We start from the raw sequence: 57726 nt of genomic DNA on the forward strand, positions 1-57726 counted from the left end.
GCAGCATTATTTCTAGTAACCAAACTGGAAACAATCAAATGTCAACTATAGAATGAACATATCTTTGTAAATTCATTCAATGATTTACAGTAAGGAGAATGAACTACTGCTCTACACAATAACATACAAAAATCTCACACTAAGAAACCCATCACAAAATAATACATACTACATTGTTGCATTTACATAGAGTTCAAAAAGTAGTCAAAACTAAATTATATATCTAAACTATGTATCTACTTGCAAAAGATGAAAATTGGACCCCTTTCTCACACCATATGCCAAAATTAACTCAAGAAGGGTGTATACGTAAATGTAAAACTATAAAACTCTTAAAAGGAAACATAAAAGTAAATCTTTGTGGCTTTGGGTTAGGAAATGGTTCCTTGGTAACAAAAGCACAAGTGACAACAGAAAAAAAAATAGATTAATAAAAATAAATTAGACTTCATAAAAAATAAAAACTTTTGTACTTCAAAGGACACCATCAAGAAAATGAAAAGACAAGCCAGAAAATGGGAGAAAATATTTGCAAATCTATTATCTGACGAGGGACTGGTACCCAGAACGTAATCTCTTATAACTCAATAATAAAAAGACAAAATAATGCAATTTAAAAATAGGCAAAGGATCTGAACAGACATTTCTCCAAGAAAATATACAGACAATAATCACATGAAAAGATGCACAACATCATGAGTCACTAAGGAAATGCAAATCAAAACCACAGAGATCACTTCAAATAAAAATTAAGACCATGACATCACCACATACTTATCAGAACAGTTAAAAAATAGTGACAATGCCAAATGCAGGTGAGGGATGTGGAAGAAACTGGATGTCTCATACACTGTTGAAACGAATGTAAAATGGTACAGCCACTCTGAAAAGTTTGGTGGTTTCTTAAAAAACTAAACATAAAGAGCAATCTCAAAAAGATCACATGCTCAACACAAAAACTCACATGTTCTATGATTTCATTTATATAACTCTCTCAAAATGACAAAATTATAAAGATGGAAAACCGACTAGTAGTTGCCAGGGGGCAGAGAAGCTTGAGAGAGATAGTATGATTATAAAAGTACCATGAGGGAGATCTTTGCAGTGATGGATTAGTTCTGTGGTGAGAATTACATGAACCTACACATGCAATAAAATGAAACAAAACTATACACAGGCATTGTATCAATGTCAATGCCCTTGTTTTTTGTTGTTGCTTTCTTTAAATAATTTATTTTATTTATTATTATTTTTTAACATCTTTATTGGAGTATAATTGCTTTACAATGGTGTGTTAGTTTCTGCTCTATAACAAAGTGAATCAGCTATACATATATATATATATATCCCCATATCTCTTCCCTCTTTCGTCTCCCTCCCACCCTCCCTATCCCACCGTGTTGTTGTTGTTTTGGTTTTTTTTCCCCAGAAAGAGCATCTTTACTAAACAACAGGAAACAAAATGTGCCAGGAACCTGACCAAACACACAAAGCAGCGGGTGAGACTCCTCATAGGAAAGAATGACTCCCAATGGAACATAAATAGATCCCCTCGAAGTAAATATATTTCGCATGAGTGTGTACATCCATATGTAATATATAGAAAGAAATTTGGTTTCTACCACGAGAAGTTACTCAGCAATAATAAATCAACATCTCACCTGAGGCCGGGAAGTGAGGGCGCTGCAGCCACGTTATAAACCGAGGCGCACCTCATGCCCGCACACACCTCCCCTCTGTGCGTAAAAAAGTGAGCCAGGGAAAGGCAGGTGGCCGTGTGGCTGCGGAGCCCATCCTGCAGAGCCCACGAGCCGGATGCAGCAGGGAGGCAAATGCCAGGCCGCGCCTGCCTGGAAGGCCGTGTCGGCTCTGGGGTGAACGGCAGCGCTCAGGACCCCAGCAAAAGCACGACAGCGTGCCTGGTTTCCAACTGCGAGCCTGCCTCTGGGGTCCACCCAAGGCCCTCCAGATCTGTGTAGTTTGGCCAGTGGGGCTTCTCCTCGGATCGAATGGCTTTTGGAAGGCGAGTAGAGTTTCTAGACCCACCAGGGCTCAGCCCACATACACACGTGCACACGCCCACACACACACGTGCTTCAATGGAAGTCAGCAAGTTGCAAACAAGTATTCTACAGGGGCGTGCTCAAATAGTGCCTGCTTCCGAGTCAGTTTTGTCAACTGCATTCTGAGTTGTCCCCATGCCAAAGTGGATTTGTTCAAAAGGTACGAGTTGCTGGAGGCTACAGAGACACAAGATGTGTTACACACCGGGGGGTGCAACCCTCTCAGGGCTTGGCACAGTGTTTAGTAAGAAAACAAACAGAAGAAATGCACGGGAACCCAATGCCCTTATTTTGATAGTTTAAGTATGTAAGAGGTAACGATTAGGGGAAACTGTGAAAGGTACACAAGACCTCTCTGTAGTACCTTTACAGCTTGCTGTGAATCTCTAATTTTTTTCAAAATAAAAAGTTAAGAACAAAACAAAACACAACTATGAAGAGAGAACATCATTCTGAGCCAGAGGCTTCCTACTGACTTGAAAGACTTGTTGCCAGCCTAGAATAGTCATTACCATCATCACTGTGTTCAACCCTCAAGAGTGGATAAGACAAGACTGGTCAAGCTGTCAATTACCACAGCTCATTCTCAGAGCTCATCCTTCACACTCTCCTTCTATACAATGGTGGTCTAGAAGGAGAAGGTGTCCCTTCAAAAACAAGCAACATTCAAAGAACAACCACAGGAGTTCCTTATGGGAATCTATACATAAGGAAAAGGAAGGAATCCGAAGATAGCATACAACAGAAAAATGACACAACTTTATGTTATGAGTAAATGGTTCTTTGTAAAATGAAAAAAGTTTTTAGGAAAATATTATAGCCTCTCCTAAACAAAATACAAAGGGATACAAGAGAGAAATGAGTTACTCATGGTTCTTTCTGTTTCTATCTCATTCAATAAACTCTGTTACCTAATTTCCTAACAAATAAATCTCCAATCAACTATTAAAGTGAAATTATTCCTTGTTGCTTATTGAATCAAGTCTAAATGTATTGTGATGGTGATTAAAAGCTCCTTCTAATCTGGACCTCCTACTCACAATAACACTCCTGTCTTCTAATTTTCCCCAAATACATCATCTTTATTTCTGCTACTTTTTATGCTATTCTCCTGCCTCAAACACTATCTCTTCACAACGTATCCAGTCCTACCTATTGGTCAGAGATAATTAATACTACATCTGGAAAATTTTTCAACCCCAAAGTGAAGAGATTGACCTGAATTTTGATTGTCTTTCAACATTAAAATGTGCAAGATCCTAGGTTTTAGTACACTTCACGTAATATATTCTTCCTATGTATATAACTATCAATATCACACATTTTGTCAAATAGGTACACAGTTTTTTCCCAGCTACTTTGAGGTCTATTATTGTGCTTTATACTTTATTATATTCCCCCATGCCCTATAGCATAGTGTCAGGTACAATATAATGGTTTTCTGCCTTGGCTATAGACTAAAATCACATATCCAAGTTTAAAATAAATACTATATACCAGGTCCTACCCCAGAGATTCTTAATCAGTAGCTCTAGGCTGAGGTTTGACCACCTGTATTTCCAAAGCTCTAACGTGTAGCCAACTGAGAACTACTATAAACAGATGCTGTAATGAACACAGAAGCATAATAGTATAGCAGTTTAAAATGTAGTCTTCTGGAGCAGACCAGATCTAGGTTTGAAAATGCTACACAAACTTACCTTTATATGATACTACATATTAGTTAACCTCTCTAAGGCTCAGGTTGTTCACCTGCAAAATGAGGGTCATAATGGTACCCATACTCATAGGTTGCTCCGAGGATTAATATTTCTAATATACACACCTCTCATTAAACAGTGGCAAATAAATACTAATGATTCATTACTCAATCCTCTTCAAAAGCTATATATGCCAATAGTTATATGTATGCAATGTAATTAGTACTGAACAGCAATCTCCTAAATGTGAAAGATATTCTTTCAATAAAGGAAACTTTCTAAAGTTTTAGAAAGAAACAAACTTTTTGATACTAACAAAAAGGAAATTTCCTTCTGTCAGATGAATTGATAAAAGACTGGATTTTAATAAAATCAAAATGTACAGGATTGCAAAGGAGATTTAATAAAGTCCCATTTATGATTAACCTTTGAGAATGAGAAAGAATAAAGCATGTGGGCATTAGAACTTTTCCTGCAGAACACTGATGATATTTGTTTATAGAGAAAAAGGAGGTCAAATTTTTCTCTATAACCATCCTCATTTAAGCATCTTTGCATACTTATCCAATTATCTCAGGAAAAGATCTGTAGATGTTAATTAGCTAGATCATTTTTCATTTTGATAGTTCTGTTTTATTTATTTTTTTTATTTTTTTTTATTTTTTGCGGTACGCGGGCGTCTCACTGTTGTGGCCTCTCCCGTTGCGGAGCACAGGCTCCGGACGCGCAGGTCCAGAGGCCATGGTTCACGGGCCTAGCCGCTCCGCGGCATGTGGGATCTTCCCGGACAGGGGCACGAACCCGTGTCCCCTGCATCGGCAGGCGGACTCTCAACCACTGCGCCACCAGGGAAGCCCCCTGTTTTATCTTACTATGCACTGTACAAAGTTATAATATGAATCTATGTTCCTCTCTGTAATCCTTTTAACTGATAAGCCTTTGTCACCTTGTTAGTCTCTATCATAATTATTTTTAATGGATTCTTTTTTTTTTGTGGTACGCGGGCCTCTCACTGTTGTGGCCTCTCCCGTTGCGGAGCACAGGCTCCGGATGTGCAGGCTCAGCAGCCATGGCTCACGGGCCCAGCCGCTCCGCGGCATATGGGATCCTCCCAGACCGGGGCACGAACCCGTATCCCCTGCATCGGCAGGCGGACTCTCAACCACTGCGCCACCAGGGAGGCCCTTAATGGATTCTTAAAATTCTATAATTGCATACTAACTATTCCCCTATTACTAAATATTAGCATCACTTGTAATTTATTGATACCATAAGTTATGCTGTATTTATTTAGAATATAGCATTTTCCATATTTTATATTCTATCCATAGAATAAATATTAAGAAGTAAAAGAAACAATTTTTTTCTTTTTGAGTGAAGGTAAAAGATGGTAAAACTGCAAGAAATTTCAAATTTCTGCTTAACAGTATATATAGTAACTTCAAGTTCCTACTACACTACAAGTGACTACTAAGAAGCATTTTTACTTCTATAGAGGTCTTTCAAATATTGTTAGAGTTGGCACATGACTCTAACTCTGGACATTTTAATACTACTCAGAGATTGGCTCACAGTCTGTAAAGAATTTAACCCTGTTCAAAGAGAGGTCTGGCTTTTGCCCCCTCCTTCTGGGAGGTAATCTCTAAACCCCTGTAAGGTCATGCCTGAGAAAGTGTCTTTTTTTTTTTTTAACTCCAGGGGCTTTGGGTCACCAGACAGTCTTAGAGTCAGGACACGCCTGGAGGGGCTGGAGGAGACTTAACTAAGATCAGCCTCAAGAGCAATCAAGTATGCTTACATAAAAGAGCCCCTCAATAAAAATGTAATCACCAAAGCACAGTAAGCATCCCGGTTTGACTCCGTGAGTACTGTCACACACACTGATGCTGGGAAAGTAATGTGTCCTGACACCATAGGGAGAAGACAAAGGAAGCTCTGTGTTTGATACTTCCCCAGACTTCTGCCGTATGTGTTCCTTCCCTTGGCTAATTCAAATCTCTATCCTGTCCCTGTAATAACCAGTAATGAAGAGTACAAAAGCTTTCAGTGAGTTCTGTAAGTTCTTCTAGCAAATTATGGGACCAGAGGGTGGTTTTGGAAACCCCCAGGACTTACAATTTCTGTCAGAATTGAGGGGAGTCTTTTGTGGACTGTGTTCCCTAACTTCACAGTTGGCCTAATTCCTCTCATGGAAAAATGATGAATCAGTAGAGCACATATAATAAAACTATTCATTTAACAGATTTTTCTAAACCTTTATTCTTCACCTCTAAATCACCATTTGGATTTCTAACTGTAAAAGAAAAATTTAGTCTAAAAATGTGATCAAATAGTCAAACATAGAAAAACTGGAAAAACTAACTTAAATTTATATGGCATACTAAGTAAATTTATGCAACATCTTAATTGTCACATTCAATGTTTCTACACAAAATATAAACTATTATAATAAGGAGATGGTTAACATTACAGAGTCTTCAAAATAAAATCATTCAAGTTTGATAATTCTACTAGATCTTTCAATAGTAACAGGAAGAGCTTTCAAAAAGAATATGCGTAAAATAATGCATGAATAAAGCAAACCCTAGAGTATCCAGTGAAGTGCTGGAATGCCTATTTTTATTTTTATTGTCTTATTACTCAATAAGAAAAATTAAAATATTTGATCCAAAAGTTTCATATCTGGAAACTGTTTCATATCAGAGATGGTGGGATTTACCATTTAACATACAGAATAAACAACACATATTTCAAATAATTATGATACTTTAAAAAACTGGTAACTTTTTGACCCTAATAATTTCAGGATATGATAAACAAAAGACAGAGAAAAAAGAGCTTACATTTGAAAATGCAGTCATAAAAAAAAATTCTGATAATCAAAATTTACTGGCTAAGCTTTTCCCCCCAAGGATTCATTTTCAGATTACAGAAAATAAAGGTTTTTAAATATCATAAAGCTCAAATCCCAAGAGTCATATTACTTTGTAAGCTTTGTAAAAAGTGAGAAAAACACAATCAGTTCTGTTACTTTAAAGATTCCTTCTTTTAAAAAAAAAACTTTTCTTTCCTAGACATAAATTCTTTCTCCTGAAAACATATCGCTGCCTATAATTACAGACTACTTGCTTAATAGTTATATCCCAAGTGTCTGAAAAGTAATTTTCCATGATAGTCAAGGAAAAGCAATGCAGACCTAGGTAAAAATGAGTATCAGTCTAGTAGAGGAGGAAAACTTTTGCCTTCTTCCCTTTTAGGTTCTTTGGCTGGTCTAATAATTAAGCTGACATGAGACAGAATAACAGGAGAAAAACAAAATTTAATTTCATATATACAGGAGCTCATAAAGATATGAGACTCCAAGAAGTGACAAAAGCATGCAGTTTTTATACCTTTTAGACAAAGAAACAATTATTTGGGAAGATTTGACAAAACAAAGGGTCTGGGGCTTGGGGTAGCAAATTAATAAAGAAGTAACAAAGTTTGTTTAGTCACCGTTCTCTGCCTTGAATTTCCTATCTCTGGTGATAAGGATGCCCTCTACTCTCCTAGTATAAGGATACTTTCACATGAGAGATTTATTTCCTGTTTTCAGGGGGAACAAGGAGGGTCAGTGTCACTCTCAAAAGGTCTGATGGCTATAAGAGATTATAGTTTAAGAGATAGATGGAAGATAAGAAGAATGAAGACAAAAAAAATGATGGAAAGCTTATTTGGATGAGTGACTATAGATGATCAACATAAGGAAATTGTTAAAAAGTGAAAGAAAAAAGACTCTGTACCACAGGTAAACAAATTAACATTAAACAAAAAGGCTTTAACAAATCAAATCATGAAGACATCATGGGGTGGGGGTGGGGCATGAACAATACTGGATCAACCGTCTCCTTAGAAACACACAGTAAATTTACATAAGTGCAACAGTTGTTCTGGGGACTTGTTAGCTCTCTGGCTAAGTCAATACACCAGTCAGCTTCACTGCCTCAAGTATCAATTACTGAAGCTCTCTCCTGCTAAAGAATAATTAAATACACTGGGCCAACAAAGCAAAAGAGTACTGTCATTAAGCAGCACAAATAAAGTGTTTTATTATCAAATTTGATGGGAAGTGGTTTTATTTAGCATTAAAGTGAGATTATTAATATAATAAAAAGCAATCCACACAACTGAGAAACAGCCAGTAAAATAACATGTAAGGAACATTCTGAAAATAAACCATTAACTCATGGTTAAACTTCAGACCATACCTAAAATTCAAGAATAAGATATCATTTGTTTTAGTCTATAAAGATATTATGACCATAAAAAAGGAGCTATCAAAAAAAACTTCACAATTTTCCAGATCTTTTTTTTTAAAAATAAAAGAATCTTAAATACTGAAATTAATATTCAAGTCCTACCTTAAAGCTAAGGTAGCCCCCTCTGTAAAATTTCTAGCAAAAGGTCTAGTGACCCTTTGTAAACATTTCACAGAGCAGAAAACTCATGTTGATCCTGCTGTTACTATGTTTTTCCATAAGCAGAAAAACATATTATTATGTACAGTCTCACCATACTATATACACTTGCTGATGACTCACCTTTATATCCCCCTCTACAGGACCTAATAATGAAATGGAATCTGTGTTCAAAACATTTTTGCTTAAAAAAGAGTAATAATGGGACTTCCCTGGTGGCACAGTGGTAAAGAATCAGCCTGCCAATGCAGGGGACACGGGTTCAATCCCTGGTCTGGGAAGATCCCACACGCCGCAGAGCAACCAAGCCCATGCACCACAACTACTGAGCCTGCGCTCTAGAGCCCATAAGCCATAGCTACTGAGCCCACGTGCCACAACTACTGAAGCCCGCACATCTAGAGCCCGTGCTCAGAAACAAGAGAAGCCACCGCAATGAGAAGCTCACGCACTGCAACGAAGAGTAGCCCCTGCTCGCCGCAACTAGAGAAAGCCCACACACAGCAACGAAGACCCAACGCAGCCATAAATAAATAAATAAATAAAAGAGGGATAATTATAAAGACAAGGGAATAAACTGAATATTCAGTAAGGGTTTCAGAGTAATTGTGAGGCAGTACGTGATAACTCCACTTTTTTTTTTTTTTTTTTTTTTTTGTGGTACGCGGGCCTCTCACTGTTGTGGCCTCTCCCATGGCGGAGCACAGGCTCCGGACGTGTAGGCTCAGCGGCCATGGCTCAGGGGCCCAGCCGCTCCGCGGCATGTGGGATCTTCCTGGACCGGGGCACGAACCCGTGTCCCCTGCATTGGCAGGCGGATCAGGCATTGCGCCACCAGGGAAGCCCCCAAGTTTTTTTTTTTTTTTAACATTTAGGTTTTTGTTAACATTCACCTATTCACAGCTCCTATTGCTCTAAACACACCCAAACCCCAAAGCCTCACATATGACTTGGAGATCATATCCCCACAAACTCTGTGGCCCCATCAACACTCTCATCTACTAAATGAGTGTGATTATCTCTAAACATATTTCTTAAAGAACAGTTACCCTAAAAAAAGAATAGTTACCAAATTGTTTGTGACATTTTCCTTTCCAAAGCTGCCACTGTTGAGATTTTAAGACAATGAGAATAAACAAGGTGGTAAAGATGGAGTAAATTCTTCAAATATACAGCTGTGACAATGTTTACAATCCCATTTATGACACAGTTTCAATAAAATGGTTTTTATTGTCTTCATTTTATATGGACTTCATAGCAGTAAACAGTAACTTTTTTTAATGACTAGCAAAATTATTCCTCCAAAAGCCTTCTAATTCATGACATCCAATCAAAATGCCATTCATTTGAATATTTATTTAGTTCCTACTATATAGGCATAGATCATACATATTGACTTCAATATGTAGAAGTGTTTTAGCGATAATATTCATTCACTCAACAGATCCAACAAATAATTACTGAGCACCAAACTATATGCCAGGGTCTTTAAGCACTTGGGAAAATCCCAGTGAACAGACAAAAATTCCTGCCCTTATCATGTGGAGTTTACAATCTTGCAGATGGAAACACGTAACAATCAAATTAAGAAAATTGTGTAGTATGTTTTAAAGTCATAATGCTTTTTAAAAAGCAGGATAAGGAGCAACGAGGGGTAAAGAGGAGAAATGAGATTTTTAAATAGAGTGGTCAAGGAAAGATTTAAGAGCAAGTGACATTTAAGTGTAGTCTTAAGGCGGTAAGGAGTAAGCTATATAGGTATCTGAGGGAAGAATGTTGTAGGTCAAGGAAACTGAGATAAAATGCCTTGCATGTTCTAGAAAACAGTGAGGAGGCCAACTGTGACTGAAAGAGTGTGAGCAAGGAGAGAAGAAAACTAAAGAGACAAGGAGGGTATGTCACAGCATTTGGTGCTTTGAAAGCCATTCTAAAAAATGTTACTGAGTGAAACGAGGGACAAAGAGTTGTGAACAGAGGAGTGACATGATCTGATTTACTTTTTTAAAATTTATTTTATTTATTTATTTTTGGCTGGGTTGGGTCTTCATTGCTGCGCGCAGGTTTTCTCAAGTTGTGGAGAGCAGGGGCTACTCTTCGTTGTGGTGCGCAGGCTTCTCATTGCTGTGGCTTCTCTTGTTGCAGAGCACAGGCCTTAGGCGTGCAGGCTTCAGTAGTTGCAGCATGTGGGCTCAGCAGTTGTGACTCAAGGGCTCTAGAGCACAGGCTCAGTAGTTGTGGCGCACGGGCTTAGTTGCTCCGCGGCATATGGGATCTTCCCCGACCAGGGCTCGAACCCGGGCCCCCTGCATTTGGCAGGCAGATTCTTAACCACTGTGCCACCAGAGAAGCCCTGATTTACTTTTTAACCGATCACTCTGGCTGCAGTGTTGAGAATAGTTTGCAATGAAGCAGAGGAAGATGCAGAGACTCCAGTAGGAAGCTATGGTGATAATCCAGATGAGGGGCAAAGGGAGTGTTACTGGGGAGAGTGGTTGAATTATGAATACACTTAGAAAGATTTGCTAATAATTAGACATGGAGTGAGAGAAAAAGAAGAAGTCAAAGGTGTCCTGGATATCCCAAATAGGCCTAAATATAAAATATTCTGTCCTATAGTCAGTGAACAGATATTTTAAAGATTTTACTATACGTATTCTCCAATTCTTACAACTCTGCAAAGTAGGTATTATTATCCCTCAAAGAATCAGAGGTTATATTATTCGACATAGGTCAGAGAGGGTAGGTGGTACAATTAAAATCTAGGCCTGGTTTATTTTTTACCTGACATACCTGTTGCTCTCCAGTCTAATAAACAAATTTCCTCTCAATATCTTATGCCAATCCTTTGATTCATTTATTCCACATCTAGACATTATTTTATGTTAGAGCTGTACGTGAAGATATGTACATGTAATCATCCTTTACAAGAACAAAATAAACAAATACAAAGATAGCTAATACTGACTGCTTAATATGTGCCAGTACTGTTCTATGTGCTTTATCAAACATATTTCGTGTAATCTAAGAAGGCTTCAAGTGTAAGACCCCATAATTTTATCTAATATCCAGAAAGAAAAAGTGCTGTCAACCAAATTGTAGTACATTATCAACACTAAGATGCACCCTGATGTCAGAAATGTTAATATGAGAAAAAAAGGGGTGGGGGGCTTAGAATCAGTGAACTATCAAATCGTCATAAAATGCTAAGCATTGAGCAATATTATGGTGATCAGTGTTGGTTCAAAATATTACATCTCATACCTCATTCATTAAAAATACTAGTTCTATCCTTTTCCTTTCCACATTTTAAGTTCTAAACCTCTTTCAACTCTCTATTTTCCCCTCAAGGTTGTAACTAATGGAATATTAGTGCTTAACTTTGAAACCACAGGCACTATTAAACTGCTTGTGAAAAAAAATCTCTGTAACGCAAGGATAAAACATCCTCTTCCAATACAGCTGCAGAAAAAGACAGAATTCTGGTCATAAAACTGCTTATAAATAAATGTTATTTCTAACAAAGGTGTCCTGTGATCACCTGAATTCTGGAAAGTATATAGCTATGTCCCATAAAAATTACAAGGTCTGGGTTTTGGCTAGTTGTCATACTTAATAACTTACTGCCCTAGAGTAATATTATATTGACACCATTTTCTGAAATACATATAAACTTACAAATTTTTAAATTAAGCCTATCACTGAAACTTCCCTCTTCTCACACATTCATAAACAAATCCTAACAATTTTTTAGATTCTCATAACAAAGAGTTGGAAAGCCTATTAACATTTTGTGAATGAGAAAAATAAGGCATAAATGAGTTAAATAGCTTATATAAATTACACTACAAATAAAGAGTTGGGGTCAGGATTCAAACCCAGGCAGGCCAATTTCAGAGTCCATGCTTTTAACTGCTATACTAAACTACTAAAATATTAAACCACGGGCTTCCCTGGTGGCGCAGTGGTTGAGAGTCTGCCTGCAGATGCAGGGGACACGGGTTCGGGCCCCAGTCCGGGAAGATCCCACATGCCGCGGAGCGGCTGGGCCCGTGAGCCATGGCCGCTGAGCCTGTGCTCTGCAGCGGCAGAGGCCGCAACGGTGGGAGGCCCACGTACCACACACACACACACACAAAATATATATATTAAACCACCACTATGTTCATATTGAGATTAGTTACATGAGTTACAACAGATCCATGCAATGAAATAGTAGACAGTTACTAAAATGATAAAGGACCAGACTTATCAACCTGATACAAACTCACAAGATATTGTTCATTTTTTAAGCCATATAAATTAGTTATAACGTGTATTGTTTCCATTTTTTTAAAGCGAATTACTAATAAATATGCACATATACTGTGAACATATGAAAAGGTCTAAAAGCAAACTCACCTAAATTTTAGCAGGAATTATTATTTCTAGCTTTTACTAGCTTTTACCTTCTCCTTTACTTGTCACGTTTAAACATTAATTAATCAAAGGGAAATGGGCTATTTTTATTTTGAAAAAAAAAAAAGAACTTAAAAAATTTTGCCAACATTTGTTTTAAGCTCCATACCTGGGTCTTTCAATCAAATATATTTCATGGGAATTTTTGGTCAATTCTACGGAACATATTTATCATTGCAAAAATGTTTTAAAATTTTTTTAATTTAAAATTCTTTCTTGCACCATTTAACGATCTGAAGGCACCTCTGAATTTTATAATAGCCACACTGTATGAACGAACATAGGCTAGTTTTCGTTACTTTAGTTGAGAAAGAGCACAGTGAATGGCTATGAGTCTCAACGGATGGAATTCCAACGCATCACAAAAACAGGGTTGTGGGACTTCCCTGGTGGCGCAGTGGTTAAGAATCCACCTTCCAATGCAGGGGACCCGGGTTCGAGCCCTGGTCTGAGAAGATCCCACATGCTGCAAAGCAACTAAGCCTGTGCGCCACAACTACTGAGCCTGCGCTCTAGAGCCCACGAGCCACACCTAACGAGCCTGCATGCCGCAGCTACTGAAGCCCACGTGCCTAGAGCCCGTGCTCCACAATGAGAAGCCACTGCAATGAGAAGCCCAGGCACTGCAATGAAGAGTAGCCCCCTCTCACCGCAACTAGAGAAAGCCCGTGCGCAGCAACAAAGACCCAACCCAGCCTAAAATTAATTAATTAATTAATTAAAAACAAAACAAAACAGGCTTGTACTCCAATCTCCCCTTCACCTTAGTGAAACTACAAGTATACTTCACTCCTTTAGTAGACTGTAAGCTATGCTTCCATCTCTAACACAATGGTATACTATTTTTATCCCAGAACAAACCAACGTCCAAAAATAATGGAGCTTATTAACCAAATACTATCTGGAATATTAGTTTTCCTAAAACCAATAGACACCAAGGGGTAAAAAACAGAGCATGGGTTTTGGAAACAAACCTTTGTTTGAATCCAGCCCGTCACTAGGGTATTAGGTTTTACCTAGGGTATCATGTTACAGTAACACCACAGGTTTTTTTCTTCTGTAAAATTAGTCTAATATGATAATAGATATACAAAGTTTCCTTTTAAAATGACTTCTTATATACTGATACCCAGCAGGGTAGGGATAAAATGCATTTTTTTAATCTGGGAGAGGGAGGCAAAAGCAGTACTGGTGAACAGAATGTTGATGTTCTGCCTACTTATCCTATCAATAATAAAGAGAGATCTTGAAATCTATGACTAGTTATAGATGTGGCTATTTCTTCTTTCACCTAAAACTGCTACACAACTCCTCAGGACTCACAGGAGTCCTCTCTTGAATGAAGATTTCCTATGTCTTAGAGAAAAAAAGTGCAGAACACTGCACAGAAATATGCTGTCTTTTATATTAGAAGAGGAAGAAAAAATATGTACAGTTGCCTATATTTGCATTAAAAAGGTACTAGAAGGGTAAAGAAAAAACTAATAAAATTGTTATCTTTGGGGAAAAGACAAGAAGGGGGACAACAATGTGAATGAGAGATCTCCCTATACACACAGTTGAATTTATTTTTTGGCGAATTACTTCTGTTCTTTTAACTTTTATTCATGAATTTAATTTTTACTTTTATCAAATACGTGTACTATAACAAATTTTACAAAATACTCTATATGATAAAAGCAAATCTCTCCACCCAAACAGAATCTTTAAACAGTTCTTATTCTAATGGTTGCCACCACAACATTAGATAATATGCTTATACCACTACTTTTAAGTTATCAACTTTAAAAATAAACTGGCTGACCTCTAATACGAAAACTTAGTTTATCTCTTATAATTCCTTTTTCTGTTCTCTAAATGTTTGAAATATATGCTCTTAATTTTAATTCTTGTGTAAGTATCTTTGAACTTTAAATACTACACTTGTATCTTTACTGCTTGTTTTGTCAATCTGACATTACCTCTTGATTCTCCATTTTGAAAGAAAGCTTTTGGGGCTAGTAATCTGTTCCCTCCCTCCCTCCCTGTGCCAACTTCATTTTTACTTTTATTGGTATGCTTGTTACATTCTGCCCTCCAACAATAGCATTCTGGGCTTTGTCCATTCCTGTCCTGTCCAAAGGTTGACTCAAAGTTGAAAATCAATAAACAGCATTTACACTTTTATAACTATATAAATATTGTTCAAGGAAACATAATCCTGGAACACTTCACTTTTTACTCTATGAATCTAATGTCACAACCTTAGAACCACTTGAAAAAGACTATTCTTAGAATCAAGATCAAATGGATTCTTTATTATACTCTACCATTTCTTAACATTATGCTACATTCTAATTTGGTTCATAATCAGACATTTTTATTTATTTATTCATTCATTCATTTTTGCTTTCCGTGACATTTTTAAACTGTCTTTGTTCTCCTCACACTATTATCCTTTACTATATCATCATATTTTCCCCAAACTCTTCATGGCACCACTCATTCTATGTAGTCCTCATTTTTCTTCCTAAGATCTCCCTCCTAAAATCCCCTTTTCTCCTGCTTCAATCTAGAATGACTGCTTTCTAGGACTTCTGAACAGTTATTAACTAAAGTCTTCTTTTCACTTTTCATCTGGGTTGACTCAACTTTTTCCTGAACTCTGTCTTCCTTGTCCTTAGTTCTCATTATTATTTTGCTGGAGTACAACCTTAACACAACTACCTAAATGATGGTAAACACCAAGGTAAACCTTCTGGCCTCATGCATGTCTGAAAATTCTATCCTCATAATTAATCATTTGACAGCGAAGAATTCTGGGTTAAAAATTATTTTTTCCTCTTCGGGAACTCTGGCTCACTCAGGCCGAGTTCCCGAAGAGGAAAAAATAATTTTTAACCCAGAATTCTTCGCTGTCAAATGATTAATTATGAGGATAGAATTTTCAGACATGCATCCTCATAATTAATCATTTGACAGCGAAGAATTCTGGGTTAAAAATTATTTTTTCCTAAGAAAATTAGGAAAAGATTCACCATTTTCATCTAGCATATAGTAGGGCTGGTAAGATGCCAGTCTGACATTCATTTCTTTGAAGTTGACTTGTTTTCTGCCCCCACCTCCCCGGAAGCTTTTCGAATCATCTCTTCATCAGTGGAACTCTAAAATTTCACAATAACATATCTAGGTGATAGTCCTTTGTACTCACCGTACTAGGTAATAAATAGGTGGGTCTGAAGCCTGAAACTAGAATGAGTTGGTCTGAAGCCTGAAGCTACCACTGTCCTTTGTACTTCCTGTACTAAGTAATAAATAGGTTGGTCTGAAGCCTGAAGCTAACATGAATTGTTAACTCCCATCTCCAAAATCAACCATGGAGAAGCTGTAGAAGCTGAAGGGATATGTGGATTTCAGGAACCAAAATAATGTGAGAAAAATCTTGATGAAATGTAAGGAAAAAAGATAAATCAACAGTTGAATTGAAATTTTAATACATTTCTCTTAGAAAGTAATAGACCAAACATAAAAAATATGACCAGAAAAAAAAAATACAATCAATAACTTGAACTAATAGATACACTGAATGCAGAACCAGACATTCAGCTAAGAATAAACATTTATAAAAACAGACATTGGGGCTTCCCTGGTGGCGCAGTGGTTGGGAGTCCGCCTGCTGGTGCAGGGGACACGGGTTCATGCCCTGGTCCGGGGGGATCCCACATGCCGCGGGGCAGCTCGGCCCGTGGGCCATGGCCGCTGGGCCTGCGCATCTGGAGCCTGTGCTCCGCAGCAGGAGAGGCCGCGGCAGTGAGAGGCCCGCGTACCACAAAAAAAAAAAAAGGAAAAAAAAGGGGGGGGGGCCTCCCTGGTGGCGCAGTGGTTGAGAGTCCGCCTGCCGATGCAGGGGACACGGGTTCGTGCCCCGGTCCGGGAAGATCCCACATGCCGCAGAGCGGCTGGGCCCGTGAGCCATGGCCGCTGAGCCTACGCATCTGGAGCCTGTGCTCCGCAACGGGAGAGGCCATAACAGTAAGAGGCCTGCGTACCGCAAAAAAAAAAAAAACAAAAACAAACAAACAAAAAACACCAGACATTGTATCAGGTTGGCAAACTTTATATGTAAACGGCCAAAGAGTAAGGGATTTTAAACTTTGTGGGCCATACAGTCTCTGTCATAACTCACAAAAGCAGTCACAGACAATGTGAAAGTGAATGAGCATGGCTGTGTTCCAATAAAACTTTAATTATAGACACTGAGATTTGAATCTCATCTATTTTTCACCTGTTACAAAGTATTAATCGTTGGATTTCTTTCAAGCATTTAGAAGTATAAAGACCATTTTAGATTGCAGGATGTATAAAAACAGATGGCGGTGAGCCCTATTTAGCCCTTGGGCATAGTTTGCCAACTCCCATATTAGTTCATAAAAGAAGTCTCAATATGTTCCAAAGGAATATACTGAACATACTATGTTCTCTGCAATAAAATTAGAAACAAAATTAAAAAGAATGGCTAATGTTTGGGAACTAAACTTTTAAAGCCACTAAATAATCCTGGAGTTAAAAAGGAAACTTTTTCAAAAAGATACACGCACCCCAATGTTCCTAGCAACACTATTTACAAGAGCCAAGACATGGAAGCAACCTAAATGTCCATCAACAGATGAATGGATAAAAAAGTTGTGATATATATACATAGGAATATTACTCAACCATAAAAAAGAATAAAATAATGCCATTTGCAGTAACATGGATGGACCTAGGGATTATCATACTAAAATGAAGTCAGAAAAAGACAGATATCATATGATATCACTTATATGTGGAATCTAAAAAATGATATAAATGAACTTATTTAAGAAACAGAAACAGACTCACAGACATAGAAAACAAACTTATGGTTACCAAAGGGGAGAGAGGAGGGAGGGATAAATTAGGAACTTGGGATTGGCAGATACAAATTACTATATATAAAACAGATAAACAAAAGGCCCTACTGTAGAGCACAGGGAACTATATTCAGTATCTGTAATAAACTATACTGGAAAAGAATCTGAAAAAGAGAATATATATATACATATATATAAAAAACATATATATGTAACTGAATCACTTTGCTGTATACCAGAAACTAACAAAACACTGTAACTCAACTATACTTCAAAAATAAATAAATAAAGGAAATTTTTAAAGAACTATAAGGAAAATATAAAAATACTTAGATATAATAAGAATGAAAACACAAATCCAAAACTTGTGGGATCCAGCTTTAGTACTTTAAGATAAATTATTGTTGTAAATACATTTATTAGAAAACAGAAGATTTTAAAATATGTGAGTTAATTATTAACTCAAAAGAGAAAAAAAAATAGAGCAAAAGAGCAAATCCAAATCCTAAAATTACTGTGAGAGGAATAAAAAACTTGAATTGACCATAAGAATTAAAGACAGTGAAGTAATAGACAAAGACATCCCTATCCCCTACTACCAACCCCAGTCCAGATGACTTTGCAGGTGAGATCAACTAAACTTTGAAGAAAAAAGTTGTTCCACAAAACAGCAAAAGAATGAAAGTTAATCCGTTCATTTTTAGCAGCTAGCGAATGAAATCTTGATTCCAAAAATAAAATTAGAAAATCACCTCTTTGCAACTATCATTATAATAACGAATTAAGGCAAGAACCATCACATAGATGCTAAAACTAGCATGTTAAAATTTGAGAATTAAAATAATATTAGCATGGCCTTAAAGTACCACTCCACAAAATACTTACTAGTTGCAAAGAGAAAAACAGTAAATTTACAGCAGAAAACCTGGCAAATACAACTTTAACCAAGTGATCAAAGTTAACATTACAAGTTATAGGACAAATCAACATCCTCTGCCTTCTGATAAAATACACTGAGAATATAACATGACTTCTGTGGTATTCCTGCAAAAATACATAACCTAAATCTATTTATAAGAAACAGATAAACTCAAAGTAAGGGATATCCTACACAATAACATGCCTATATTCTTTTAAAATGTCAGCATCATGAATCAAAAAGACTGAGGAAACATTTTAGATTAACTTCCAGATTTTGATAATTATGCTACAGTAATGTAAAATGTCTTTATTTTTAGGCTATACACTCTAAAGTATTTAGGGGTGAAAAAATAAAGTAAAATAAAGTATCAATGAAGTTTCAAGGAATCTCCATGACAAATTATTAATTACAAAGGGAAAATTAGTAACTTAATACAGTGGAGAAGCTGGGCTGACAATCATGCTAACCAAATAATGATTCAGAAAGTGAAAAAAAGAATATAGAGAGATATATGTATATCTACAGAAAGTAACATACACATATGTATAAAGAAAAAGAGAGAAACACTATAAATGAATAATAAAACAAATGGGGCAAATGTGAATTACCTGGGTAATGGTTATATAAGTTTTTACACTATTCTAGAACCTTTCTGTAAGTTTGTATTAAAGTTTTAAAAAACTAAGATATCAATGAAATTCACCACATTAGTATACTATGAAAAAAGAAAACCTTTAAAAGGGAATAATCAAAGTATGTATAAATTATGGTAAGCTATTAGAGAGAATGTGGTAATATAAAAACGTCATATGCACAGTGATTTACAACCAAAAAAGTATTTGCATTTACATGATCTTACTTGGACATTAATAAGCTATTTTACTATTCATTTTTCAGTATTTATTCACTACTTTGAGTTAGGCAGTTGTATTAGTTATGAATGGATGCATAACAAATTACCCCAAAATCTAGCAACTTATAAAAACAAGTATTTTTAAACTCAATTTCTGAGAGTCAGGAACCTGGGCATGGCTTAGTTAGGTCCTCTGGCTCAGAGTCTCTCACAGACTGCAATCATCTCAAGGCTCAATAGAGGAAATGGAGGTCCCACTTCCAAGCTCACTCAAGTGGTTGCTGGCAGGATTCATTCTGTAAATGGGCCTCTCCATAAGGTAGCTCACTTTTATCAGAGTAAACAAAGAGAAAGCAAGAGAAGCCAGTCCTTTGAAACCTAATCCTTCAAGTAGATTTAAGCCTACCATCTTGCTATTTGTTATCTCTTTGGCTCATCCATCCTTAACCTATCTTAAACACAGACAGATTAAAAGAAAAGGAAAAGGAGCAGGAAAAAGATATACCCCACAAATACTAATCATAAGAAAATTGGAATGACTAGAATGACTACATTACTATCACACAAAGTAGATTTCAGGACAGGAATTATTACTAGATAAAGATATATATTACAAATGATTTTTTTAAAGGTTAATTCATCAAGAAAATATAACATTCCTAAATGTGAATGCATCTAATAACTGAGCTTTAAAATATATAAAGCAAAAACTGACAGAACTACAAAAAGAAATTAAAAAACCACAACTACAGATGGAAATTCCAATATTCTTCTCCTCTTTCAGTAATTAACAGAATAGAAAGAAAATCAGGAAAGTTAGAGAAGACTTGAAACTTCAACCAGTTTATTCTATTGACATTTATAAGGCAGTACACCAACAAAAGTAAACTATACATTTTTTTCAAGTGTACATAGAACATTCATAAAGACAGACTATAGCTTGACATTAAAACAAATCTCAGAAAATGTAAAGGGGTGAAATGGTATACAGCATGTCCTCTAATCAAAGTAGCATTTAAAAAAATAGAAAGGGACTTCCCTGGTGGCACAGTGGTTAAGAATCTGCCTGCCAATACAGGCGACATGGGTTCGAGCCCCAATCCAGGAAGATCTCACATGCTGCAGAGCAACTAAGCCCGCGCGCCACAACTACCGAGCCCGCGTGCCACGACTACTGAAGCCCGCACACCGAGAGCCCGTGCTCTGCAACGAGAAGCCACTGCAATGAGAAGCCTGCGCACCAGGACGAAGAGTAGCCCCCACTAACTGCAACTAGCATAGCAACGAAGACCCAACGCAGCCATAAATAAATTAATTAATTAAATAAATTTCAAAAAAAAAATAAATAAAAATAAAAATAATTAAAAATAGAAAGAAATCCCAAGATCTGGCTTTGAAAACCCCCAAATATTTAGAAATTAAATCACGCTTATAAATAATCATAGGTAGAGCTTCCCTGGTGGCACAGTGGTTGAGAAACTGCCTGCCGATGCAGGGGACACGGGTTCGAGCCCTGGTCTGGGAAGATCCCACATGCCACGGAGCAACTAGGCCCGTGAGCCACAACTACTGAGCCTGTATGTCTGGAGCCTGTGCTCTGCAACGAGAGGCCACAATAGTGACAGGCCTGTGCACTGCGATGAAGAGTGGCCCCCGCTTACCACAACTGGAGAAAGCCCTCGCACAGAAACGAAGACCCAACACAGCCAAAAATAAATAAACAAACCAATGAACTGACAAAAAAAATAATAAAATAAAATAAAATAAAATCTTAAAAAAAATAATCATAGGTAAAAAGAGAAATCACACTAAGAGTAGAAAATACTTTGAACTGACTGAAAATTAAAACCCAGCACACCAAATTTTGTGTGCTGCAATGAAAGAAAAAAATCTGAACAGCACAATATCTATTTTTTAAAACTGAATTCATAATTAAAAACCTTCCTGCAAAGAAAATGCACCCACAAATAGCTACACTGATGAATTCTATCAAACATTTAAGGAAAAAATACTACCAATCTTATACAAACTCTCATCAACAGACTGGACGTGGCTGAAGAAAGAATTATGAGCTTGAAGACATTTCAACAGGAACTTCCCAAACAGAAATGCAAAGAGAAAAAGAATTGGAAAAAAAAAAGAAAGAGAAAAAGAGAGAGTGAAGCAGAAAAAAAATTTCAAAGTAATGAATGACCAAGAGCTTTCCATAATCAATGATAGAGACCAAACCACAAACCCAGGATCTCAGAGAACACCAAGTAGGATAATACCAAAAAATATGCACTTCAGCAGATCATTCAAACTGCGGAAAACCAAAAACAAAGAGAAAATCTTGAGAAAAAAACAACTCCTTACCTACAGAGGACTAAGGATGAGAATTACAGAGGTTTCTTTCTCATCAGAAACCATGGAAGCAGGAAGAAAGTAGAGTGGAATATCTAAAGAGTTAATGGAGAAAAAAAAAAACCCACCAACCTAGAATTCTATATGAAAAGCATCCTTCAAAAGTAAAGGAGAAATAAAGACTTCTTCAGACAAAAACCAAGGAAATGTATTATCAGTAGACCTGCCCTACGAAAAATGTTAAAAGAAGGTCTTTGGGGAGAAGAAAAATTATGTAGATCAGAACTCAGATCTACATAAGGAAAGGAAGACTGTTGGAGAAGGAATAAATGAAGGTATTTTATACTTCTTATTCTTAATTGATCTAAAAAGTCTGTTTATTTAAAGTAATAACAGTAACAATGTATTGTGTGATTACTGCATATGGTTAAGTAAAATGAAGGATAAGTGTCCTAAGGGACAGGAAGGAGAAACTGGAAATGCTCTGTTTAAGGTACCTGCACTATACATGAAGCAGCATAGCATTATTTGAAGGTGGACTTAAAATGAGCTGTAAATGTATACTGCAACCATTAAAAAAAGTTTTTAAAGAGGTATAAGATGCTAACAGAGGAAATAAATGGAATCATATAAAATGCTCAATTAAAACCAGAGAAGGCAAAAAAAAAAAAAAAAAACCGAGAGGGAGAAAATAAAAACAAAGAACAAGCCAATGAACACAAACAGTTATGAACAAGGCACTTATTAATTTAACTAAATTAATCATCCCTTGAAATGTGAATGGTAATGGCCTACATATACCAATTAAAAGACAGATTGCTCAGAGGGGATTTAAAAAAAAAAACAACAAAAAACCTAACGATATGTTGTCTACAAGAAACCCACTTTAAAAGAATAGGCAGGGCTTCCCTGGTGGCGCAGTGGTTGAGAGCCCGCCTGCCGATGCAGGGGACACGGGTTCGTGCCCCGGTCCGGGAAGATCCCACATGCCGCGGAGTGGCTGGGCCCGTGAGCCATGGCCGTTGAGCCTGCGCGTCCAGAGCCTGTGCTCCGCAACGGGAGAGGCCACAACAGCGCGAGGCCCACATACCGCAAAAAAAAAAAAAAAAAAAAAGAATAGGCAAAAAAGTTAACATTCATAAAAGAAGGTAAGTGAATGGCTAATAAGCACATGAAACGGTACACACCACCACCAGTCATCAGGTCAATAGAAATTAAAACTATAATGAGATGCTACTAGGCATTCTAGTTATACTCACTAGAATTCCTGACAGTAAAGTGTTGGCAAGGATGTGGGGCAACCTGAACTCGAATACAAAGCGGCTCCAAGTGTAAAGTGGTACATTTAAAAAAATAACCAAGTTAAACATACACATATCCAATTTTCCTCCTAAGCATAGTGTACAATGAAACACACATTTACCCAGAGACATACACAAATGTTTACAGTCACTTTATTCATAATAGCTCAAATCTGAAAAGAACCCAAATGCCCACCAACATGAGAATGGATTTTTAAATACTGTGATATAGTCACACAATGGAATACTCTCGTTAATAAATAAGAAAGAACTACTGATACATAGAACATAGATAAATCTAAAAATCCATTTTGCTGAGTAAAAGCCAGGCATCAAAGAGCTTATGCTATGTATATGGAGTATTAATATTTATTTCATTTATATGAAAATCAAACACACGCAAAATTAATCTGTGGCGACAGAAATCAAAAGAGTTGCCTAGACTGGGTCTAGAAAAGGGCAACAGGAAACAGGGGGATACATTTGTCAAAATTTATTGCACTGTACCCTTAAGACCTGTGCATTTCACTCTATGTAAGTTACTGCTCAGTTAAAAAAAAAAAAAAGATTTCTGGCAAAGGCCTTTTCTGTAGTTCACACACAGCAAGCAGTAGGTGCATTTTTCCTGCAAAGGGTCAGAAAGTAAATATTTTAGAATTTGTGGTCATATGGTCCCTGTTATAACCCTTCTGTCATTGTATCGTTAAAGTATCCAGACAATATGGAAACAAATGAGCATGGCTGTGTTTCACTAAAACTATTTACAAAAACAGGTGGCAAGCTGGATTTGGTCCACAGGCTGTAATCTGCTAACGCCTGGTGGAGCAATAGAAAAATCAATCTTCAAAATTAATTTAAATACACTGTAGTGTTTTTTCCTATATAGCGACAGGCATGATAATTATTAGAAGCCAATTATAGTCCTTCCTAAATTTGTAGGTTTTTCTATACTCATCTAATCATTTAAAATAGAAAGATAAACTAGAAGATCCCTAAAATATATTTAATATGGAAGATCATCATTTTAAAAAATCATTTAATGGTATAACTGATTCACTTTGTTATAAAGCAGAAACTAGCACACCATTGTAAAGCAATTATACTCCAATAAAGATGTAAAAAAAAAATCATTTAATGGCCACTATAGTATGCTGAAAAATTATCCAGGAATGTGAGAAATATGAGTTTAAGATACACTAGCTAGTAATAATTAAAGTATGAACTAGAAATTTAAAATACACTTAGTTACACACACAAAAAGCTATGTTACCCACAATGCTGTTGCTTTGATTTATCTGGTATAATAAAGTTCTTGAAACATGCCCAGCATCAATCATCATCACCTGGTTCATTCTTTATTTAAAAGAATTGAAAATTAAGAACAGCAATTACTTCTTGCTGTTTTTAAAAGCATTTCAGAATACAAAATAACATATGGAAATAAAAGAAATATTTTATGAGAAGTACCAAAAGCTAAAAGCTAATTTTTTGCCTAATTTAGGCAAGGCTCAAAAACCCTGCAAAGAACCTGCAGGTTCAAACCCTGCAAAGATACCCTGCGAAGAACATCCAGGGTATACAACTAGGTCTAAATAAATCTCAAATACAGCACAGCCCTAAGCTGCCTAAAAATGTTTATCCATCTTCAAGAAAATTCTAATCTAAAAAAAGAATTTAATTCTCTCTCACCATGGTATATACCTATTAGAAGAAACACTAGCAAAATCAGAAGGCTTGGGCTCCAGTATAAGTTTGCCACCTAATTGACTGTGTGAGAATTTGGCATCCATTCATTAAGCAAGCATTTCTGAGAGCCTACGTGCCAGACACTGGAAACACAGTAGTGAAGGAAATATCAAAAATTCCTGCCCTCATGACACATTCTAGTGAGTCACTTAATCTCTAAAAAACAATTCAGTTTTCTTTCACTAAGGTAATGGACTTCATATTTAAGAGTATTTTCAATTCTCTAAAATAAAATCCATATTACTTTCTGCATCGGGAAAGCAACTAATGGAGCATAACCTGAAATCCACTCTTTCACTGGCTAAAACTATTTCTTGTGTCATTATATTCAGACAGCAAATAAAAGAAAATAAGTGACATTCTTGAAGAACTTATTTAAATTTGCTAATTTTGGTTTATACAATCTAGAGGAAATATGAGCCTTATTGGCCCATTACTTGGTAACTAAACTTCCTTGGATGGGATCCAAGAAAGAAGCAGAACAATCTTATGAGAATTTTCTTCATATAATGAGTAATTTTACAGACATTTCCAGTATTGCCAAGTGAATCAACTAATCAGCTTATCCTTTCTTTAGAGTAGGATCTGATCTTTGTTTCCAAAGTGCTTGCTGCAACACAGGTAGTCAGAGATCCTAATTGCGTATTCAAATCTAGTTCCTGAGCCTTACATTTAAATTTTTCTCTTATCTATCATCAAGATATATTTTTTCCCCAAAATAAAAGAGGCATGACAGTCCTTCAAGCATAACTCCTCAACTCCCAAATGTAAGTTTTTAAAATGTTTCATGTATTCATTTTTCCCAGATAAACTCTAGAATCACAAATTACATTTCTGGTAAGACCAAAACAACTCTCACTTTAAATATCCCTTCCCTCACAGGCCCCTACGGAGAAACCAAAAGGGATCCAAGACATAAGCCTGCGGTTTCTAATCTATGAGTATCATTCCCAAATGAGAAATTGACATAAGTATCTACCAAAAAAAAAAAAGTATATCCCACCAAGAGGTTTCTCCATTTATTTTCAACTCATAAAATATGTTCGAAGTTTGCCAAAGCAAGCTAACTCCATCCAACTTCAAAAGACAGTATAAGCAGTAGTCCCCAATTATGCTAATCTTGAACATCCTATTGTTAGTCTAAAACTCTGCTATCTTTACGTTTATATTTTAAGATGTTTTAGGAATATGAGTACCACCATCAGATCCAATAAAACCAAATGCAGAAGTGTTGAAATTGTTAGCTAGAGATGATGGACAGAAAGCAGCAAAACAACTTTACATAAAATACATATAATATACACATGAATTATTTCCATTTTCTACAGTAATATGAACTGTAAGTGGTCTCTAGAACTAGATTCTCAACTCAGCTGCACCAAATACCAAATTGCTAAAAGAAATCTTAAAACTTCCATTTATATTTTAAAAGCCTCATATTGATGAACTCGATTTGTATTTTAGAATCCAATAAATAAGACTTTGATAAAACTGAAATGACTTATAACTTAGAAGAATCATTACTGTAAAATATTAATTATCCAGCTCTCCCGCTGTTCACCTTTTAGACAGTACCCTCCCCTCATTGCTGGCAGCGAGGTACAATGAAAAAAAAGGTCAGGTTTGAACCAGAAAGACATGGGTTTGAACTCTGGTGCACCACACCTTGAACACAAACTTTCTGAACCTATTTTTTCATCTCTAAAATGGGAATATTAACACCTACCTTGAAGAACTGTTTCAATTATTAGTGAAATATATGTAAAGCATCTTGCATATAATAGGAATTGAAGAAACTTTAGCTGCTATTATTATTTTATTACTCATAAATGCATCCAAGACAAGATAAAAGAAAGGACATGGCAGGAAAATAAACCAGAGCCTAGGTTACATGTAACTGCTAAAACAACAAAAGCAAATAAATACCCTGATAGTTCAAGCGAAATTTGGGGCTAAACTTTTTGTTCACATTTTATATAAACAAGATAATATTGTAACCACTCTTTATAAACACATAAAATCCAAAATTAGCTACAGGTCTACTTATGTTGGAGCTAAATAAAAATGAAATTATCATCATACAATAAAACAGATAATTTTATGAACAGGTGAGATGATTTCACCATTGGAAAAAAAATGCCAAAACTAAGATTTAAAAATGCTTATGAAAGGATATTAAAAGATTCCTACCTTTAAACCGACTGCTATAAGATCTGTAACAACACTGTATGGAAAAAGTAAAAAGAGAAAATGGAAAACAAAGTTAGAGAACAAGTTTTAAAAAGACAGAGATAATAAGATAAAGAAAAAAAGAAAAAGCATTATAATAACAAATAATAAAAATAAGAATGTGATGAGTTGTGAAATGTTAATACAAAGAAAAGTGATGGGACAGTCTAGCAACAACAGAGTGTAAAAGCAAAGCTTTAATAGCAATGTAAGAAACAAATAATAAATCAAATTCTCTTTTGGTATTTAGAAAAATGTAGTTGTGCTTCAGTAAAATGAGTACATGTTTATCCATTTACCTCTATTTAACAAATCCAAACCAAAACTTTAAATCACCAAAGTTCACTCTTTTAAATCACTGGTATGAACTATCGTATTTAAAGTTTTAAATGAAACAAAACCAGTGAGTGGATTTTACAGAAATAGACAGTAACTTGCAAATTTGCATCTACCACCCAAAGGGCTCACCAAAATATAGCTAAGACAGTCTCTCAGAATTAAAAACACAAACATCAAACTTCAGACATCAAATTTTCAAAGATTTGTTTTAAAAAAAATTCTACCACATCAAAACTGTGTTTAAGTATCAGGAGGAAATGAACACGAACACGAACACACACACACACACACATGACAGTTGGGATTTGAGGTGGAACTAGAAAGATATGTTGACTGGTGGTTTGTTTTTTTAACTATCCAGAATAATGAAAAAGGACTTTTTTCAGGCTATGGAAGAATATAGAAATTTAAGTAGCCTCCTAAAAGCATAAACTCACTGTGTTCAAAACCATATCCCGTAACACCAAGATGTGAAAAACCCACATAGTTCTGCCAAGCAAAAATCCATCTCTTCCAACCCCCCAAAAAACTGTCTTCAATTAAGTTTGTCTCCATATCTCCTAAAAGAAAGCTATAATAAAATTCTATATATTGTTAATAACCTGCCATCATTACTTAATAAAAGTAAACAAGTTTATGTTTGTTTAATGATGCAAATTTAATTGTTTTAAACAATAACCATGTAGAGTTAAAATTTTTTCTTTTGAAACTTAGATTTTGTTTGAAATTTAAATGTGATAACTGACATTTGTGCATAAAAAATTAGATTGTATAATATGTACTACGGTATTGGTCCCGATGCAAAGAGTAAATAATGCTGCTACTTGAACTCCCAAATGAACTTACCTTCCAGTATGTCTTACTGCCCCACATATTTAAACCAATAAACTCATTCTTAGCTTTCAAACCACATTTAGGGTGAAGAGAAAGTTAACTTCTTAAACACTATCTGAAAGAGTAAGTCTGCACTTCACAGTTGCCCAAGAGTTTAACAGCCAAGATGCATAAGCCAAGAGTCCTCTTTCTTATCACTATAAATTTTCCAATACAAAAAGCTAGTCTGCTTCCATATCTCAAGTCAAACCACTAGTCAAGACAATTCACTACACACAGTGAAATACTACTTCCACAGCCTTTCTCAACTGAAATATTGGCATAATTATACAAATAATTAAGACAGCAAAATTCTACACACATATAAAGTGTAATTTAAAAAGGTGGTGTGAAATGAGTTTTCAACGATGCTCTCAGAGAAGCTTCAATTAAACAATAAAAATAGGTTCAATTAAATTTTAAAAATACTTTGGAGAACATCACCACCACAAATGAAATCTAAAATTGCACTTTGTCTAACGTCTGTAACAGTGTGCAATGTACATTCAAATGGGTTAATCCCATATATTATCATATAGACTTATTATAAAACTAGGATAAACGAAATCTAATGAAGGCAAAAATTGTTCGAAGATTCCATCGTCTTTACACAGCACAATTACAATCAACTATATGGTAACATGTACGAGGCTTTACTGTTCAAGAAAGTTCCGTATACTCCACAACCAAAAGGTCTACAGAAATCTTGTCATCAAAATCAAGTAAAAGGCCAAACAAAATCTCAAGTGCATAATGAAAATAAACAAGTGGATTTGTAGGCTCTAATAGAGATTTTTTTTTTTTTTTTTTGGATCTTGATGCACATAGGCTACGACCTTCAACTAATTCACCAAGATCCTAATCTAGTTGTTTTCTTAATCATTCAAATATCTGTCTGATCCCACCCCATAATCCTGGGTCCTCAGAGAAATATTTATATCGGTGATCCTAAATCTTTATTTCGGCCACAGACCTCATTCACTTTTAAAGCGTTTCAAAGCTCCCCGAAAATCGCACTTATGCAATATTTTGCATACATCGCAGGGAATTCACAAGTTTCTTGGGGGCGGGGGGTTGGTAGGGGCACGCGTCCCTGGTCACCGAGTCCAGACGCCCGGTGTACGGTAATCTTTAACAGAGCTCCCAGCACAAGCCCGGAGACCGCGTGGGACCCCGGTCCCGGGACCAGGTCGCCGTCCAGACGTGTACCTGCGCGTGCCCTCGCCGTCCGCCACTCCGCGGCCACTCGCCTCCCCGCCAGAGGAAGCTCCAGCGCCCGCCCCACCTCCCCGGTAAACAGCAACTCTCCGAGCGGGAGAACGCCCGCCCCGAGCGCCGCCTCCGCCTCCCCCAGCGCCGCGCACCATTTTCTGAGAGGAAGTGTCTGGAGGCCGGGCCGGGCTCCCCGGACGCTCGGGCAGAGGGCGGACCTCGGCACCCGCGGGCTGCACCGGGCTTTCCTCCGCTTCCTAGGGCGAGGGGTGTGAAGAGGCGGACATTACGGGGCGCCGCGAGGGGGAAGGAGAGGCTGCGGCGGACCGCCCCTCCGGGACTCGGGACTCTCCGAGGAGGCGCCCGGAAGCCCCGCCGTCGGGCTCGGCCCGGGCCGCTCCTTGGGCCGCCGGCGCCGCACCCGGCTCCCCCGCTCCGGCGCGTCCGGCCGAGAGCCGAGAAGAAGCGGGCAAGCGCAGCCCGGTGGCCGCCGAGCACTTACCCATCCATGGCCCACACGGAGGAGAGCACAGTGCGGAGACTGACGGGCCCACCGCGAACGGAGGGAGGAGGCAGCGGCAGCAGGGCGGCTCCGGGTACCGGCAAGCTGCGCTTCGCTGGAGCTCCGGCCGGTCGAAGGTGGAGAGAGTGGAAAGCAGGGGCGGAGACCAGGGACGCTCCCGCCACCGCCGTGCCCCCGCCTTCCCCACCCCCCCGAGCGCGTCCCCGCCTCGCCTCACCCCGCCCCTCAGCGTTGACGCCCTCCCTGCGCCCCGCCCACAGCCGCCCTCCGGCTCGGCTCCAGGGCGCCCTCTTCCTGCGGCCGCCCTGAGGCTCCGCCTCCGGGTGCTCCGCCCCGGCGCGCGCGCCCCGCCCCCACCCCCCTCCTGCGTTCACGGGAGCGCGCGCCTTGTGCTTCCCGCTTCACCGCCCCGCCCGCGCTCCCGCGGGCTCCGCCGGCCTTCCGGCTTCTGCGCCCGGGGCGGCCTAGCTTGGACACCTCCCTCTACCGGCGGGAAAAGCGTTGGGGACCCGACTCCGGAGAGTAGGTAGGAGTGTCCTGCGAGGGCCCCAGAACCGCCGCGGAATTGCCCCGGGTGGGCAAGGCTGTTGGTGGCTCGGCCCGGAGCAGGGAGGCCCGGCGCGGGCTGTGGTCTTCGGAGCCCCAGGCCGTGCAGCCCCAGGAAGCGCCAGTCACCCGCCCGGTGACCCTCGATAGGTGTGGTTGGGATGAAGATGAAAGAGGGGAAAGAGACTGCCCCGAACTTGAGAATATTTGCGTTTTTATACAGTTTTAGTCTCTGAGGGCTTTTCGACCTCGACTGTGTGGGATCGAATTTGTGGGAAACATTCATCGCACAATATGGAATGACCACTGTATTGCTAGCATTTTATAAAAGTTTCCACATTCTCCCTGTAAAACAACAACAAAAACCTATGAGGGAGTGATTATTCTCGTTTTTCAGATGAAAATTTAGGCATGAATAGAATGATTTGCCTACAGTTTCACACCCGCTAAAGCCCTTTCCTCATAGTCTGAGCAAAATTAGAAGCATATAACTAGTGGCAACTCGCTTTTTTTCCCTTTTATATTCTGTTTGGTTCCGAAATTGAATGCTTTTTCAATTCAGAGATCGCCAAAACGGGAGCCACTAAACGCTGTCCTCCACCAAATTCTTAACCTCCTGAGTAGAAAGAGGGGGCCGCTCCCTCTCATCCTCATTTGAAAAGCCAGTAACAAGAAGCTCAATCATCTATCCTTGCTACTATCCCTCTTTTTAAAAGTGGGTGCTACCTAAAAGATTTAAACTGTCGATTCATCCATCATTAACTTAATATTTATTACTTACTCTGTGCCAAGCACTGCAGGGCTATCCAAGAAAATCAGGTCCCAGCCTTTGCGGTTGCATGGATTCCTCCCTTAGTTTATTTATTATTTATTTATTGACAAAACAGTTTTCAAACAGCTCAGGTATCTTATTCAGAGAGATCATTTTTAAAATACTGTATCTAACCTAAATCCCACTTTCCAAAAGGTCAAATATATTTTGTTTTGTATGTTAAATCTAAATACTAATTGCAGTTGTAAACATTGCCAACTTACATTGCTAGATGGATATTAAAAATATCAGCAAGATAAATAGCTGATGCGGTCTTGCCATTGTTGTTTTAGGGATATATTCTGTTGATGAAATTTCCTTAATTTTTTTTTTTTTTAGCTACACAAGTAATAATATGCATACATGCTCATTTGGAAAATTCAAACAATATTAAAAAGTTATAATTATTTTTCTTCACAAGCCACCCACTGCCCACGATAACCAGTGTAACAATTGTGTGTGCATCCTTCCAAGACCCTCACTGGTTTTTGCTTTTCTCACGTAAAAATCCTGGAGATTTTTTTTTCATGGCAGTACTTTTCATTTACTTAATTCTTTTTAATACTGCATAGTATTTCATAATTTCATGTGCCATAATTTTATTTAACCTTTTCCAAAATAGTGGAAATTTACAGTTTCTAATTACTCAAAATAATTAACAGTATTGCAGAGAACATCATGTATGTATGAACATCTTTGCACACATATAATTATATCTGAGGAATAGATTGCTAGAAGCAGAATTGCAGAACAAAGGGCATAAGCATTTTCAGATTTCATAAATATTGCCAAAATGATTCCCAAAAAGCTGAACCAATTTACTCTTTATTTTTTTTTAAAAGTTCTATTTCTCTTAGCCAATGCCTTAAGATAACTAATAAATTTCAATATTAAAAAATAAACGTGAAGTCTATCTCAAACTCACTGTCCATGTTACTAACAATAACTCTGAAAAGTCTCCAGTGTAAAGTATACCTGACTAAGATGAATAGAACTGTATGGCATTTCCTAAACACTTAACAACCAGTTTTACAACAGAAGCCTAGATAATCAGAAAACTACTCAGGACAGAAAACAAGGTGAAACCTTGCCCTTTCCCCTGCCTCTTGGTCATAAGTTTAAAAGACTTGTGATGGATTCAGCTCCACAGGTTTGTGAGTTTCTCTGATTCAAAAACAGTAGATAGTATGGAATTTAGTTATGCTACGACACTTTTAGAACCCTAGCTATCCCCATAATCCATATGGCATTGGAAAACCGTGGCCTTCTATAATGTCAGCAGAAGTTTCTGAGTTTCTGGAATGATCAGATGTCACCCACATGACCTGGCTTTGCATGAGAGCTTTATGTTCTGTATACTGGCTTCTTGATGGTAAAGAGGATAACACATTCTTTATTTGCTAATTGCTAATTGCTCTATACTTTTGAAAAGTAAGACAGTTACAATAATTTAGTTTATAAAATTTCTAGCATTTAACCTTCCTGTGTTTTTATTCTAATATTTTTTCTTTTTTTTTTTTTTATTCTAAGAAATTCCCCTGAAACACCTTCATCTGATAAGAGACACCCCTGCCCCCTCCATTATTATGTTTGGACAAAAATGTAACCTTTAAACATTTCCCTTAAGGCATTGCAATATGCAGTGGTAGTTAACATTTAACCAGCATTATTACCCTATTCATGTTTATAGGTAAGACTTCTTAAGACAGAAAAATAATACAGAGATGCCAATGTAAGTCAAAAATAAGACCAGCCATTTGATGAATCTGGGAGGTGGACATTTTAATATCATTTTATCCCCTGATAAATATAAAATCATAATTGTTAACATATATATGCTAAGACTCAAACATGAAATTATACTGAGTGAAAAAAGCTAAACTCAAAAGGCTACAAACCATATGATTGCATTTATATGACAGTCTCAAAATGACAAAATGACAGAGATGGAAAACAGATTAGTGGTTGCCAGGTGTTAGGAAATGGGGGGCGGGGGGTTTGGATATGGAGCGAGAAGGAGATGAGTGTGACTATAAGGGAGTAGCAAGGGGTATGTTTGTGGTGATGGAGTAGGTCTATAGCTTGATTGTGGGGTGGGTTATACAAATCTACACATGATAAAATTGCACAGACCTTTAGACACAAGTGCTTATAAAACTAGCAAAATCTGAGTAAGATTTGTGGATTGTACCAGTGTCAATTTCCTGGTTTTGTTACAGTTACTAAGACGTTACCATTGGGGGAAACTGGGTGAAGAGTACATGGGACCTCTTTGTACTTCTTTTAAAACTTATTGTGAATCTATAATTATTTCAAAATAAAACAATAAAAAAAGAAATATTGCAAAGTGTTCCCTTAATACATGTTATTTGTTCAGTAGTTAAGCAATAACTTCAAAGGCTTAAGAAAAATGTGTAGGTGTATAATTCATATTTTTCAGGCTCTATCAACTTAGTAGGCAAACTAGGTTATAATAGCTGACACACACTGAGTCTTCTCAGTCTGTTGTATGATGAGCCTTCCTTCAGAGTCCTTCCCAACTGTTTGAGGAGTAGAGTTGAAAGTGTTTCCTGCATACTCACTGACCTCTCTGCCACCATGAGTTATGTCCGTTTTCCTCAGCCTGTTCCTGGCCCTGATGTAATCATTTCCATGTAAAGCTGCTAGCATGACCAGTGCTTGGTTCAGGGCACTCCACCATTTGCACTGAAGATGCTGTCTCTCGTCACTGTCCTATAGTAGCAGTTGCCAGCCCAGTTGCTCAGCTGAGGCATGGACATTGAGCAGTGGATTTTCAAGAGTAATTTTTCTTTTTGCCATACTGTATCATTGAGGTCCCAGCGACTCTCAGTTCTTAATAAAACAGCCCTTTCCATTTTCATTCTCAGAAAATCCTTTAAGATTTAGGCATGAGTCTGGGACAAGGCCGGAGAACAATCTGAGTAATAATCACTACCCTCTTTTGAGAATCATCATTCCCCTTAAGCACTGACCTTTTGTCCTTAAGACTGGTACACTCTACTCTGTACCCTGAGGGTGTGTTCTCACCTAGGAGTTTCCTAGGCCCTGCTTGGAAGTAGATCTCTTAGAAATAGAGGACAACATACCTCTTCAGAGATGCTTAAGTATATTTGATCCTGCCTGATTTCAAACTGAGGACCCTCCCGCCCATGCTCACAAAAAGAGAGGAAATTCTATTCACTACAACAAAGAACTAGAAAGGGGCACTGTTTGAGTTAGGTTAAGGAACACCTCTGAAATGAATAGTACTGTATGGTAAAAGAGTGGTCTAGAGCCAGACTAGCTAGTTTAGAATCTTAAATCTTTGTGAAGTCTGTGCAGCATTGCATTGCCCTGGCCAAGCTCATAGTGGAGCAGAACGTCCCATCCTAGCCATTGCCACCCCTGGGAGGAGAGGCTTTCCCAGTATCAACAGTTTAAAGATTCTCAATGATGAATTCTTGTGGCTACCAACCTGTTCGGCTGACGCATGGACACTGAGCAGGTGAACATTGCCTTTAATGACAATTCCTGAGGATTCTGACACCTACCTACATTATGTGGCCAGATCAGGCCATTTTGGCACCAAGGGCTTGGCATCACACTTGTGTCAGGTGAGAAGGATGCCAAGATCCTCAGTGATGGGCAGGATCACTTTGAGGTCAATATTAATGAACTCTGATGAGATAGACATCTCCTCCTACATTGGATAGACCCTTTAGAGGACACACAGGTTGGGGGTGAAGTAGACACTGCTGCCACCTACCCCTGAGAATACCCTGTCCCCATCCCAAGGCTTTCCTCTTTTGCATCACCACCACTCCCAAACCCCCATTTCCTGATTTGTCAGAATTTTTTTAAACAAAACTTTAAAAACAAAAAAAGTTTATAAACCAGCACTTACTAAAAGTGTGAACTGGGACAAATTACCCAACTTCTCTGTGCTTCAGCTTCCTGAAGAGGGAATAATAATAGTACTTTTCTAATATCTTTTAGGGAAGGTTTAAACAGATCAATTCATGGAAAACACTTAAAACAGTGTTTAGCACATGGTAAGTGCTCAGTAAGTTTATACTTATTAATAATTATTATTTCATATTACTGTTATGTGCTTACAAAGCATCAGAATTCCTTGAGAACATAATTCAAGAATCATTTGTTTGGTGAGGACTGTGAAAAGGTGCTGGTTTATAAATTGTTAACTAGTCCCTAACAAGGTAAGAATGGAATATGAGAATAAGAGTCTAGAAATTTTCAGAGCAAATTGACAGAGAAATATTTTTCTTGAATCTAATAATAAAATTGGATTAATATTCTGTATTTGTTTTTTATTTCAATTTTTAGTTATTTTTATTGTATTTTTACAAAAGGATTAACCCACAGAGGATTGGAAAAGTTTTTTCAATGGTTCTTTACCACAATTTTAGATTTTAAGTTCAATTTTTTTTTTTTTTTGGCCATGCCACGTGGCTTGCAGGAGCTTAGTTCCCCAACCAGGGATCAAACCCAGTCCCATGGCAGTGAAAACGCTGAGTCCTAACCATTGGACCCGCAGGGAATTCCCTTATGTTCAGTTTTTTTTTTTTAGTCTAGTTTTTTGTTTGTTTAATTTTTATCTCTTGGCCATGTGGCATGTGGGACCTTAGTTCCCCAACCAGGGATTGAGCCCGCATCCCCTGCATTGGAAGCACACAGTCTTAACCACTGGACTGCCAGGGAAGTGGCTTTTATGTTCAATTTTTAACTTTTTAATTTTATAAGTAATATATGAATATATTCTCTTTTTGAGTTTTTTAATCTTTTATTGTGGAAAATTTTAAACATAAAAATAAATGGAATTGTTTAATGATCCCCAACTACCAATCACTGATAATTTTAAAATTATCAGTGTAGAGCAGTAGTTCTCAAACTTTAACATGCATCAGAATCAGCTGGAGATTGTTTCTGCTTCAGAGGTGGGGCCCAGTAATTTGCATTTCTAGCTGGTGCTGTTGCCACTGATAGTATGGGAACCAAACTTTAAGTGTCCTTGATGTAAAGGGCTAAGATTCTTCTGTAGCCACTACTTGACCAAAAGCTGTTTATTTTGCAACCCCTAACCCTACTACCCCTTAGCTTCAAGCATGTGTTTCTTGGTAAACCCAAGGCAGACTATATTTCTAATAACTTTTTTTTCTCCTAACCTGAACCCACAGAATGTACTTTTCCACAGTTACTGTCAGGCATCTACTTCTGAGAACTGATAACAGAGTTTTTGCCTTGTCCCCTCTTCACATTGTTGCTTCATCGTCCATTTTTCTCATGAGCAACTTAAGTGTCTATGAAGTTTTCTTTCTTCTCACTTGTTTTCTAATAGTCTTACTCTAGGACTTTCTACATCAATATTCTGACATTCTTTTTTCATCTATAACATCACCCACTCTCCACCATTCCACTCAATTATTTTCTTTTAGGTAAAATTTACATACATTGAAATCTACAATTTTTTTTTTTTAAAGGATGCATCCATGTAACCTTGTAATTTACACCTCTGGACTGCTTTTAAAGAAAAGATACTTAAGTAGTTCACCTAAAATAATTTTCCAACTATTGATTGAAATAGTTGCATTGACTAAAATAGCATTGACTTAGTTTTATTATAATGGCAGTTAAATATTTAGAAACATTAGACTAGATTCTTACCCAACAGTAAACAAAATAGTTTTAAAAATTAAATGTAAAAATTCCAGAGGCTATAGAAATCCAAGTTAACAGTTATTAATTTCAGGAGACAGAATCGTTTGACTTAAAAAAAAAAACCCTTGTTCACAATGTGAATATAGTGCTGACTCCTGCAGTAAAGGTTCTTTGGCCAATGATATGGGAGATGCTCAAAATATTTAGTAACTGGCGCTAATTGGGTATCAACCATTCGAAATTAATGTCCTTAAACTACTAGTAGGGCCAAACCTTTGTAAATTAGCTGGATACCAGCATGGATATAACTTCACGACAGTGGGCAATGTGGCAAAGACTCAGTTGTATCAGTAACTTTCTATGTACCTTCATTTCTTAGCATGCCATGGTATTTGCCCTCTATCTGAATCAAATGCATCATCTACATATCAAGCCTCTCTGCTCTTTTCTCATTAGCCCAAGACAATTAAAGTGGCTCTAATGGGTAGGAAAGCAAATAGAAATACAAACATTGGCACTAAATTCATATGGTAGTACTTGGTTGTGAAAGTTATCCACCTGATCTGGAGTATCATTATATGATGTTTTAGATGTTATAAACACAAATGTGACAAATTGAAACATAGTTGCAGAAAACCCTCAGACCTCCATGAGTGTATTCACAGACCTATTTAAGAAGCATTTGCCTGAAACAGTTCTCAAACTTGAGTCATTCCAATACCAGTTCCATAATTCTTACTCTATCCATGTACCATCTTCACTCTTGTTTACTTAACATTTTTCTTTAAATCACTTCACTTTTTTACCTCAGTATTTTTATTTTAAAATTATTTTCTTTTATATCACTATCATAAATGGAAAAACCATGATCACTTGCCGTAAGAGCTGTCATAAATAAAAACAAATACAGTGAAAACAGTAAATGTTATTAAATTCTACCTAGATACTATTATCTACTGAAGGTTCTGGAACAGAGGCCTATCTCTCCTTTTAATAAAAAGGGAGAGGGACTTCCCTGGCACTCCAGCGGTTAAGACTCTGCGCTTCCACTGCAGGGGTGTGGATCCCTGGCTGGGGAACTAAGATCCCACATGCAGCAAGGCATGGCCAAAAAAATATTAAACATTAAAAAATAAAATAAAAAGGGAGATTACCAACAAAGTATTGATGTAAGAAGTATACTAGCACCAAAGCAACTATACTCCGATAAAAATTGATTTAAAAAAAAAGTATACTAGCACCAAGAGGAAACTTTTCTTCTGTCTCTGTAACCGAGCAGGACACTACGGGGCCTTCCAGGACAGACCCCTCCCGCATATCCTCTGCTTTACCTGCTCTCTGAAGTACCCAGATAATAGTGTTTGGGGAGTTCCCTGGTGACCTAGTGGTTAGGATTCAGGGCTTTCACTGCAGTGGCCGCGGTTCAATCCCTGGTTGGGGAGCTGAGATCCCGCAAACCGAGCAGCCAAAAAAAAAAAAAAAAACCATAGTATCTGATGCACATTTCCTGAATTATTTTACAGATGCTAAAACCACCATCAAATGGAAGAAATTAACTACTTGATGATCATGAGCATAGCCCCCAGACCTACTGGCACATAAGGATTAATAATGTTGGCCCCTGTGACACTGCCCTGTTACCTCACCATCAACCAATCAGAGAATGTGCACGAGCTGATCACAGACCCTGCGACCACCCCCAGCCCTCACCTTGCCTTTAAAAATGCCTTGCTGAAACCCATCGGGGAGGTCAGGTGTTTTGAGCACTAGCTGTCCTAAATTCCTTGCTTGGCGTCTTGCAATAAACGCTTCACTTTCCTTCACCACAACCTAGTGTCGGTAGATTGGCTTTACTGCATGTGGGCCAGCAGACCCAAGTTTGGCTCAGTGACATTTCCAGCTTTCTAAGAATTTCATCAGGTAGATATTCAATTTAAAAAATCAAGCAGATGTTGAATTTTGGCATTTGAAATTATCTTGGTAATGGGGTATATGATTGTGAGATAATGGTGTAGCTTTTCTCCTTATTTCATTTAATGCAGCAAATTATTGTCATAAATTTCTTCATGTCAAGCCATTCTTGCATTCACAGAATAAGCCCTACTGTGTCAAGGTACATTAAAAAAATACATTGGTACATTTGTTTTGCTAATATTTTTTATTACGGTTTTAATATCTATTAATAAATGGGATCACTTTAGAGTTTTTTGTGGTCTCTCTGTACAGTTTTGGTATCAGAATTCTGGCAACTTCCTCTGGTAAATTAGAAGACCTAGTTTTAGTTCTAGTAATGATTATCATTAAATTTTAAATAATATACTTAAATCATCAACTTCAGAAGCAAAAATGTATTCAATTCAATGTACTCCACTCTGAGAAATGAAAGAAAATAGCCCTCCACTAACCCTCTCCCTTCTTTATAGTCAGTTTTGCCAGGGGATTATTATTTTCACATTATGTAAATTTTCTATGGAGTCATAATCATTACATTACATTTTATAAATAATCACACTTATTTAGACATAACTGACAGTGTTGTGTTTTTTAAATTCATCTTCCAGTTAGTAGAATAAATTTTCAAGATTTTTTTTAGACGGGATCTTGGGTTATCTGTTTCCTGAGTCCTTACAAATTTTATTACTTATCTAAGGTAAAACTTAAGTGGATGAAGAACTATTGAGTCACTCCCCAGAAAACTCTATAGCTATAGCCCTTCTCTCCTTCAGCATCATTAAACTTTGGTGGAAAAGACTGAAGCCAGTCTTTTTCCTTCTGTATAAGCTATTTCTTTGGGCAGATACTTGGAAAAGTTTTTCTTCATCTTTGAAATTTAGATAATTATTTAGGATATGTCTTATTTTGAATCATTATTAATTTTTCTAGAAACAGTCTTATGAGCAATTCTCAGACCCCATCTAAATCAAACCATCTGCAGAAGTTGACAATTCCCTCCTCCTTGATACACTTTCTTCACTTGGTTCTCAGGACACTGCATTGTTATGTACTTCTATGGCCACTCCCATCTTCTTTCCTGGTTCTGAACTCATGGCATTCAGATACTTTCAAGACTCAGTCTTTGACCTTCTCTTACTATACTTATTCTCTTGATACAGTTTCAGGGTTTTAAATATCATCTATAGCCTGATGATTACCAAATTTTTTTCTCTAGCCTCGAGCTCTTCCTTGAACATCAGATTGGTAGTTCCTACTGGTGCAGGTCCCGTCCATATCCTATTGTCTCTGTTTATTCTTTTTTTCTTTTGACCTACCCAGGTATGTGGGGAGTTTCTTGCCTTTTGGGGGGTCTGAGGTCTTCTTTCAGCGTTCAGTAGGTGTTCTGTTGGAGTTGTTCCACGTGTAGATGAATTTCTGATGTATCTGTGGGGAGGAAGGTGATCTCCGCGTCTTACTCTTCCGCCATCTTCCTCCGGCCCCAGATTGGTAGTTCCTAGTTGGGACCAGTCAGGTTCCCATCTCAGAGCCCTTTGTACCTTCTGTTCCCTCTTCCTGGAATGCTTTTCCCCACATGTTTTGCTCCTTCCTATCCTTCCTCACATGTCACTTTCCCACTAAGACGTTTCCTGACCACTCTATTTGGAATGGGAAATCATGCATACTCACCCTACTATCTCTCCTCCTTCCTGCTTTATTTTTCTTCTTACTCTTACATATATAACTTACTCATTTTATTTATCGTTCATCTCCCTTCGCTAAAATGTAAAATCAGTTAAAGCAGTGATATTCGTGTGTGTTTGTTTGCAGATGTATTCTTAGCAACTAGAACAATGCCTAGCACATAGTAGCCAGTATTTTATTAAATGAATACATGATACAGGTTGTACCTTGCAGAGACAATCTTTCTTTTGATTTGGAAATTATTTACTGTATTCAATTTGTGTTATACTTGTTCTATTTACTTCCTTCGCATTACTAACTAGTTATTTATTGGTCTCTGATTGATCGTTTCCTTATTTTTATTTAATGTCATGTGTTTTTTTCCCTTAATATTTTGTATGATTTTCTTAAGCCTATTCTTTCCAACTATAACTCAGATTTCTATAGTATTAGTTTGATTCCTTACTATTTTTAATGTGCTTTAAAATTATATAATTTAATTTTTCCCTTTATTCTTTCACTAGCTCTGCCAGCTTTTTTCTTTTTTCATCTCATTATTGTCTTACATACATACATTTTTTTTTTTGGTCATGCCATGCGGCATGTGGGGATCTTTAGTTCCTCGAACAGGATTGAACCCATCCCCCTACAGTGGAAGCATGGAGTCTTAAACACTGGACTGCCAGGGAAGTCCCATATTTACATTTGTTTAATTGAAGTATAGTTGATTTACAATGTTGTGTTAGTTTCTAGTGTACAGCAAAGTGATTCAGATACACACACATATATATTCTATACATATATATAAAATATATATATATTCTTTTCCATTACAGGTTATTATAAGGTACTGAATATAGTTCCCTGTGCTATACAGTAGGCCTTTGTGTTCACCTGTTTTATGTATAGTAGTATGTATCTGTTAATCCCAAACTCCTAATTTATCCCTTCTCCTTTCCTCTTTGGTAACCATAGGTTTGTTTTCTGTGTCTGTGAGTTTGTTTCTGATTCATAAAAAAGTTCATTTGTATCATTTTTTTTTAGATTCCACATATAAGTGATATCATATGATATTTGTCTTTCTCTTTCTGATTTACTTCACTTAGTATGATAATCTCTAGGTCCATGCATGTTGCTGCAAATGGCATTATTTCATTTTTTTTATGGCTGAGTAATATTCCATTGTGTATATATACTGCATCTTCTTTATCCATTTATCTGTTGATGGACATTTAGGTTGCTTCCATGTCTTGGCATTGGGTGTGTGTATCTTTTTGAATTAGAGTTTTCTCTGGATATATGCCCAGGAGTGGGATTGCTGGATCATATGGTAGTTCTATTCTTAATTTTTTGAGGAAACTCCATACTGTTTTCCATAATGGCTGCACCAGTTTACATTCCCACCAACAGTGTAGGAGGGTTCCCTTTTCTCCACACCCTCTCCAGCATTTATTATTTGTAGACTTTTTAATGATGGCCATTCTGACCGGTGTGAGGTGGTACCTCATTGTAGTTTTGATTTGCATTTCTCTAGTAAATAGCAAAGTTGAGCATCTTTTCATGTGCCTGTTGACCATCTGTATGTCTTCTTTTTTTTTTAAACAATTCACTTTTTAAAAAAATTTATTTATTTTATTTATTTTTGGCTGCATTGGGTCTCCGTTGCTGCACACAGGCTTTCTCTAATTGCGGTGAGCGGGGGCCACTCCTCGCCGCGGTGAGCGGGTCTCTCATTGCGGTGGCCTCCCCCGCTGCGGAGCACAGGCCCCAGGCACGCAGGCCTCAGCAGTTGTGGCTCACGGGCTCCAGAGCGCAGGCTCAGCAGTTGTGGCGCACGGGCCCAGCTGCTCCACGGCATGTGGGATCCTCCTAGACCAGGGCCCAAACCTGCGTCCCCTGCATTGGCAGGTGGATTCTCAACCACTGCGCCACCAGGGAAGCCCCATCTGTATGTCTTCTTTAGAGAAATGTCAGTTTAGGTCTTCTGCTCATTTTTTAATTGGGTTGCTGTTTTTTTGATATTGAGCTGTATGAGCTGTTTGTATATTTTGGAAATTAATCCCTTGCCAGTCGCATGGTTTTCAAATACTTTCTTCCATTCTATGTGTTGTCTTTTTGTTTTGTTTATGGTTTCCTTTGCTGTGCAAAAGCTTATAAGTTTGATTTGTTTATTTTTGCTTTTATTTCTTTTTTCTTGGGAGACAGCCCCCAAAAAACATTGCTACAATTTATGTCAGAGAATGTTTTGCCTACATCTTACCTATATTTTAAAATCTCATGTTTCATGGAGTCCTTGTTTAATTACCTAAATAGGGCAAAGAAGTATTTTGCCCAAAGGTTTCCTCTTATCCATGTTTGTTCTTCTTTAAAAGTACAATTCATATGTTTTCACATATTATATTCTTCTACTTCATTTGTGATTGTTGTTTTTGGCATGGGTTTCTGCTAGAATTGTTTTTCCTTGTCTGTGTAGGGCGGGGAAGGGTGCCTTATTTTTGAGTGATGGTAGTTCTATTCTGATCTTAAATTTACTAAAGAATACTGTGAGTCATTGAGAGATCATAAATCTCTCCACTTACCTGTGAATTATTGAATTTTTTTTTTTTTTTTTTTTGCTTTTGATTCAGCTAGAGGGCTAGATATCAGTGGTTTATATTCTCGTTTCACCTTTCAACTACTTGGTGGGTATAGTGGAGGGGGAGTGACTATGTCAGGGTTCAGATCAGTAGACTACTGGCAAGTAAGGTATGCCTTCTCTCAACACCTTTTCACAAAATACTTTGAATATTCTGCTAAGTACCCACATTTGGTTGGGCACTTTTCCCTCCACTCTTATTAAGATAAGGAGGTCCTCCTCACAGAGGGCTGGTTCTATTCTATAACATGCAATATAGCACAATTAAATATAGATGTGTGTGTAGGCATGGGTAGGTATTTATACTTATATTTCCAAGCTTTACCTGCTGAGAAGGCCGAACAATGACACGTCATTAACTTATGCCCACATTTTAGTTTCTAAATACTGTTCCCCAGTAAAAGGAACCAGGACTCCTCAGAGAAGTCATTGTTTCCAGGGCTGCAGAAGCAAAAATACTAAATGAGCCTAGAGTATCTTGAGGCGCTAAAAAGTAAAGAAGTACTTATAAAATGATAGGGACATGCCAAAAGGGCACAGGAGTCTACTGAAAGATCTCCCGGTGACCAAAAGAGAAATAGTTTGAGCAAGAAAATAAGTAACAATATTACTGTATAACCCATAAAGTAAAATAACCATGAGCCAATACTGATACAAATAAATAGTTGAAGAAACAAATAAGTGAAGGAAAAGGGATAGCTCTTCCTTACAGATGAATTCTAATTAACACGCATAGACAGAATATGGGAAATAGAAAACCATCGTTAGAATAATTGCTGCAGACAAGATCCACCAATGGATGCTAAAATTAGTGAGCAAAATTTTAAGAATAGGATGGCATAGTCTCAAAGTATCTCCCCTGAGATATTTATTAGTTATAAAGAGAAAAATAGTAATTTTGCAGTAAAGAAACTCAGCAGATACCATCTTAGCTAAGCAATCAAGGTTAAAATTAACAGTAATATGACATGTTGACATGAACTCCTGATAGACTGCACTGACAAGGTTACATTGCTCCTATGGTATTTTGGCCAAAAATACATAACTCAATCTAATCCCAAGAAAACACTAGACAAACTTGAAATTCAACAAAATATTTTTTGTTTGTTGCACTCTTCAAGATTGTCAGTATCATGAAAGACAAAGACTGATGAAATGTTACAGGTTGGAGGTTACTAATGAGACACTGACAACTAAATGCAATATGAGATCCTGCAACAGAAAAGGGACATTAGTGGATAAATGGATAAAATACAAATGATATTTATTTGCTGTTGTGTAACAAATTACCATGTGCAAATTTAGAAGCTTAAAAGAATACACATTTGTTATCTCAAAGTTCTGTAGATCAGAAGCCCACATGGGCTTGACTGGGTCTCTCCTTAGTCTCACAATGCCCAAGTTAAGGAATTGGCCAGCTGAGGCTTTTATCTGGACTGTCTGGGAAGAGTCAGCTTCCAAGCTCTTTCATGTTGTTGTAAGAATCCAGTTCCTAGGGCTTCCCTGGTGGCGCAGTGGTTGAGAGTCTGCCTGCCGATGCAGGGGACGCGGGTTCGTGCCCCGGTCCGGGAAAATCCCACATGCCGTGGAGCGGCTGGGCCCGTGAGCCATGGCCGCTGAGCCTGCGCGTCCGGAGCCTATGGTCTGCAACAGGAGAGGCCACAACAGTGAAGAGGCCCGTGTACCGCAAAAAAAAAAAAAAAAAAAAAAAAGAATCCAGTTCCTCATGAATGTAGATCCAAGATCCCTGTTTCCTTGCTGGCTGTCAGCCAGGGATTCTTGAGGCTACCTGTGTTCCTTCTTAGGTGGCCCCCTCCATTTTCAAAGCAGCACTGGTGAGGCTAGTCCTTCTCATATTTTTAATCTCTCTGACTTCTGCCATCAGCCAGAGAAAGCTTCTGCTTTTAAGGGCTGTTATCTGAGTCAGGTGATCTCCGTTTTCTAAAGTCAGCTAATGTGGAACTTTAATTACATCCGCAAAATCCCTTCCAAGCAGTACCCACAATTAGTGTTTACAAAACCAGGGAATGGGAATATTGTTGGAGGGAAAAACCTCTAGAATTTTGCCTACCACACAAAGTCTGTAGTTTATTTAATAGTATTGAGTGATTTAATTTCTTAGTTCTGATCATTGTATTCTGGTTATACAGAAGATTAACATTAGGGGAAGCTGGACAGAGGGTATTCAGGAATGCTCTGTAGAAATTTTACAATTTTTCTGAATGTCTAAATTTTTTTCAAAATAATTTAATACATAAATTATTAAGCATAATAATAAAAGGACCACCAAGGAAAACTTGATTTCAAAGGCAAAATTGAAGGTCCTTTTATGTCCTTTTCTAATCCCATTTCTAATCTCTCCCACCCCAGTGTGAAGAGTGGTAATCCTATACCCTTGCTTTCATTATAGTTTTAAGACATTTGTGCAAATTCCTAAACCATAAGAACTTTATATAAATCGTTGAATATTTTAATATTCTTCTGCCATTTGCTTTTTCACTCAATATTATGATTCTGTGATCAATTCCATGTAGTTCATTAATTTTCAGTGCTGTGCAGTATTTCTCTTTGAGAATATGCCACAATTTATCCATTCTCTTGAGTGATATTTGAGTGGTTTCTAGTTTCTCCTTGTTGCCGTTGTGTTATTATAAATATCTTTTCTCTGAATATTCTTGTACCCATCTCCTGCGGCACTTACAGAGATTTTTCTAGGTCCTACAGGCTAGGTTATATGTTCAGGAGTGGAACTGCAGAGTCATGGAATTTGCTAATCTTCATCTTTACTTTGTTTCCAATGTGATTTTATTCATTTTCACTACCACTATTATCAAGTGTTTGAGAGCTCCAATTGCTCATACTCTCAATTGGTATCGTACAATTTTAATATTTAGCCAGTGAGTTTAAAAATGCCTTGTGTGCCCTAAATTTTCATTTTCTAATTATTAATACAATTGAATATCATGTCATATTTTACTGGCCAATCATGAATCTTCTTCAGTATAATATCTGTAATGTATTTTACCTATTTTTTTCCATTTGACTATTGTTGTTTACTTATTGGTTTTTAGGTGTCCCTGGTAATAACTATAGTAGATATCTTCTTCCAGAATGTGGCTTCTCTTTTCATTTTCTTTATAGTGTCTTCTGCTGAACAAAATCTCTTAATTTTAACAAAATAAAATGTATCAATCTTTTTTTATTTATGTTTTGGGCCTTTGCTTAAATTTCTATTCAGTATTATACCATAGTTCCTGTACAGTAAGACAAGAAACAGAAGTAAAATATGTGAATATTGGAAAGGAGAAAGCAAATTCCCATTATTTGCAATTAATATAATATAGAAAAATCCAAAAGTATGTCAAAATTGTTAAAATTAATGAGTTTAGTAAGAAGTCTAGGTATGAGTACATGAAAATCAGTTTCATTTTACATACCAGCAACAACAATTAGAAAATATCACTTAGAGGGAATTCCCTGGAGATCCAGTGGTTAGGATTCCACACTTCCACTGCAGGGGGCACGCGTTCGATCCCTGGTTGGGGAACTAAGATCCTGCAAGCCAAGTGGCATGGCCAAAAAAAAAAAAAAAGAAAGAAAGAAAAAAAAGAAAATATCACTTAGAAATGGTAATCCCATTGCCACAGAACTATACACTTAAAAATAGTTAAAATGGTAAAACTTGTGTTCTGTACATTTTATCACTCACACACACAAAGGATGCCATTAAATTTTGTATAAAAATAAAAATAAAAGATACTGAGGAATAGATCTAACCAATATCTGTAATACCTTATGGAAAGAAAAATGAAACTGTATTAGGAAAGACCCAGCCTAAAGAAGTGACATACCATGTACGGAGTAGAAGACACTAAATTGTAAAGATATAGTTTCTCAAAGTGATCTATGGATTCAAAGCAATCCCAAGCAATATTCCCAGGAATCTGATGAAATGATTTCTAGAATAAGACAATCTTGAAGAATAACAATGTGAGAGGATTTGCCTCACCAAGTCTTAAAATTTATAAAGTCAAATAATCAAGAAAAATGTAGTATTGCCATAGGGATAGACAAATTATTTAATGGAACAGATGTGGGCATATATGAAAACTTGATGTAGGACACAGAAGGCATTTAGATCAATGCGGAAAAGAGTGGAAGTTTATCTCTACCTCATTACAAATATATCAATAGATATCAACCTCATACCCACATACAATGAGCAGCTGCAGGTGACTCAAAAAGGAAAGGCAAAATTTTTAAGCTTTTAGAATAACATTTAGGAGACTATCTTTATGACTTCAGGATAGAAAATGAGTTCTTAAACATAATTTCAATTTAAAGACATCCACACTTTAGTAATTCCACTCCTATATGTACATAACCGAGAGAAACTTGAAATGTGCACTAAGAGGCATATGAAAGAATATTCATAGCACCACTGGTCTACATAATAAACATGATATGCAAGTAACCCAAATGTCCATCAGCAAGAGAGATGGGCAAATAAATTGTGGCATAGTCACACAGTGGAATAGTATACAGCAGTGAAAAATGAATAAACTACAATAGGCAATGATATGGATAAATCAAAACAAAATACTGAAAGAAAAAGCAAATCAGGGGCTTCCCTGGCAGTCCAGTGATTAAGACTCTGCATTCTGGGGGTGCAGGTTCAATACCTGGTTGGGGAACTAAGATCCCACATATTGCGCAGCATGGCCAAAAACCCCCAAAAAACAACAAAAAAAGTGAATCTGAGAAAACTATATATACTAAGATACCATTTCTATAAATTTAAAGAGGAAGCACAACCAAGCAAAGCTAACCAATATATTGTGTACACACACACACACACACACACACACACAATTTTATAAAAGATGACAAGGGAAAGATAAACACAAAACTCAATGGTTACTTCTCGGAAGGAGGCAGGGAGATGGAATCCAGAGAAGCACATGACTCATCATTTTCAGTCCTTTAGCTGGGTGATGGTTTCACAGATGTTTATTATTATCTCATAATTTATATATATATCATACATATTTTGAATGTATCTTATACACACACACACACAAAATCTAGCCTGTTTCTGTCAGCATTGATATAGGTCCCCAAACCTCATCAATTAGGGCAGCATTTTTCAACCTCAGCACATTTTGGATGGGATATTCTCGGGAGGATGGGATGTACTGTTCTGTGTATTATAGCATGTTTAGTGGCATCCCTGGACTCTATTCACTAGATGTCAATAACATCTCCCACACAAATGTGACAACTAAGAATATTTCCAGACATTCACAAATATTCCCTGGGATGCAAGTTCCATTAAGAACCATTGCCTTAGGGATATCTGTATTTTCTTCCAATTAATCCTATCACTTAAAATGGTGGGTTTTTAAAAATTTATGTAGCATTATTATAAGGTTTAATAAGCTTTATTTTTTTTGGATTTTTGAATTTTATTTTATTTATTTTTTTACAGCAGTTTCTTATTTAAGCTTTATTGTTTAGAGCAGTTTTAGATTTACAGAAAAATTATGAAGATAGTACAGAGACTTCTTATATGCCCTACACCCAGTTTCTATGGTTAACATCTTACATTAGTAGGATACATTTGTTACAATTAATGAACCAATATTAATACATTGTTATTAACTATCATCCATACTTTATTAAGATATCATTAGTTTTTACCTAATGTTGTTTTTCTGTTCCAGGATCCCATCCAAGATACCATATTACATTTAGTCATCATATCCCCTTAGGATCCTCTTAGCTGTGACAGTTTCTCAGACTTTCCTTGTTTTTGATGACCTTGACAGTTTTGAGGGGTACTGGTTAGGTATTTTGTAGAATGTCCTTCAGTTGCAATTTGTCTTATATTTTTCTCACAATTAGACTAGAGTTATAGTTTTTGGGGAGGTTTACAGAGAAAAATACCATTTCATCACATCATATCAAGGATACATATTGTCAACATGGCTTATCACAGTTGATGTTGACTTTGATCACCTGACTGAGTTGGTGTTTATCAGCCTTCTTCACTGTAAGTTATTTTTTCCCCCTTTTCATACTGTACTCTTTGGAAAGAAGTCACTATGTACAGCCCACACTCAAGGAATGGAGAGTTATTCTGTACCTCCTTGAGGAGGCTGTATTTACAGAGATTATTTGACATTCTTCTGTACAGGAATTCTGTCACTTCTCCTCATTTTTAATTCAATCATATAATTATATCACTATCAACTCATGGATATTTATTTTATACTTTGATTATAATCCAGTACCACTTTATTTTGTTGCTCCAAGTGTTTCAGTTTTAGCCATTGAGAGATCTTTCAGTTGACTTCTGTACTCCTTTGACATACCTCCATCAATGTGGGGTGTTTTGTTTTGGGTTTGTTTGTTGGTCTGTTTTGAGTACTCCCTTACTTTCTGACACTACAAGATGCTCCAGGATCATCTTGTATATTTTCTGCCCCAGTCCTAAAATGAGTCATTTCTCCAAGGAACCCTGGTTCCTTTTATTGGAGTGTAGGGTTAGAAACCAAGATCTGAGTATGAGACGTGCTCATTTCTACTGGAAATAAGATTTAAAAGAAAAAAAATCTTTTTTTGGTTTGAGTGTTTTGGAGAGACCCATCCTGTTGTAGGATTTTTATCTTATAATCAGTGTTTATTTACTCTGCTCAGTTTACTTTGGTCAACGATTGCACACCTGTCTTGCAGGTCATTGTTAACCCTTCAGCAGCCCCTAACTTCCAACTTTCAGTTATGGGTCAGGAAACTGAGTCCTGGAAAACCAAAATGTGTGTCATATTGTCTCTTCTTCAGTTCTACCTTCTTTGCCATCTTGGAATAGACCTCCCAAGGGTGGCGTTCTTAATTTTTCCTTGGTCCACCCAAGTCACCAGTCCTTATTTCTTCAAATTTCAGATTACTGCTGGACTTTTAGGACAATCTCATTTACTTTCTAAAAAACGGCACTGAGGGCTTCCCTGGTGGCGCAGTGGTTGAGAGTCCGCCTGCCGATGCAGGGGACACGGGTTCGTGCCCAGGTCCGGGAAGATCCCACATGCCGCGGAGCGGCTGGGCCCGTGAGCCATGGCCGCTGAGCCTGCGCGTCCAGAGCCTGTGCTCTGCAATGGGAGAGGCCACAACAGTGAGAGGCCCGCATACCACAAAAGAAAAACAAAAAAACAAAAAAAAAACGGCACTGAGTTATTACTTAGAAGAAATGCTTGTCAAATCTCACTGCTTTCCTTAATTTGGATACAAATTGGAAGGTATTCTTCATATTTTTTGGTAGGGTTGTGTCAGTTTCCTAGTTTCATTATACTTGAAATTTCTTCTCTGGTTTAGGTTCATTTTTGTTTACTTCCCTGGAAGTTTTGTAACAATTAATTGACTTTGATTAAATATTTCCACTCTTCTCAAGCAGCCTTGAATACTGTCTTTCACCAGCCCTTATCATGATTCTCCCTTAACTTACCTATTCCTAACCAGTTAACTAATGTGTGATTCACCCCAGTGTTTTCAAAGAAGCGGAGGTGGAGGAACAGCTGTGAGTAGGATAGGAGAAGAAAAAGGACAAGTCCTTTTTTCCCCCCTTTCCAAGAACCTGTTACCTATAACTCTTGTGCCCTGAACTGAAGTTAGCTTCCTATAATAAGAGTTGATGTGCCTTTCCTTGGTATTCCATTTGTCTACAGATATATGAAGTTGATACATATTATAGATGCCTATAATATTATAAATGTTCTTATATGGGACAAAATAGTCCCTTCTTAGGAATCTGAGACCATATCTTTAATAGGATATATAAATTTTATTTGCGACTAGAACAAGGCCTTTGCCCTGGCCATTAAGTGAAACCTTCCCCTAAAATTTTTTTTTCTTTTTCCCCTAAAATTTTTGATATAACTGTTTAACAAGGAGTCAGATGGAATGGTTAGAGTATATCTATTTTATTTTTACTTATTTGCCCTTTGTGGAAATAGTCTTGTGCAAAAATCTGATCATAGTTTACAAGGTCAGTGGAAAGGCTCCTGCGATGCCAGACGACTGGATAGAACTACTGCCCTCCCTCCCCAGTATGGTTCTAAAAGATGTTTACTTCATATGATCCTGCAGGGCACCAGGCAAATATTCAACCTTGAACAGGCAAACAAGCAAAAGGTCAGTAGCAGAAAAGCAAAACAAAAGAACAATCTGGAGGACTTCTCTATGAGAATATGTTGCTCATGTAACTAGAAAAGCAAATCTCCTTCCCACCCCCCCTTAGAGGTGGAGGATTACTTGTATCAGAGGATAATGTCTTCATATAGCCTGTCTTCTACTGGAGCAGTAGGAGTATGAGACCTTAACCAAGAATTTAATTTAGTAGAGGGCAGTAGGAGGATGACACCTACAAGAATTTAATTTGGCATAGAGGAAAGACATGGGGTAATTCCAAAGTTTGGTATTTGTGTAGCAAAGTAGTGGCCATTAAGAGATAGATGGCTCAATTATGGGACTGATTCTTAAGCTAACTTCAAATGCCTTTTTTAAAAAAATGCCTGGTAGGCACAGTTTGAAAGCTAGAAGATTAAAAAATAACTGGTATTGTTCTGCAATATAAAATCATAAAATACTATCTTTATAGTGAGCAGGGTTGAAGCTATGTTGATAACAGAAAAATCAAATGTTTCTCTTTCTCAGCTTGGAAAGAGTACGTGTACTCACAGTAGAGTACTGTGTCTCCGAATTAATGCCTGAGTTTGGGAGATGTGGGTGTGTTTGACTTAATAGTCACTTACTGGACCCCAGGAAGAATTAGGGGGAAATATCTCCAAGGGAATTGGACTTGGAACACCTACACCCACCGTGGACTCTCTTGCTAAAGTCATATTCTAAATAGAATGGGTAATTTATGCTTGGGAAAATGCTGGCTTAGGAAAAGAGGATGGATCTTAATATATGAGACCAACTCCTGTGAGCAGGGCATGGGATTTCCTGACAGGGGGTAGAGATGTTAAAGACAATTTTAAAGAAGGAAATTTGAACAAAACTGATACTCTCAGGGAGAAAAGCAGATATGAAGATGAGGAGCAAGGCTAGCGATTTGGCTGTGTTGAAGAGGGAACCCCTTGCAGTGGTTTATAGTCTTTTGATACTTTTGCCTTGAGACAAAGTATCATTTAAGAGTTAGGTCCAGGTGCATGTAACAGAAAACCAAAAATAACAGTGCCTTAAACTAGATAAAAATTTATTTATCATGCAAAAGAAGCCTAGGAGTAATGGTTTCAGGGCTGTTATGGCACTCCATGTTCATCAAAGATCCAGTCTCCTTTTTGTTCTATTATGTGAGTATATGGCTTTCAGTCTTAAGGTTACAAAATGTCTGGAAGCCCTTTAAAGAAGTTTTCCCAGAAGTCCTCCCCAAGATCTTCCGCTTACCTCATTAGCCATAATTTGGTCACATGGACACCCCTAGTTGCAGGGGAGGCTTGAGAGATGCACTGCTTTTGCTGGGCATACTGCCACCTCTAATAATAGAGGTATACCATTAATAAGAAGTGGAGAATGTGTAATGGGGTAGGCAGATACTCTCTGACATAGCAGTTGTTATATAAAGTTATTAGATAGATAGATAGATAGATAGATAGTAATTCCCTCATATAAACCTCAACTCTTTGGCAAAGAGTTGTGTGGGGGTGGTGTAGTAAACAAACCAGTGGGCTTCCCTGGTGGCACAGTGGTTAAGAATCCACCTGCCAATGCAGGGGACACGGGTTCGAGCCCTGGTCCGTGAAGATCCCACATGCTGTGGAGCAACTAAGCCCATGCGCCACAACTACTGAGCCTGCGCTCTAGAGCCCACAAGCCACAACTACTGAGACCACGTGCCACAACGACGGAAGCCCACGTGCCTAGAGCCTGTGTTCCGCAACAGAAGCCACCACAATGAGAAGCCCATGCACCACAACGAAGAGTAGCCCCCGCTCACCGCAACTAGAGAAAGCCCACACGCAGCAACAAAGACCCAACACAGCCAAAAATAAATAAATTTTTTTAAAAAGGAAAAAAACCCAAAAAACAAGCCAACAGAGCAAAAAAGTGGAATATGGCGTGGTCCACACACCCACTCCACTACTTGCACTCATGAGAGGGAGCAGTTGTCTGCTGAGGAAACTGTTTCCTGGAATTCTACAAGATGGCCAAGCTGCAAAGTGAGGAAAACCCACAGTGTGCCTTTGAGCAGGGGGAGAATTAGAAAGCTAGGTGGGAGACTCAGGAGGGTTCTGAGACAACTGCTCCCCAACCCCAAACTTTCTTTCATGTATGTTACAGGAGAAAGTTCACCCTTGAAGGAGCTATGGAAAGGGGAAGGCTAGTTCTGCTCGTGGTTGCAAGACAGATGCAGCTGTTCCAAGCATCACATCTAGAAATAACATTAGAAGAAAAGAGGCAATCTATTCTGTGGTCTCTTTAAGAAAGAAAAAACTTTAAGAAAACCTTTCCCAGCAGACCTCACATTTGCTAGAACTAGAAAACACCAGCTGCTAAACAAGGCATTGACTGGTGAACAATGATGTACACACAAAGGCTTTTATTGCAATATTGTTTATAATATAGACAATATTGAAACACCGTAAATATCCATCACAAATGGTAAAATTAATATGGAGTATATTCATGTAAAAGAAAACTATGCACCTAAGATAGGCTGGGAACTGGGATGTGGGACCCTTTACTAGACAAATGTCTCCTCCAGCAACAGAATACAAAGAAACTATAAGGGACTAAAAATAACTGCATGCATGGCAGTGGGGTGATTATGAACAATGTTACAAAAAGGCCACAAACCGACTGCCACTTGTGAAGTGCCTGGAGCAGAAGCAGGGTACTGCGCATGATCCCTGCACACAGCACCACCACGGGGGTGGGCAGACCATCTAAGCCGCCCCTCCTGCCCGATTCACCATCTGCCCCTACCCTCACTCTATTTAAGGAACCAGCCCGCCCTCCTTGGAGAGTGAGCAAGGGCACCTGTTTCTTGTTTTCACTCCCAATAAAGCCTTGCCTGAATTTCTCCTCTGGCCTCTTATCAATTTCTATTGATTAAAGAGTCCAAGGACGCAGGTTGGTAACACACCTATTAAAAAAAAAAGTTAAGGTGAACTTTTGGGTATAAACTTGGAAAGATGCTTATGATACATTAAGTAAAACAAAAAAAGTTTCCAAAACAATAGAATATATATAATTTCCCCTTTGCTTTTTAAAAATCAATCAAAATCTATATAAAAATTTCAAAGTCTTAAAGGATACATGCCGAACTGTTAACAGTGATTATCTCTGAAGGGTGATATTAGAAACTTTCACTTTCTTTAAATGTTGGAATAATGTATTATCAGAAAAATATAGACATTAAAATACAGCAATGAAGTTAATATCCAACATTTACTAATTAAATGACTGGCAACAATTCACTGAGCAATAAAAGGTGCAGTTAGCGGTCCTGTTGGGAAGATTTGGTACCTTGTCAGAAGCAACTGCTATACCCTCAAAACCCCAAGGATTTCCCTTGGGGTGAAAGGAATGGAAAGTTTCAACAGATCCCTGACTCTTCCAATGCGCTTGAAAGCATCTGCTGTTAGTCACATTGGATTGCTGGCCTTTGACCAGCAGTTAGTAATTTTATATTTGACTGAAGAAACCTAGAATACCTTAAAAAGCAAGTTGAAAAATCACAATGGCAAATTACAACACACTAAAGCAGTGTTTTCCAAATGGTAGGTTATGATCCAAGAATGAGGCATTGAAATAACTTTGTAGGTTATGATCAACTTAAAAACAAACAAACAAAAAAAACCGGGGTACTACATAATAGATTCAAATAAAATAGAAAACCGTGTACAGGGTCTGGATGAGAAATTTATGTATGTGAGCTGTGGTCAAAAAATTTGAATTCTACACTGCATTCTACACTTTAAGAAAATATACCCTTATGCAAGGTAAGGGTTAGAAGAGTCCTAATTTTTTTAAAAATAAATTTATTTATTTATTTTTGGCTGTGTTGGGTCTTCGTTTCTGTGCGAGGGCTTTCTCTAGTTGTGGCAAGCGGGGGCCACTCTTCATCGCGGTGCACAGGCCTCTCACTGTCGCGGCCTCTCTTGTTGTGGAGCACAGGCTCCAGACGCGCAGGCTCAGTAGTTGTGGCTCACGGGCCCAGTTGCTCTGCGGCATGTGGGATCTTCCCAGACCAGGGCTCGAACCTGTGTCCCCTGCATTGGCAGGCAGATTCTCAACCACTGCGCCACCAGGGAAGCCCCAAGAGTCCTAATTTGACAGTGATTAAACTGTTTTTAGTGTCATATCCTTTGACATTTCAATTCAAGTTGGCATTTTCAGTCTCCTATGTATTTGAAAACCACTTTTTAAAATTGGAGAATTAAACTTGATAGGCTTTTTTTTGGCTGTGCCGCGCAGCTTGTGGGATCTTAGTTCCCTGACCAGGGATCAAACCCCCACCCTCAGCAGTGAGAGTGCAGAGTCCTAACCACTGGACCACCAGGGAAGTCCCAAACTTGATAGACTGTATTTATTTATTTATTATTTATTTATTTGGCTGTGCCAGGTCTTAGTTGTGGCATGCCGGATCTTTGTTGTGGCATGCGGGATCTTTCGTTGCGGTGCTTGGGCTCAGTAGTTGTGGCACAAGGGCTTAGTTGCCCCACAGCATGTGGGATCTCAGTTCCCTGACCAGGGATCGAAACTGGAAGGCAGATTCTTAACCACTGGACCACCAGGGAAGTTCCTTGACAGACTTTAGAAGTCACAAAAAGTGAAGATAAATCTGACTATTTTATGACAATTTGTTCTAATAATAAAAAGTATTACTTTCTTTAAGGGACTTAAAATTTATGCCTCCTCTTATTTCCCCTTTATGAGGGTCCTGTAAGGAACCTCATGCTATTTTTGGCTTAATCCAAGTCAGATTATAACGTCACAATATTGTTAATAAATTAACATTTTGCAGTATTGTGTAACTGTGAATTTTAAAATACCAGTGCCATCTAGTGGTTACTCTCAAGAAGTTTCCTGTCTTGGTTATACACTCAAGAGTGGAATTGCTCTTTTGTAGGTAGATACCCAATAGCTAGTAACCATACTTTAACCTTTGGGGGAACTGCAAAACTGTTTTCCAAAGTGACTGTGCCATTTTAAATTCCCACCAGCAATGTATGAGGGTTCCAATTTCTCTACATCTTGGCCAACACTTAGTATTTTCCATCTTTTCTATTATAGCTATCCTAGTGGATGTAAAGTGGAATCTCACTGGTTTTGATTTGTATTTCCCTAATACCTATTGCTGTTGGGCATCTTTTCATGCGCTTGCTTGTTCGTTTATCTTCTTTGGAGAAATGTCTGTTGAGGTCCTTCGCTCACGTTTAAATTGGGGGTTGTTCATCTTTTTGTTACTGAGTTGTAAAAGTTCTTTATAGATTCTAGATACTAGACTTTGTCAGATATATGATTTGCAAATATTTTCTTTCATTCTGTAGGTTGCTTTCACTTTCTTGAATGAGTGGAGAGTAAGCTTTTTCATCTAACAGTCCCTATCAACACACTCTCTAAAACACCTAACATTTACAACAGTCTAAAGAACACATTAGTGGGGACTTCCCTGGCGGTCCAGTGGTTAAGAATCTGGGCTTCCACTGCAGGGGGCACACATCTGATTCCTGGTCGGGGAAATAAGAGCCCCTATGCCGGCCAGTGCGGCCAAATAATAAATAAATATGAAGATAACCTTTAAGGGAAAAAAAACCAAACACATTGGTTACTCCTTGTTCCTTCTACATAGGCAGAGAACGTGCCCTTTTTTGCCCCACTGTATCTCCAGTGACCAGCACCCACTCGGTGCTAATATTTCTTGAATAAGTAAATTCCTCCGGAGTCTCTAAGGACCATATCACAGATCTCAAATTCAAATGCCTATGAGACTGGCAAGTGATATAAATGGATAAATACAGATATTTAGGGCTTGTAATAAAAGAGAGAGTACATATCCTATTTCCAGGTTACTTTCTTTATCTACTCACATAACCTCATCATCCTGCTCTACTTCTTCAAAATAGAATTTCTTCACGTCTACCTAAAAATATTATGCCGGTCTCTAGTTCATTAGAGTAGCTGAGTTATGTCCAAGGTATACTACCAAAAGCAATACCGGCTCCCAGAATTCACCTTATTCCACCACTGAGTCTGGAAATTTCCTCGCCGAGATATTGGCTAAGAGTCGAAAAATCAGAGTTAACTTAGTTCTTCGGTGCGACTATTGCAGATCTCTGATCCAGAAGCTGCCCCTCACCACAGAGCTGTTTATCTATAGTCCGGCCGGCTTTAGTCCAGATTCCGCGGGAGAGTCGAAATGCGCCGGTGGCCGGAAGAGTGCTTATCTGCCCAGGAAAAGCTTTCCTAAGAGGGGCCTCCGAGGGCGCGCGTGCAGCTGGGCAGGCGTCCAGGTGCCGGCGTGGACGGCGAGGGGACCGAGAGCCAAAGTCC

At 37.8% G+C, this 57726-nt stretch overlaps 1 long non-coding RNA gene across 1 annotated transcript; it reads right to left on the reverse strand.

Moving 5' to 3' along the window:
• Positions 1-23507: 23507 nt before the first annotated feature.
• LOC307054965 lies at positions 23508-29917 on the reverse strand. The gene is made up of 3 exons (XR_013810958.1): positions 29867-29917; positions 26902-26935; positions 23508-23590 (listed from the first exon to the last, which is right to left on the reverse strand). It is a non-coding gene; the product is annotated as an uncharacterized lncRNA (long non-coding RNA).
• Positions 29918-57726: the final 27809 nt, after the last annotated feature.

The sequence above is a fragment of the Hyperoodon ampullatus genome, assembly GCF_949752795.1.
Source record: "Hyperoodon ampullatus genome assembly, chromosome: 6".
In the NCBI taxonomy this organism is placed as follows: domain Eukaryota; kingdom Metazoa; phylum Chordata; class Mammalia; order Artiodactyla; family Ziphiidae; genus Hyperoodon; species Hyperoodon ampullatus.